This window comes from Nansenia antarctica, assembly GCF_963989245.1.
Source record: "Nansenia antarctica genome assembly, chromosome: 2".
Lineage (NCBI taxonomy): Eukaryota > Metazoa > Chordata > Actinopteri > Argentiniformes > Microstomatidae > Nansenia > Nansenia antarctica.
Genome location: NC_137675.1, coordinates 24,667,306 through 24,738,053, shown reverse-complemented (window position 1 = coordinate 24,738,053; position 70,748 = coordinate 24,667,306). Strand labels below are relative to the sequence as shown.

Here is a 70,748-nt window from a genome sequence, read left to right as displayed (position 1 = left end):
AGCATAGTGGAGTGGCAAATCCTGCTGAGGATGATAGAGCATTTTTAGACATGCTGCTTACTGGTGTTACCTCAGCCAATTTACTCAAATCGTTGCATACTATGCGGGCTCTTCTCTTGACTTACTCACAATGCCTAACATGGGCTAGTAACGTTGAGAGAGAGGGTGGGTCGAGCGAGCACAGAGATACTCGTCAGCGCACAAAAACCCCAGTTCCCTCTGCCCCAATGCTCTCCATCCAATATGACTCAAAGCCAAATATGGTAACACAGCCCAAAACTAGCATTAAGTGTGGAAATTGTGGTCGTGCAGGACACACAAGATCCAATTGCAGAAGTGGGAGGGGTGAGCCCATGGGTAAGGGGAATTGCTTTAAATGCGGGAGCAGTGCTTTCCGTGATCAGAGCTCTGAAAAGGAGACGTCTGGAAAGCGGAAGGGGTGGAGGTAGACTGACTCTGACCCAAGAAGGGGTTGGAGGGCAGTAAACCTCCATCGGAAAGGGTTCCAGCCTGAGACTGCGCCCTGGGAAGAGGGGAGGTCTGAAGGAACAAAGTGTTAAAGACGGACCATCCCTTCCCCTATTTTGGTTTTCCTGAAGTAAAGTAAAATGTCTGATATCTCAGAATTTTGGTTTAAAAGGAGGGAATGATGGGTAATGGCTGAAAGTCAAGCTATGTATTCATCTAAGTTGTAGTTATGTTATATTTCACTAAACACTAAAGAGTGTATTTTGTATAATGTGTAAGTGGTTCCACATGTTAACTCTCCCTGGCAAGTTGACAAGCTTTATTTATGTCATTGAACTATGATTGGACTTCTCCCGAACTGTGGTTGGGGCCTCTATCATCTGTTGTTAGAAAGGGCCCTAAGACAGACCATGACTTTACTAGAGAGTTACAACCACTCTAAAGGTGATCTTTGACCTGATGTGTCTCAGTGTCCAGCATCTGTGTGTTACCTAACAGACTTGAACCATTAGGTAACCACTGCTTAATATTCATATAGGAATGCTTATGTAATTGAGCGTGTACAAATCCTATAGGCTGAATAACAGTTCTTTGTCTCTGAACACTATAAAAACTCATGTATGTGAACCAATACTTTGAAGACTGTATCTTGTACCTCTTCCCGACCGGTCGTATTCATTAAACTGAGAAAGGTGATTTCTGAGTCTGTCGTTTGTAATCTGTATCTTCAAGACCATCACTTTTGATAAAATCCCTACAACATTCATCCAACACTTTATTAGGAACACTGTTGTGTGTTTTAATATGTGTTTTTCATGCTGTGTTCTTATAGTGTTTTTATGCTGTTTTATGATGTGATGTTTTGTTTTATTCATGTTATGTTTTATACTGTGTGATGTTTTGTTTTTATTCATTTTATGTTTTATACTGTGTGATGTTTTGTTTTATTCATTTTATGTTTCCATCGAGGACCACTTTGGAAATAAGTGTTTTAAATAATGCTTTCAAGTGCCATCCTCTGGACATTACTTAGTGTCATAATGTGTAAATGATGCTATTTGTAAATTCCTAATAAAAATCTAATCAAATTAAATCACTATAGTAATACTGGGTAGAGCCTCCCTTTGCTCTCAAAACAGCCTCAATTCTTCGTGGCATTGATTCCACAATATGTTGGAAACATTTCCTTTGAGATTCTGGTCCACGATGACATGACTGCGTCACACAATCCCCTGCAGATTTTTTCAGGTGCACTTTCAACCTGTGAATCTCGTGTTCTACCACATTCCAAAGGTGTTCTATTGGGTTCACATCCAGTGACTGGGAAGGCCACTGAAGAACACTGAACTCATTGTCATGTTTATGAAACCAGTTTGAGACGACTTTTGAGCTTTTCCGGCACTCTCTCGGAGCGTATTTACGAACGCACCCATAGACTCACACAAGGTCACTCATAAGTCTAGACACATTAAACCTTAATGGGGAGAGAACTGTTGAAATCTCTCCTGACTCCCAAACGTCGACCACCCTGTAGTCAAACAGGCCTCGAGGGTCTACAGCAGCTCTCGTCAACAATCTATCAGCTGCAACTCAGCGGATCTGCTACAACTTGCTAAGGAAATAGGGTTATGGATAGTGTTGGTGGACAGTTATCGTAGTTACGTGGTTATTGAAAGTTAATTTGAACATCCATATATAACTATCTATCTCAGTCAGGGGACTCTCCAAATAAAGTGTGGCCCAGTAGCATACAGTTTGGCATTTAGCAGACGCCTTATTCCAAAGCGACTTTACAATCAATACATTTGACTAACGGCCAAGCTCCACCTGCTGCGTTGCGTCAACTCACCATCGGCGTTGCGTCAACTTCCCGTTGTCCAAGCTCCACCTGCTGCGTTGCGTCACCGTCAACGTTCTACTCTAGCTCCACTGTCATTTTTTGTATACGGGAATAATTTCACCCTTGACTGCAATATGTCCACAACAATAACAACATCATACAGAACATTTTCCAATCAGGGTAATATTTTATCTACATATTCCCAAATAGATAGTTGCTAGTTCAGTAGATGTTCAACTAACTGTCAACAACATTTCAACTAACTAACCACTAATCCTAAACCTTGCCCTAACCTTAAATTTAACCCTATCCTTAACTATAAATCTAGTTACATATCAACAGAGTTGCAGTTGATAGTTTGAGCAGCTGTGGATCATCTATAAGGGAATAAAGTGTGAGAATTGTCATACTGTCATATGCTCCACCGAGCGCGAGGAGCCCGCGAAGCGCGAGGAGAGCACCTACATTCTCTTACAACATCTCTTTCATCAATTATGGGTACGTATAGCTTAATTATTAATTAGCAATAGCTGAGTTGTTGGCTACAAGCATTTTCAATCTGGTATTATCTCTATTAACCGCTGTGGTGATTTAACAGCTGATAAAAACATTATAATATATATATCATAATATCAAGTGCACTACAAACAGAGCAAAACAATAAAACACCAGAAAACAACCAATAGGCTATACAATTATAACCAACAACTACAATTGTAAATATACTATTGGTCTCATTGTGACGTCTGCGTCCACCGTCAAAAATCAAACTTTTTTGTCTACTTTTGACGCAGCCATCGGACGCAACGCAACGCTGACGCAACGCAGCAAGTGGAGCACCTTTCATTGATTACAATGCATTTGATCCCAATTCCGGACGCAACGCACATTTGACGCAACGCTCGATGGCCATGGTGGAGCTTGGCCGTAAGCAAGCGAATCATCAATTCACCAGTCATAGGAGGAAGAGTAATCTAGCTCAGGCCAGGGGGCCATTGGCAGTCATCGTGATTGAAGTGATTTTTAGACCTGCATACCGTAGCATACAGGAGCATACAGTAGTTTACCGTAGCATACAGTAGCATACAGTAGCATACAATAGGATATAGTACCATACAGTAGCATATCATAGGATATAGTACCATACAGTAGCATATCATAGGATATAGTACCATACAGTAGCATATCATAGGATATAGTACCATACAGTAGCATATCATAGGATATAGTACCATACAGTAGCATACAATAGGATATAGTACCATAGCGTAGCATACAATAGCATACAGCAGTCCCTTGTCTGCTCTGCCCTCACCTCGACACAGGTCTCTATCTCAGTGTACTGGTTCATGATGGGCAGGATGGTCTCCATACTGCTGTGTTCCACCAAGTCCGACTTGTTCCCCACAAGGATGATAGGGACCCTAAAGAGGGAGGGGGAGGGAGAGGGAGAGATGGGTGAGCACAGATGACATAATATGACGGATGTATTGAAGGACGGAGGCAATTTCACCGGCTTTTCAGCACTTCTCAAGGCACTTTAAATCATTTACAAATGGCTGCTCTGGAGGATATTCATGGTGGGAATTCATGATGAAAGGATATTAATATATCTGATATGACTCGAGTGTATTTCAGGACCGCTTTCCAACTGAGAATACGTGTCAGTTTACTCCAATTGTTGTCAAATTGACTAACCAATTAGATGGGCTTCTTTCTATGACTCATATAGAACCATTTCCTTATGGAAAAGTGGGTGGAAGAACATTATGAATACAATATACTCGGGGTACAATCCATGCATGTCAGTACTGACCACACAGAGCCTTTTACTCTGTAAGGGGTCCCTGGTAACACACACACAGACACACAGACACACAGACACACAGACACACACACACACACACACACACACCACAACACCAACAGTGCTGTGACCCTAATCCTAGATCACCCACCTGCTGTCCTTGTCTGTGTTTTCATTTATGAGTGGAATCCAATGGCTGGTCACCTGAACGATCGCAATGAAATTGTGATCACATGGTGAAGAGAAGACATCACTGAACATGTGGTAGCGGAAACTACTATTCTGAGCTGTAATGTGCTAGGCCTTATACGACACACACAAGTAGGAATTTGCTACTAGAATTATATACAATGCAAATGCTATGAGCCGAAACATTAACATATGTATATATATATATACATTGTGAGAGAAAATTATTATATGCAATAAGACATTTTTTCTACATTTAAGATTCAAACTTTGGACATCTAGGGCAAAGCTATAGAAACTAATTTCCTGTTGTAACCACACAATGAAACCAGTTTCTCTACTTGAAGCTTGACATTGGTAGACAACAGACACATTGAAATTATTACAATGACCTGATTGCTCTCTTTTCGAGAACAGTTTTGGACTTTTGTGTTTCCCCAGACCCAGTACTCTAAAACCAGACTAAACCAGTTATAGCCTTTGTGTTCCTTTTCCACCTTTGTGTGTCTAGGAGAAAGTGGGGGCCGATTCCCCCTTAACCTTCATCCCCCATCATCTTCATCCATGTACAAACCCACACCCCTTGCTCATGATTGGTCTAGACCCCACCCGAGGGCGGACCTCTTACCTGAGGGTACCTGAACGCATAAATACTGAGATGTAATGAATGATCTGGACTTTACGAGGAACTTTGAATCTTCAGATGCGTCTGACGAACCTGTAAACTTCCTCCTTCTGCAGAAGAATATTACATATATTTTCTTATACATCTTGAAACGAAACAGGCTGCCATTATTGAATTTTAGCTCCAACAACATACAGTATATATGTATGTATATATATATATAACCCTAACCTTACCCCTAACCCTAATCCTCACCCTAACCGTAGCACCCTAGCACCTAACCCTAACCCTAGTTTTCCCACATGTACCGTATTCCCACATGTACCGTAACATATATACACACCGTATTTTCCGGACTATAAGTCGCTCCGGAGTATAAGTCGCATCAGTCAAAAAATGCGACATTAAGAGGAAAAAACATATATAAGTCGCACTGGACGACTATAAGTCGCATTTATTTAGAAATATATTTCACAAAATCCAAGACCAAGAACAGACATTTAATCTGGAAAGGCAAGTTTATTCAACTACACAATAGAACACAGAACAACAGGCTGAATAGAAGTCCGGTATGTTAAGGTAACACATTAACAGTTATTCAGCAACACAATAGCATAAAGAACATACCTGGGAGGCTGAATAGGCTAAATGAACATAACAAGCCAGCGAGTCCAACAAGCAAGTTACCAGTAAGCAAGTTCACCAAGCTACCATTTGCTTAGCTTCAAAAAGCTAATGTTTTAGATCACTTCTTCAGGGGAAAAGGAGCAGCATATAGTTGTCACGAGCCCAGAGCGGCCCAGAGCGCCCTCTGTCGGATGTAGACGGTAATGTTTACTCCTTGGTTCATGTCAGTCAGTATGAAATTATATATATATTGATATATAAGTCGCACCTGACTATAAGTCGCAGGACCAGCCAAACTATGAAAAAAAGCGCGACTTATAGTCCGGAAAATACGTGTGTATATATATATATATAGGGTTATATATATGTAAACTTAAGTGAACTCACCTTCTCTATAGACGTCTTGTTGTTGACTGAATACACTATACAGATCACATTGGCCTGAGAAGGAAGAGAAGAGATGCCATCATCACCACACAGCCATCCTCTGTAAGACGTCATACAAATAACATAGCAGATGCAACCCATAACATTTGTTTCTGCAACATTACAAAGACAACAGATCACAACCTCACCTTTAATATTTCTTGATTCAGCTGCTCATCCGTTTGTTCTGCCTCTGTTTGGGTCAAACAAGCAGTGAGTTAGATAACCCTAACCCAAACAACCAGTGAGTTAGATAACCCTAACCCAAACAACCAGTGAGTTAGATAACCCTAACCCAAACAACCAGTGACTTAGATAACACTAACAAACAGTGACTTAGCTAACCCTAACACTAACCCTAACACTAACAAACAGTGACTTAGCTAACCCTAACACTAACCCTAACACTAACAAACAGTGAGTTTGCGAAAAGGCAGTTTTGAAGGCCAGGGACTACAGAGTCAAAATGGAGATTAAAAAATGGACGAGGTCAGTATAATACCTGGGTAGTCCACTATGTGTGTGGGTCAGTATAATACCTGGGTAGTCCAGTATGTGTGTGGGTCAGTATAATACCTGGGTAGTCCACTATGTGTGTGGGTCAGTATAATACCTGGGTAGTCCAGTATGTGTGTGGGTCAGTATAATACCTGAGTAGTCCAGTATGTGTGTGTGGGTCAGTATAATACCTGAGTAGTCCAGTATGTGTGTGGGTCAGTATAATACCTGGGTAGTCCAGTATGTGTGTGGGTCAGTATAATACCTGAGTAGTCCAGTATGTGTGTGTGGGTCAGTATAATACCTGAGTAGTCCAGTATGTGTGTGGGTCAGTATAATACCTGAGTAGTCCAGTATGTGTGTGTGGGTCAGTATAATACCTGAGTAGTCCAGTATGTGTGTGTGGGTCAGTATAATACCTGGGTAGTCCAGTATGTGTGTGTGTGGGTCAGTATAATACCTGAGTAGTCCAGTATGTGTGTGTGGGTCAGTATAATACCTGAGTAGTCCAGTATGTGTGTGTGGGTCAGTATAATACCTGGGTAGTCCAGTATGTGTGTGTGTGGGTCAGTATAATACCTGAGTAGTCCAGTATGTGTGTGTGGGTCAGTATAATACCTGAGTAGTCCAGTATGTGTGTGGGTCAGTATAATACCTGGGTAGTCCAGTATGTGTGTGGGTCAGTATAATACCTGAGTAGTCCAGTATGTGTGTGTGGGTCAGTATAATACCTGAGTAGTCCAGTATGTGTGTGGGTCAGTATAATACCTGAGTAGTCCAGTATGTGTGTGTGGGTCAGTATAATACCTGAGTAGTCCAGTATGTGTGTGGGTCAGTATAATACCTGAGTAGTCCAGTATGTGTGTGGGTCAGTATAATACCTGAGTAGTCCAGTATGTGTGTGGGTCAGTATAATACCTGAGTAGTCCAGTATGTGTGTGGGTCAGTATAATACCTGAGTAGTCCACTATGTGCGTGGGGACTCTCTCTGGAGTGACATCTGCTGGTATGGTGATCTCCTCAGCCCGGTATGGAACCTGCGTAAATGACCAAACCAAGAATGACCACCATCAAAGTGTACTAGTAAAACAGACAAACAGATATTTCTATTATGCTTTTATCCAAAGCGACTTACAATTAGAGATTACAGGACAGTCTCCCTGGAGTCATTTAGGGCTAAGTGCCTTACTCAAGGGCACACTAGTGGTGGTGTTCCCAGGTGGGACTTGAACTCATGACCTTCTGATCACCAGTCCAACTCACAATCCATTAGGCCACCACTACCCAAGGAATAATAATAATTTTAAAAAAAGATAAAATAAAAATAAGTGTGTCAGACTCATTCATAATGTAGAGGGCTTTCTCACCACAGTTGGGAACTCCTCGCTGACCAGCGACATAATCAGGGAAGTCTTCCCCACCTTGGCTGTTGAGAGGAAAGGAGAGAAAGAACAGGATTGAGACAGACAGACAGACAGACAGACAGACAGACAGACAGACAGACAGACAGACAGAGAGAGAGAGAGAGAGATAGAGATAGAGAGATAGATAGATAGATAGACAGAGAGATAGACAGAGAGATAGACAGATAGACAGATAGATAGATATACAGATAGACAGACAGACAGAGAGAGAGAGAGAGAGAGAGATAGATAGATAGACAGAATAGATATAAATAGATACGTTATTGATCCCAGAGGGGAAATGCAGGCGTTACAGCAGCTCAGACCACCAACGACGACAACAACAAAATAAAGTGACAATTGAATGGTAGAATATTTTTTTTTTAAAATAAAGATAGACCTAATAGACATCTGAAACCTTACATACAGTAGGATATAACAACCTCCGCCCTGACTCTCCATCACCCTGATGGAGCCAGCAGGAGGAAGAGCTGTCAGTGTTCAGTCTCAGATTTGGCAGGGCGACTCTTTTCCGTTCGAGATTTTGGCAGAGGAAGAGAGGCAATTTGTTCAACCCTGCTCTAGCCGTGCATTATTCATACAGGCCATGAGCAGAGTACCTGTTATGGTGTTTCAATCTGTTCATGCTGACTTAGTTGGAGTCCCTTCCACAGACTTTGGTATAGGCTACATCTGACAAGCACAAGTGCATCTCTGTAGAGATGGTGCACTGTCTACAGGGGATATAGTACATGTCAGAATTCTATAAAAGTCGAGTTGACTTTGGCTATTCGTTGTGTGCAGGTAAGCCTTACATACATCATCTATCTATATCATACATTTATCCAAAAGAACCTGAAAGGCACCATCCGACTCTTGTGTTGAACACATGGGATACATACAGGTGCTGCAATGGAACATCCCAGGTCTCCTGCACTCTCAGCTTACCTCTCAAATCCTAGCTACTAGACATGAATATTGGCCCTATGCCCGTCCGTGATCACAGAGGTCTTGACAGCCTTACTAAATCACTAAAAGGACTTCATCATCACCCACACGTACAGCAGCTCCAAAATGTAAAGCAACGCTGGCACTATTTAGATCAGCCATCCAAACCATAGCTTAGAGGTGTCGAAATGAACTTGTCACATGTGGGCACTGTGTGGTGAACCACTGCAGAGGGTGTCCACACCATGGTCACATGTGGGCACTGTGTGGTGAGCCACTGCAGAGGTTAGGTACACACCATGGTCACATGCGGTCTGTGTGACTGACTCTGCTGATGGTTGAAAGGATGATGATGTTAGATAGCTTGTGAGTAGGGTCGTAGTATGATTAGATAGGCTAAACTACACACATATTCCTTGATATATATATACGTGCAGTATACACAGTTACAGCCTCGTTTACAGGGCTAAAAGATCACTCGCCCTCTCGAGTCAAGCCGCATGCAATGATCTCGACCCTTGACAGCCAAGGTTGGTACAGTGAGCATCCTCTCTGACACACAGCAGGATCACATGTGACACTTACGCTCTCCCACGAGCAATATCCGGACGTCCTTGCGCATCTTCTCGACTGTTCCAAGACCGAATCGGTCAATTCAACACGGAGGAAACCATGGATGCTCTCGTGTAGCCGGTCGGAAGGGGAGTCAGCCAGCCATCGTTGATACCCGCCTGGCTTTACGTTCGCATTGTCTCTCACTGCCTGCTGGTCGTGTGGCGGAACGACAAATGACCTGCAGAAATATTCCGCTGTACCTCTACTAGGTGCTTTCTTAGGAAAAGCTGTGTCGATTAACGTGTACTACTGAAACGTTCTCTGATCTCGTATCTGCTGTGAACAGGAGTGGAGCTGAACTGTCTGTTGATGTGGAAGTCCTGAGCACACGCCTCCTCCAGCTGACCGCAAACGCGCCGACGGAACGGACGAGGGGACAAATGTGGCGAAGCTATTATTGCTACGGAAACTCCCGTTCATTCCTACAATTAGATGAGATCAGATTTAGATTGAATTGTCATTGCAGAGGACAAGTACCAGACAACGAAACGCAGTAAATGAATAAAGTAAGCAACATGAGAAAATAGGTGATGATGATTTTATTTGTATTGTTATGCCAGATATACATAGTATATTACATATACTTTATCTCATTCAGCAACAAACACACATTGCCATTTTCATCTTTGAGTCGGGTACATCTATAGATTAAAGATGATGTGCATACAGACTTGTTTTTGGCTGTTCTTTTGCACTGTGAGCTGCATTCTTATGAAAGGTGCTATACAAATAAAGTGACTTATTATTATTATTATTACATATCTAGGATACAAAGTATCTGGGGAAGGTACCATCTCCCTTATAAAGGATAAGGAAGATAGTACCCTCCCAAAATACCATGTATCCTAGATATGTAATAATAAACATAATAATAAACAGTGCCTCCCCCCTACCCCAGCACCTCCTGATACCGGGGGAAGGACAGGGCGTTCTGTTGCCCCACCCCGTACAGCCAGAACACCGGCCTCACCGGCTCAGAGAACCCCGCCTCCACCTGCAGCAGCAGCAGCGTGTCCTCCTCCCTCCCAACAGACAGGCTGTAGAAACACAGAGTACCGTCGCTCATGTCCAGCACCACTCTGACCAGCCCAGGGCCGCAGGGCTGCTTGAGGTACTCCTCTGCGTCACCGTGGCAGAAGCACAGCGTGTCTTTCCTCCTCTCCAGACACCAGGAGGCGGCGGTGCGCCCCAGCTGGTCCCCGCGTCCGATCCCGGCGTAGGCCACGCCCACGGCCCAGCCCCCCGCGCTCCCCGCCGTGTCCACGTCCCAGTAGTGGCGCCCCCCGCTGAACTCCTGCTCCGCCATCCACTGGCTGACGTCGAAACGGTCGCGGCCGGAGGAGGACGACTGCGTCCGCTTGGTGACCACCCGGTCGTTGGTGAACGCCAGGCGTTTGTGGCCCAGAGATGGGGAGAAGGTGAGCCAGGCGAAGGTGGCGCCGGGTGGAGGGTTAGGGGCGACGGGCAGGCATGGGGAGCAACCTGCAGACCCGATAAAGTCAGAGAGGAGAATATTGTAGGGACATTTTTTTCTGATTGAACAGTACCAGTCAAGAGTTTGGACATTCATTCTCAATGTGAAGGTGTGTACACCCTTTGACTGGTACTGTATGTATGTATATGCAATCAGGTTGTTTCACCTGTAAATGCAGGTATGAAATACACCTAGACCTCTTTAATGGCTTCTATACGCCATCTAGTGGTTGATAGGTGAAACCTACACACACTGGTACATTATCGGTAAGGGTTGAGACAAGTGTTTCAGCATTAAACGTAGACCTCTTTCTAATGGGTTGGAACTTGGAAATTGCTTGAATCAAACACTATATAACTTAAACCTACCTTCAGCACCGTGTTTGGTGTTTGAAGATGAGGGTGGGAAGATGGGCAAGAGGCTGTCACCTGAACGGACGCCAACTGTCACTTCTGGTACTGTGTCATCCACAACAAGGGCCTTCACCTACCAGATAAAGAAACACAGGCGTATGTAGTATATATATATATATATATATATATATATATATATATATGTAGTATATATATATATATATATACCCTAGAATCATGGTATTTAGCTAATAATAAGGTATGAATACCGTAGGTATGTTGATGTTTTACTGCATTTGGAGGGCTTACCTGTTCCTGCTGTCTCTGGTGATTATTCGGATGTTCAGACTCCGGTGCCAGCAGGCTGGTTGAGGGGCTGACATCGGGACGCCTACTGCGATGGGAGGGTTTGCCTCGAGTTTCACACTCTTCTGGTCCATTCTGTATGATGTCCTCCTGGCCACATATTAAGTGTTAAGTTTATCATAAGGGAGCCGTTTTAGAGTTAAAATCAGTGTCTACTAACTATGTCATTGTAAAAAGTGAACTTACAGTGCAATTATGGGTGGACAAAGAACTGTCCTGAACCCTATTGGTTTGTGCCGTTAGGAACTTCAATTTTCGCTTCAGAATTTCCTGTCAGGACAAAAAAGTAGGATTAAAACGATTGTCGCAATTCTTTGGGCCAGCCGGAGCGACTTCTGACTCCGAGCGGCTGTCAGCTGACCCACCGTTCAGGGGATCAGAAAGGGTGCGTTCGGAAATTCGCTGTGGAAATCGAACGCACCCAAAGTAATGACAACGTATTTTTCCAACATACCGTTTCGGTTTCGGACCCCTCTGTAGTTTTTACGTTGGATACAAACTGTTCATGGTCGGTATAAACTTTCACAATGTTACAAACTGTCACGTTCTTCGATAATGTCAGATTCGATGGCAGTTTCTGTCTGCATTCCGGGCAGTTCTTCTTCCTTTTGGGTAGTCGATCCAAGTGATCATTTATGCATTTCATACAATAATTGTGCCCGCACATTAAAGTCGCTGGTTCAGTAAAGATCTCCATGCATATAGAACAAGTGATGCATTCTGAGATTGTATCAAGGAGAATTTCATCTAGTGGTGTCGCCATTGTCGATGTAGCCTTTATGTTGACTGCTTAGAAATCGAAAGTAAAATCGGGATTCGCCACCCAATAGCTGAAATGAAAGTATGTTTCCCTTGTGAAACTGGCTGCATGTACCATACATGAAACCAATAAAATGCATTAAAATAGAGATGACTTAATAATTCATATATTCAAATATATTTCACAATCAAAACATCAACTTCTATTCATTCAACATGAAATGTAACTCCCATAAATACTTCAAATGATACGAAATGAGTTAGACATCAATACAGTACACATAAATGACAGTAACAATACAGAAATGCACCACGGATAAGCAGACATGCTAACCCAGAGAAGGCACTACAATGAACATACAAGTTCTGCTCCCATCTCCTAGTACTGTCACTGGGTGCGTTCGTACATTTGCTCTGAGAGCGCCGGAGCGCACACTGGATTCAACGTCATAAAGGGACCAAGTCATTTGATTGGTCAAGAGGCATTCCATGAGTGCTGATCAGATTTCCATAGCAAATTTACGAACGCAGCCACTGGTTTGTACAAGTTCCATGTTCCATGTTCCAAGTTCCAAGTTCCAAGTTCTATGGATAGTGATTTGATTGAACGAGTTCCACCACTGGTCCTCAATAGCTGAACAGCTCTGTTCATTTCTATAGCAGTTTGTAATGAACATGCATCCAATGAAAAGTTCAGTGACCCACACAGTGCACACTGTTCACTCATGTCCTCCTCCTCATGTTGGCCTCAGCTGCAAAAGAACAAAACAAATTCAAACTTTCAGAATGTCTAATTTCATTCAATGACCACTATAAAAATGTAAAGCATTATCATAAGTCACATGGTCTACTGAATATCCCCCTGTTTAGTGCCAAGAGTGAATAAAGTCACCCCAAGTGTCAACACTCTAGAGTGCCATGGGTGACTTTGGCTGCATTCGTAAATTCGCTCTGAGAGCGCCGGAGCGCACACTGGGTTCAACGTCATAAAGAGACCAAGTAATTTGATTGGCCAAGAGGCATTCCATGAGTGCTGATCAGATTTCCAGAACGTATTTACGAACGCAGCCCTTATTCACCGAAAATGCACCAATTATGACGCTTCCGTAATTTTGTAGCCAATCAAAGTGCTGTTGCTAGGTAAACACCACACAAAACACTCTAGGTGGTGAGTGTTCCGGAACTCTTTTGCAGTTGGGTTAAGAGTTAAGATTTAGATTAGATTCAACTTTATTGTCAGTGCAGAGTACAAGTACTAGACAGCGAAATGCAGTTTAGCATCTAACCAGAAGTGCAAGTAGTGATATAAGAACATGATATGATTTCATTGTAATGTATTATGTTGTAATGTGTGTCTGCTGCTTTCTTGGCCAGGTCTCTCTTGTAAAATAGATTTGCAATCTTAATGAGACTTAACCTGGCTAAATAAAGGTTAAACAAAATAAAATAAAATATAAGAACATGACAATGATAGTGATAGGTACAGTATGGTATATACAGTAGTTTAGAGGTATACAGTTATGAGCTATGTACAGTTAAGGTAGCTTTAACATGTACAGGTGTATAGAAGAGGCTATATCAAAGGAGGTAGGTGCAATGTGCAATCATACGCTATGTGCAAAGGTAGTATTGATAAAAGGAACAGGTCAAGTCTTACTGGTGTAGTCCTGTGGCATCATGGGCTGTGAGATGACCCGTCTGAAGGCCTCTATCCACTCCCTCTGCTCCGGCTCCTGCTCACACATGAAGACAAACTGCCTGTCGGGCGTCTCCAAGGTGACGCCGCACCTCCACCTGCCGCCGCGGGACCCCTGGGGTACCTCCCTCACGCTGTAGCCGTCGCTCTCTGTGCCGATGAAGACGGCGCCCAGCTCCATGGCGTCCTGTGGCACACGCACAGGCACAGACACAGACACACAGACACACAGACACAAAGACACAGACACAAAGACACACAGACACAGCCACACAGACACAGACACACAGACACACACACACAGGTCTAGATAATGTTCTTCCACAAGTAACACATATAAACTATAAACCAACACAACTGGATGGTCGATGCTCATGCTGCTGTTTGTCAGGTGGAGATGATAGATGATGTATTCTGCGTTGCCGTTACCAGTGAGGTTTTAAAGTAGAGCAGCTTCCTGTCCATGGAGCTCAGGCTGAACCACCTCTTCTTGAACGGCTCCCATTGCTGAGCAGACACACAAACAGACGGTACAGAATCAGTTGACCAACATACAGACATTTACATTTTACGTTTATGACAATTAGCAGACGCTTTATCCAAAGCGACTTATAACAAGTACATTTTGTCTGAAGTAAGTGAATCATCTATACATCAGTCATCATAAGGAAAAATCTGTGCTAGGACCAGGGGGCCATTGGCAGCCACAATGCTAGAGGAAGGAAGGATTACTTTTCTTTTGTTGTATTCTTTTTTAAAATTATTATTATTATTATTATTATTAACAGATACAAATACACAATAAATGTAATGAAGGACCAACCGTTGGCCCTGTTTTCTCCATGTAGCCCTCTTTCACACTACGTCTGGTTATCAAAGGTATTAGCTGCAGAGACAAAAACATGAATGGGAGACTGGTGGGTTGAAAGGAAGACAGGATCCCTGGTGGCAATGTCTGTAGGTAACACCTACACTTTTCATGCTTGATGGAAACATTTGTTTACTAAAGAATTTACCTCACTATCTCTAATATTAGTGTGGATCTTCTTGAGGTAAGCAAACCGGGTCGCCCGAATTGCGTTGAACCAGGACACGATTGTCTAGGAGAAAAAGAGAGAGAGGGGGGGGGGGGGGGAGGGGTACATTAAACCTGAAGTCGTTGAATATTTAGACGTCTTCATGAGGACGGTTTGCGGGAGGCATCGCCTCTGGTTCTGACCTGGGCGTTGTCATGGTAAACAAAGAGGTTCCTGGTCCGCTCCTTGTGCAGGTAGGAGATCTGGAGGCCGTGGGCGTGGCCTATCTTCTCCGGTTGGAACACGGCGTTGAGGTCTTTCATACAGATCACAGCTTTGGGCCCCTTGGACTGCTGGGGGGTCAGTAATACGTAACACGTTAGTTATTTGTTTTGTAGGGTAGCCCCTATTTTTCATTGTATTAGTGTTAAATGACCCCACCCATGGCTGTTCTAGTGTTAAATGACCCCACCCATGGCTGTTCTAGTGTTAAATGACCCCACCCATGGCTGTTCTAGTGTTAAATGACCCCACCCATGGCTGTTCTAGTGTTAAATGACCCCACCCATGGCTGTTCTAGTGTCAAGAGGTGCTACTCACGTCCTCCTTAGTAAAGTAGCTGAGGCTGAAGTCGCTGACAGAGAGCAGAAACCTCCTCTTCAGGAACTGCTTGTTGTCTTTCCCCTTCTTCCACAGAGTGCCTTCATGAATACCTTGGTGGAGCAAATCAATATAAATAATTGATTTAGTAGGGATCCTTTGGCCTCCTTCATACTCCGTAAAGAGCATATTTGTGCCACGTTTGCAAAATTATAAATTGCTTTGCTGTGTGTAATGGCTTCTTGGTACAGATATTCTGTATTTACAATACCTGTGCTATAAGCTTGTTGAAGGATGTTGTTCTCTCCGGTGAATTCTCTCCTCTCGTACTTAGCACGTATCCACTGGTCCTTCAGAACACTGGGTGAGGTAAGGCATCAGCACAAATGTGGGATTCTTTTCAACAAACAAACTATTGGTCTGGTTTGGTTTCTAGGACAGAGATTAAGCCTTGTTCTAGTCGCGTAACAGCATCTTTAATGGATTTAATCTTTGTCCGGGAAACCACCCCTTGTGCTTAATACGGTATAACAATTCACCTGTTGATTAGAACTTTATTGTATCTTAGTCTTTTGTATATCCTGTTTCCCTATTGTCTTGTTACCCTTCCCCCAGGGACTACAGATGAAAATGAACTCTGAGCTATATCTGGCACAATATATGTATTGTGCATTGTCCCAGTCAAATAAATTAAACTAACCTGTGATACATTTACACAATTATCAAAGTGTCAATATCTGTCAACTCAATCAATTGTAATCAAATGCGATGCATTTCTTCCTCTAAAAGACTACACCTCCCACACACACAGCTCTTCCTCTGAATGAAATATGAGTCAACAGTTCCACAAAACAGTTAAGTGAATGGAGGTGTGGATGGAGGGATGGAGGGATGGAGGGATTAAGGTGTTCACACTCACACACAGTCGTGCTGCTGTGGCCGGTAGTAATAAGACGGGATGCTCTTCTCAAAGACGGCCTTCGCTGCAGCGTTCCCTCTGGCCTTCATGAACTGCAATGAGAAAAAAAGGTGATATTGTAATAACATTGTAATAACAGCAATAGTGAACCTTTTCATTTATAACTTTCATTTATTCATTTAAACAGGAAGTCTCTTGAGATTCGAAATCTCTATTTGCGAGAGAGACCTGACTCTCTCTCTATATATCTCATCTGTTTAAAGACCAGGAGTTAAATCGTTAATGTTGCAAAGCCACTTCATAAGATACCAGCCATGCACTCTCTGTCACAGGAACAACACACACACCTCCACTAAGGCATCATCCCAGAAGTCCAAGCGTAAGGACTTTATCCGGCTGATCGCAGGCAAATCTCGATGGACCCCCGAACAGTTCACACAGACAAAGATGCCAAGTTTGTAGGAGGCCCAGTCTGGTTCTGTGAACAACAGAGATATCGATGTGTGTGTGAGTCATAAACATTAATGGTTACCCTCGCATGCCTGTACAATTGGCAGGCTGAACTACAAAGTCAATAGCAGAGTTGTGTGTCCAATATATTTTTTAACTGTTTACATCCAGGTCACGGTCAAGGGGAGACAATAACCCACACGGTCAAGGTCAGACAATAGCCCACACAGGTATAACTGACTTTGCACGTCACACATTGATTTACCGTCCTTAGGTCTGCAGGTGAACTGCAGAGTTACTGGGAATGAGGAACCTATAAAGGAGTCAATGACTGAATGAACTTGCCTGAACTTCCCCTATATCATATAGGCTATTATGTTCTTTATGTTATTGCCTTTAAATGAGTAAATCATTATTATGATTATATAATGATTAAATCACTTTGAGCTGCAACGTTTGCAGGAACAGTGCTATACAAATAAAAGTTGTTATTATTATTATTATTATTATTATTATTATTATTTAAAAACGTGTCTAGGGTTATACAACTTTAGTTTGACAGTGCCTTATGAATACAAATAAAACTCACGTGCCCAGCTACCATTCTGTTCTCCACATTGTACAAAGAACAGACTATCACACTTCAAATAGACTTGAAAAGGGATACAAAATAATAATAATAATAATAATAATAATAATAATAATAATAATAAACTATTAGGGTCCCTCAAACTCTTATATCATAAAAGCCTAAGCACAACAGCAATCATCGTAAATAATGTAACATCGGATCATATTACTTACTGTAGGATTACCGCCTAATCAAGCTCTCAGTACAAGACAATGCCTTACTGTTCTATTCACTAGACTCACCAGGGGCTCCGCAGTCTGCACAACAGTCGTCTTTCACCATATCAAGCAGGATTTTCTTATTCCTCTCCCGATTAGCCATAAGTAAACTAACTAACAATTTATTTGCGTCCCTCAGTCAAGTCCCAACGAACGACTTTCTGTATTTCCATGATTATTATTATTTTTAAATCTCAAAATAATATAGGTTCTATTCCATAACAGGTGAGCCTTTCTCCCCACGTAGCTGCGCTTGACCGTATGAATGCCCCCGACGTTTCCTCTTACTGGAACAGCAACGTGAAGTTTATTGTTCTGCCCACAAACACATACTCTCAAATAACAAAGAGTTAGGAAGTGAGACAGGCGTAACCAAATTATACTAAGTTTAGGCATTTAGGTCATTAAGACACATTTCTGGGAGAAAGAATGACGTGCATAGACTGTTTCTTAAGTTCAGCCTACAAAACCCCCCATTAAACCTAAAATGTATGATACGTGTTGCTGTTTCAATAAAATATATAGATTTGACCTTTGGATTGCCTAATTAAATCTGGGTCTATATAGAGAGTTGCGTGAATCAGACCGTAGAGGAAAATGTAAACTGTTATAAATAGCACAAATTACGATTACAAAATCAACACTCTGTTCAGATATTCTAATTATGATTATAGTGCTGAAGGGTGGTGCAACACTTTGGTAGTGGTATGTCGCTGTCAGGATGGATTATGGATAATAGCGGAATGAACGTGCCCCGGAACCAAGATGATACGGTCCTTGTTTCTATATCGTTCGAATAACACCGGTGAACAACTAAAGGACAAAGTTATCCCAACCTTCTGTATGTAATTATTAATATGAAGTACATATAAAGCTGATCTACAATGTGGGTTGCGAGGCGATTCCTGTCTTATGTCGCCCGGAGAGGTATACTTTATTTTGTGTAATAATAAATGTCATCTTGTCGTAACCCAGTAACTGACAGCTAAATGGTGTCATGTGCCTAGATGTATGTGGTGATGATGAATGCGTTCGTTAATTCGCTCTGGAACTCTGATCAGCACTCATGAAATGCCTCTTGTCCAATCAAATGACTTGGTCGCTTTAGGACGTTGAACCCAGTGTGCGCTCCGGCGCTCTCAGAGCGAATTTACGAACGCAGCCGAGGTTTTGCATTTTTGCTGTTACTCCACAACCTCACGTCAATACTGTGTCTGTGCAGGGCAATATGGCCTATTCTACCGGCCCCAAGGCTCTCTGCCCGAGCTGGAGCTCCGGTACCTCCAGTGTACGTGCTGCTGGCGGAGTCGCATCCCCGTGGCTGGCTTCGACACACTGAACGCCGCCCTCACACCCACACCCACCCTCACACCCACACCCGCACTCTGCACAGACGACGACCACAGCAAGTCCCTGGACGCCTACTACACCCCGGAGCAGCGCGCTGTCATCCTGCAGCTCCTCAACAACGCGCCCGAGTCGGAGCTGGCCGGCGTGAAGCTCCTGCGAGGTCGCAAGTCCGTGAACATTGTCGAGTACAGGACTAGAAACGGCCCGTTCAGAAGCCTGGAGAGCGTCGTCAACGTGCCGCTCCTGAAACACAAGAGCGCCGTCATCGTCTTCAACTCCATCCTCAGCCCGCCGAAGAAGAAGAAAGTGAAGGTGCAGCTCGCCAAGTTTATCAGACCCGAGGTCGACAGGGCCTGGCTGGAGGTGAGATGAATGAATGAATGAATGAATGAATGTAGTAGATTACCAAGTAGTATAATAATGGTAAAGACGCCAGTGTTATTCATTCAACAAATAACCATATGAACCAACCTGTCTTTCAGGAAGCCAATTCCATAGTGTCCATCGTGTGTGGGACCAATAAAATAGCCTGGGCTCACGTGGACCGAGCCATGGCTGTGACTGAATGGCATCAGGAGGAATGCCACAACTTCATGAAGGGAACATACATGGCCTCAACCTACTTGGATGATGTAAGGATGATTGATTGATTGATTTGATTGATTGGTTGACTTGTTGTAAGTCGCTTTGGATAAAGGCGTCTGCCGTATGTCAAAAAGTGTAATGTAAACGATGGATGATTATGATGCATTCTTCTACACAACTAGTCATTCCCTGACTACAAACCTAACCTAGTTTGTACATCAAATCCCCTTTCTCTATGATATCCAAGTAACTAGTTGTACTGTACCTAATCGTTAATCAAGTGCTTTCATCATACCAGCGTCATGTCCAGGGGGGGTGTACTTGTACATCAAGCCGCCTCACGCCTCCGGAAACAGGAGATAGTCTCCTGCCCCCTAAGGTCCGTTAGGCTCGAGAACCATCGGTTTCTCAAGGCTTGCTTACTTACTTACGTTCTTTCACCCCCAGATCTCCTTCGTGGTGTCTCAGCTCCCGACGGCCGACTTCTACGTGGTGGAGAAGTCGTCCATCTCCCTGCAGAACACCACCCTGTACCCGGTGATGGCCCACATGCGGACGGTGGAGGCCATGCTCTTCGCCCTCCTGGAGCCCCGGTACGCCCAGCCGGCCGCGGCCACCACCACCCCGCCCCGGGTGCTCAACATGATGAGGACGGCGGTGGGCCGCCATTTCGGCCTCATGGTGGGCGAGGCGCGCACCAGCGGGGCCCAGGCGGTCCGCCAGATGATGACGGAGTCTGTGACGCAGAAGGTCCCCCGGGTGACGTTCCCTCACGACCTGCTGGTCAAGTACAGGAACTCTTTCCAGATGGGGCGGAGCCGGGGGGAGGAGATGTGCGACGCCCTGCTGCAGGCCGTGGCGTTCTACGAGCTGCTCAGCGAATCCAGATGATGTTACACTCCGAGGTCGTCCGAGTGAGAAGACTTGTGAGACTTATGCCACGGCAGAGGGACCAGGGGGGGTATCCCATCGACGTCGGTTAAAGGAAAATCCAGGTTTATTTTTGATAAGTTTCGCAAGACGTGAAAAAAATCGGGGTTTATTTTTGATATGTCTTGGGAGATTGATCAAAAATAAGCCTGGGTTTTCCTTTAGTGATGTTGATGGAATACCCCCCAGACATCGGTGGACTAATCTAGGGTATGGCTTTTGACCGGTGACCTGGTGGTGGGAAAGGAGGAGGAGGGGGGTGAGAGGTCACCAAAAACAGGGTGTCTTGTGGTGGCTTGATGGGAGTTATGGATGGTAGTTGATATCAGTGTTTCCCCACAGGATTCTATGAGACTGTGGCGGGTGGACCACCCATTAAAAAGAAAAGAAAAAAGGTCCAGGTTGGGGGGGATAAAAATACTTACTGTTCTTACTGAGACTATGGCAGGACAAATTAGACTACGGCAGCCCGCCACAGTCTCGTCTGTGTATGGGTATTTTTGTGACCAATGATGTGAAAAGCACTGAACCAACCAATGAAAAAAGACAAATGTTTTTCTCACTTTCGCATGAATAGGACTCACGAAGACTGAAATGTGACATACTGTACAGTCTGACTACTCGTCACAGAATGCAACGTTCTGCCTGTTTCTGTATGGACACATGTTCACTACACACCTTCAAACCATGAAATACCTCTCTCTGATTTTACACAGCACCTGTCTGACAGAACCTGAGTTGAATAAAAGTCATCAAATGCGTGTTTTTATTTACATTTCATTCAGGGGTTATACTTAAACATACATATGTAATACATACAAAGTGACATAACAGTTGGATATCAACTTTGAATGCATATATAAAATATATCAAACTTAACATTCATCAGTGTAGCAACATTTCGTAAGAATGAGTGCACAGCACAATATAAATATACAGTCAGTTTAAGTCACAGCCTGACAATTACCAATGGCCCAAGGCATTAGCATAGATGACCTTTTCCTGCTATGACTGGTGGATACTGGATAGATGATTCACTTACTTTAGTCAAATGTATTTGTTGTCAGTCGCTTTGCATAAAGGCGTCTGCTAAAATGCAAAGGATTTACATATTTGAGGAGTGTGATACATCAATTTATGAAGCCCTTTTGGTCAACAGAAGACAGGTCAGAGACCCCTGACTGGCTGAGGAGGTGGTTATGGGAAGGTTCCTGAGAGCAGGTGGTTATGGGAAGGTTCCTGAGAGCAGGTGGACAGTAGACTTCAGGAGACCCAGGTGAATACTGCTGAGGTAATGGGGAACCCTAGGAGAGACACACAGAATAACATAAGAACCCTCAAACAATAGTTCAGGTGGGTATATCATCAACATCGCTGAAGGAAAACCCAGGCTTATTTTGATAAGTTTCAAGACTTATCCATGTCATCCCTCTTCTCTCTCACCCATCCTTACTGTAAATCTCTACTGTCTCTGTCCCAGTAAAGCAGAAATGCCCTAAAAACATTTAAAGACAAAACAAAAAACAGGGTTCCCACACCTTCTGAAACATCAAATTCAAGCACCTTTCAAGGACTCAATTCCCTCAAATTCAAGGACCCAACACGGCATTGTTTGAGACAGATCTAGATGAGAATTTATATATAATAGGAACTATCCGCTCACAGACAACAATTAAAAAGAGAGAGAGGGGAATTCAAGCACTTTCAATGACCCGTGTCTATTCTCAAAAACGTTTAAGACCTTGATTTCTTTTTCTCAAATTCACAAACTTTCAAGTATTTCAAGGACCCGTGGGAACCCTGAAGGAACATGTAGAGGTCTCACCTGGGCCGGTCCTGCCCCTGGGCCCTCTCAGAGCGGCAGACGGAGCGCAGGGCTGCCAGGTAGTCCATGGTGACGGCCCGCCTGCTGCCCAGGGTGCAGAAGGCTCTGCTGGACAGGACGGCCCTGCTGGTCTCATACCTCCTCTGGACCACACTGGGAATAGTTAACATAGAAAGTGGTATTTACACACTATAGATAGATAGATAGATAGATAGATAGATAGATAGATAGATAGATAGACAGATATATAGATAGAGAGAGAGAGAGAGAGAGAGATAGATAGATAGATAGATAATCTGACTGTATGACTATATTGTGATTAACAGTGAACAGAGAGAGGAGCGAGATGAGGCAATCTGAGAATGTTTTGGTAACAGATAAAAGTGCATCAGCATACAGTCCCAAGACACCAACACATATTTTCCACATTAGTAGAGTGTGTGTCAGTTAGACTGTAATCCTCAGTTTAGTGGTGTTAGTGAAGTAAGCACAAGTAAGTCAGACAATCTAACTGTAAATCCAGGAGAATGTCCTCACCTTGGTTCACATGGAGCGGTCTGACTGAAGCTGAATGTGCGCGGAGCTCCAGGGAGTTTGTGTTCCTCCTCCGCCGCCCTCTCGCTCTCCTCCTTCTCCCCAGGCCCCTGCCCTGTCCCCTGGGCTCCAGTCCTCCCTCGAGACACCCTCCTGCGGTACTTCTGGAAGCCCATGACCTCTAGAGCTGCCTGGATCTCCAACGACCTCTCCCTCTCCCTCCACCCCCAACTACAACCTCCACCCACCTCCTCCTCTTCTCTCAATTCGTTCAGCAGTCCGTCCTTTAAACCCGTCCCCGTCCAGACAAACTCCCCAGGCCTCCAAGGCCCAGACGACCGCTGGAGGTCCTGGACAGGCGTACAAACGTCCATAAAAGACATGAGTTCTACGAAGTCTGTCAGAGCGACTAAAGACTGGGACTTAGACCCAACTGCCTTTTTCTCTGTCTGAGACCTGTCATCTTTAGCACCCGAGGCCATGGAAGGAGTCCCCGTCGGTAGCAGTGGCGCTGCGTGAGATTTGAGTATCTCATCTTCTCCGTGAGCTGGTCTGGAGCCAGGTGGAACCGGAATACGTTTCCTTCTCCTCAACCTCGAGGCGGTCCTGGCTGGGCCGCTGTGACCCAGAAGCTCTGGGACCCGGGGGTCGGTGTCGCCAGGGGGGGTGGGTTCACTCCTAACCCCCGGGGGAGGTACTTCTTCTGGGCAGGGGGCTGGGGTGTCCGGGGGTGGGGGCGGTAGTGGGAGGAGGAGCTCCAGGTTTGAGTAGAGCAACGGTATGCCCCTCCTCCAGCTCTCTGTTAGGACCTCGGTTACTGTGGTGACCTCTGGTTCAGCCCAGGACTGGCACTGTGGAAATGAACACCGGTTTATATGATCCTTCATGTCTAGGTCTTCATGTGTATGAATTCACACTGCTTTGCCTGGCATAATCGGCCCTCGTGGGAACAATAAAGTTTGATTGAATTAGTGGTCAGGAGTGGTCCAGTGGTCTAGCACCACGGCCTGGGGTGGTCCAGTTATTTACATATTCAGGGCTTAAAGTGGGAACAAATCCTGTGCCTGAAACTTTTTCTTGGGAAGGGGGGTCACAGTTTGAGATATTGGGAGAGCGGGTACAGAAGACAGCTTCTTGTCTCAATGTTTAAATGCATTAATACTATTTTATAGTCAATACAAAATATATGTCTCAATATTAAAATGCATTAATACTTTAAATGAATGTGCAACAATACTATGTGCAATATGACAACCCTTGTGTACATAAGGTTCAGATATAGGAAAAGTTAGGATATTTATAGCATAGCATAGAGTACAGCACAGTGTTTTATTGTATAGTATAGTAGTATAGTAGATAGTGTACATAGCCTTTATTTATGTAAACCAGCTCTTTTCCCTTTTTTATTTTACCCTTGGCCCTCGTGTTTTTAGTCTTTTTCCAAGCACCAGGGGAGCCCCCCCTCCTAAATGTTGTTGTATGGTACCTGTACTGTATTACAGTTTTTCTCAATTGCTAAAACACATTTCACAAAACTTTCCTCCATTTCCCCAAAACTCTAAACACAACACACTTTTCTAAAGCTACATAAGCAAAACCACACCTTCTCTCTTCAAAACTCAAACTCAAACCCTACCCCTAATCCTAACCCTAACCTTACTGTAACCCTAGCACCTAACCCTAACCCTAGTTTTCCCACATGTATGATAGTCATGCATAAAAATAAATCTGCGCTCCCTGTCTAACGTTATATCTAACATTACATATTTTACATTACAGTAAGGCTGATTTTGCATGATAGTCATGCATTTTTAGATATCTATTTCCCCCCTTTAAATGGCATATGATGTCCGAAATTTTACTAAAGTTCAGCCGCGAAGTTGTTGCACTGTTGTCCTATCGAGTTTTATGTAAATAAAGGTTTGAAAAATGTTACCGTATTCCCACATGTACCGTAACATGTACAATACTGTACTGTATCACAACTCAATGCAAACACTACAGAGGATCCATTACACACAACAATACTCACTGAAAACAATGTTCAGGGTGTGATGTTTTTTTATTCATTTATGGAACTATACCACACACACACACACACACACACACACACACACACACACACACACACACACACCACAATCATTTGCAACAAGTGTCTTAAATTTTGAGTCGTTATGTTTAATGAATGAAGCCAGGTGTGTTCATTGTGTTAAAATTTTGCTGACTGTGGCAAGCATTTTGCATCACATGAGCTTTAATTTGAGAATTTGACATTTTGAGCAGAGTTTTTTGCAACTTGTGTTTTAGCAAGACAAAATGTGTTTAGATTTATGAGAAAAGGAGGATTGTGTTTTGTGAATTGTGTCTTCATGTGAAATGTGTTTATGGTTTTGGCAAATGGGAGCTAGTTTTATTAAATGTGTTTAGAGAACTGGTCATTTGGTTTAGAGAATTGGCTTTTGTGTTTTAGCAATTGGGAAAAACTGTAATGACAATAAAGACCATTCATTCATTCATTCATTCATAATACTGTTTTATACTTAATAAAAAATAAATAAAATTAGATGTCTTTAAAAGGCCAAACTGATTGCATCACTTATTAAGCCACTATCACTATAACAACAATACAGAATAAAATATATACATGTCTTTAAAAGAACAAACTGATTACTTATTAAGCCACTATCACTTATATTCTCCTTCTTGGCACCACGTCCCATAAGGCTTCCCGTCACTACTCAGGGTTTTTCCTGGCTCAAAATGAGGCGGAGGTGGTACCAGTGGTGTTTGACATCGGGGGGGACCCATGAAGCAGGGCTGTCTGGGGGTCCTTAAACGAGCATCAAACACTTAATTTCTTGCATTCTGGTGAATTGATATGCACCAATTTGTGCCCTTTCGCCATCAATTTATGGTGGAAATGTCATTATATATGTAAAGGAAAAAACAATATTCAGGCACCAGATGGCCATTCAAAATATAATGTAATATAATGCAATATAAGGCTCTCAGGCATTCTGTACTTTCAAATATGTATTCTCCTTGAGCAGTCAACATCAACTATCAGCTGTTTCGCTAGCAAACACGAAAGCTAAGTTATTTGTGAAACAGCGCCCCCGCCACCACGTCGGCGCAATGCCGCAATTGCAGTTTTTTTGTTTTGTTTTTATTCTCCCGCGCCGGAAATCCGGCACTGTGCCGGAGTACTTTAAGCCCTGCATATTAGTGAGTTATGCACATCCCTAGTGGAAATTAATAGTCATTCTGTTCACATCTGAACAAAAGCATCCTACGGCTATAAGATCAGATTAGATTAAACTGTATTGTCATTGCAGAGTACCTCTAGAACGTTCCGCAGGTCTCGGATGGGTCCGGAGCACAGGAGCCCCAGCATGCTGGGAGTGCAGCCCTCCTCACAGGGTGGAAGGTGGGGGGGTAGCCCCTCACATACGGGCTTGTATCCAGTAACAGCCACACCCAAGGCTGTGGAGGCACACCAACATTATAAATGCTCTGACTGAACTTATGTCTTGTACTGTATAAGATTAGATTAAGTAAGTAAGTAAGTAGCCTTGAGAACCGATGGTTCTTGAGCCTAATGACCCATAGGGGGAAGGAGCCTCTCCCATGTTTCCGTAGCGTGAGGCAGCTTGATGTACAAGTACACCCCCTGGACATGACGCTGGTATGTCGCGTATGTGGTATGTTTTATTAGATTAGATTAGATTCGACTTTATTGTCATTGCAGAGTACAATTACCAGACAACGAAATGCAGTTTAGCATCTAACCAGAAGTGCAAATAGTGATATAATAAGAACATGATATAAAACATGACAATGATAGTGAACGACAGTGAATGATAGTATCTGATGAAACAGCTCCTGGTCTTACAGTATACATATGATGTCACTGCAACAGCTAAATCTCTTGAGGTTTACACACACACACACACACACACACACACCAGCGGGGTCCTGAAGCAGGGCTGCCCGCTGAGGTGCCCGTCTGCCTCCGCTGCGGACCCAGAGCTGCAGCTGCAGCAGGGTGCGTCTGAGGTCCCCCTGGGTCAGGCTCAGCAGAGCGGTGATGTCATCAGGGTCCGTCCTCACGTTCTCAGCCAGACACAGCAGCCGCAGGTAACTGCACACATTCACCTGGGAGCCCACCACACACCACACACACATTACAACTACACACCTTCACCTGGGACCCCACCACACACCACACACACATTACAACTACACACCTTCACCTGGGACCCCACCACACACCACACACACATTACAACTGTACACCTTTACCTGGGACCCCACCACACACCACACACACATTACAACTACACACATTCACCTGGGAGCCCACCACACACCACACACACATTACAACTACACACCTTTACCTGGGAGCCCACCACACACCACACACACATTACAACTGTACACCTTTACCTGGGAGTCCACACACATTACAACTACACACCTTTACCTGGGAGCCCACCACACACCACACACATTACAACTACACACCTTTACCTGGGAGCCCACCACACACACATTACAACTACACACCTGTACCTGGGAGCCCACCACACACCACACACACATTACAACTACACACCTTTACCTGGGAGCCCACCACACACCACACACACATTACAACTACACACCTTTACCTGGGAGCCCACCACACACCACACACACATTACAACTATACACCTTTACCTGGGAGCCCACCACACACCACACACCACACACATTACAACTACACACCTTTACCTGGGAGCCCACCACACACCACACACACATTACACTTTAGCTTATGATATGTGCCAGGTAGGCAGGTGGTGAAAGGGGGAACGAGTCGGCCAGTTCAGACCAAAGATCCGCGACGAGACGAGACCGTTTTAGAACGTCGCAGGGAAAAACTCGGCAACCACTAGAACTTGATGTTCTAAAACTGGGCAGTTCAGACCCAAAGATTGAAGATGAAAGATAATTCACACCGCTGCAACTAGAAGCTGGACGTTCTGAAACGGATCTTTGGTCTGAACTGGTTATTCAACTGTGAGGGGATAGAACGTCACCGAGATGTTTGACTTACCATCGAGGGCGTTTTAAAAACGATCTCTTCAAAGTTGCCGCCAAACCTTGCGCTGAACGAAGGATCTGAAGACCCATAAAATGTATTATTAGTGATTATCGTGCGATTCATCTTGAAACAAATCATTTTAAATATGGATGATTCTTAAAGCTATGATTCACTTCAGGTCATGAGCTCACCATTAGTGGTCAGGACCACGGGTCTCTTGGTTGTGGTCATGAAAGTCTTGATCGCAGACAGAAATCCCACATCATCATCGAATATGACATCAACCTGAGAGAGTGAGTGTGAGAGTGAAAGAGAGAGAGAGAGATGGGGGAGAGAGAAGAGAGAGAGAGAGAGAGAGAGAGACAGGGGAGAGAGAAGAGAGAGACAGAGAGAGGGAGAGAGAGACAGAGAGAGAGAGATAGAGAGAGAGACAGGGGAGAGAGAAGAGAGAGAGAGAGACAGGGGAGAGAGAAGAGAGAGAGAGAGGAGGGGGGGTTTAGAGCAAAGCCCTCAGTCACTTCATCAAAACTAGGGACCTCATTTGTTAGTCACAGACTCTATGTACAAAACACATCTCTTATCTGTACGACGTACGTATTCTGCCGGGCCATCGTCTGCTAGGCCCAGGCAGCCACTTGTAAAGGTGAGGGAAGTGGCCTTTGTGAGTTTTACCTCCTCAAATAAAATGAGTGACGTCGCAGTCCTTTTACTCTGTCCTACTGTTGTTGGTCCTTCATTGTCAGGTGACGGGTTACTGGGCGACTCTGGGGACATGGTGTCTGTCCCTTCAACGGCCACGGTCTTGAGAGAGCTGACTGTAGGTAGAAAACATCATCAAGTGGTTAAGAAATAAGAAAACAAGATGAATAGCATCCATACAACTATGTTTAGAATGTCTCCGTGAAGTGTCACTGTCCTCTACTTTCAAAGTGGCTGTCTTAACTGTTTGGTGGGCGGCCATCTTGGTTTTCAGGTGCTGTAGGCGGACGGCCGAGGCTCTCTGCTTTACTGTTCATCTTGAAGAAGTTGGCCAGAGTCACGGAGGCTACGCTCCCACCTCTCCTACGGCCCGAGGGACAGGGCTGAGGGCCCTTCCTGGACGATGAGACCACCTTCTTGGGCGATGAGACCACTTTCCTGGGAGAGGCCGTTTTTCCTTCATTAGGGGGGTAGATATGCTTCAGTTCAATCCCAATGCAACTTTATTAATAAAGGTTAACAACACACATTCTCCATTGGGGAAATGTTCTCCACATACCTTAATATGCCGGTTTTACAGACTTAAAACTAATCCTCCATCTTCAATGGAGATTTTACAGTGAAAGTAGTGTGATTTAGTCCAGAAAGAAAGTTTTAAAATAATAATAAACAAAAGGCCTTCCGGGGGGCGCTTAGTGGTGTATCACACAAATGCGCATACCGTCCATTGACATATCCTAGAATGTCATCCCTCCTCTCTCTCTCTCTATCTCTCTCTCTCTCTCTCTCTCTCTCTCTCTCTCTCTCTCTCTCTACCATCCTTCCTGTCAATCTCTCTATCCCAATAAAGCAGAAATGCCCTAAAAACATATATTTAAAAAAGAAGAAGTGAGGCTTGTTTACCAGGTAGTGTGTCTGACCGAGCCGAGGCGGCGGTGCTGTTGAAGCTACTGAGGTAGGACGGCCTGAGGGGGGCGTGTCCCTGCGTCTCCACCTGGTGTGATTGGGTGGCTTCCTTCAGCTGAGACAGGACATGGCGGCCACACCGCTGGGAAGACGCGTTCACCTCGAATACCTGGAAGAGGCAGAGGAACACAGGGCTCAAGACAGGGCAGTCCCATGTAGCATAACGCAACCTGACTGGGATCGAACACGCCTTCAGCTCCAAACCACCTCTGATACACAAACACACTGACATTGTTGGCTTTTTAACAGACGCTTTTATCCAAAGCGACTTACAACAAGTAGGCCTACATTTGTCTTAAGTAAGTGAATCATCTATACATCAGTCATCACAAGAAAAACGAATCTATGCTAACGATATGAACAAGGGATCTGAACATTATTGATTATTGTGTGATTCAACTTGACTGAATGAATACAACCACTCCTATTTATTGTGACTGTCTTACCTAAGCCACCACCTACATACTGTACATTCAACACCAGAGTAAGAGGACTGTCTCCAGGTACCATAACACAAGGCATGTTGTTGTCATGGTGATTACAAGTCGGCATAAGAGGTGTCCCAGTCACACCAGTCATCCATTTTGTGTGTATATTTCCCTTGCCTTAAATGTATATAATTCAATAACTATATTATCATCTATTTATTTTTTTCTAGATATCTTTTTATATGTACCCTCAATGAAGCCCCTTCCCCCTCCAGCAAAAAATCGTTCTCACACGGCTGTACTTGTATAACCAGAGTGACAAATAAACACGCTGTATCCTGTACCTTGAAGCCCAGCTCCTGGGCGCAGGCATACACAGAGGCAGTCTTTCCCACCCCCAGGGGTCCTGTGATCAACATGGTGTTACACAGATCTTCTTCCCCCTCCTCTTCCTCCACAGCTTCTCCCTGGAAGTCACCGCAGTCCCACAAGTCTGCACAGACAAGCTCCAGGTCAGGTCAGGTGACACTCAGGGTGATGCAATGCTACTTAGATGATAATCCAACTGTCATTAGCTACTATATATTAGAAAATATGATATATATTTCTGGCTTTGGCGACCACACACACACACACACACACACACACACACACACACACAGACACACACACACACAGACACAGACACAGACACACACACACACACACACACACACACACACACACACACATTATAGCATGGCCCACTTCTTTGTGTAGAATATCAATCTGTGGATTAATTTATATTGTTTATTTCCTCCATTTCTCCAAGACTGTTTGAAAAAAATATTTTACCATTGCTATTGTCCTCTTTCTTTTCCTCTTTCTTCTTTTCCCGCTCTTTTCTCCTCTCCTCACAATCAGCTCGCAGTTTCCACTTCTTCAGCCAACTACACACCAAAATGATTTCCATTATGCATCATCACAAAGGCATGTGCATGTACCGGTGTTCTGTGTTGTTTCCTGAATGTCTGCTGTGTCTAAGGAGGATTTCGCTGCAAAGCCAATTTCTCCACTGGGGGAAAATAAAGATATCTAGCTATCAGGGGTAGGATTTAGGGTTAGTTATAACTCACCATGGGTAGGATGTAGGGTTAGCTATAACTCACCAGGGGTAGGATGTAGGGTTAGCTATAACTCACCAGTGTAACTTCTTCAAAGGGGCAGAGTTACCGATCACCTCAGCAGAGTGGCGGGGGCAGTACTTGTCAGTCCACTGCACATCCTCACTGCTGTGATCTGGCAACACAACAAAGGTAAACCATACAAAGGTAAATGACATGACATCCCAAATAATGATATCCATATGAAGAGCTATAGCTGCTATAGTAGATTAGATTAGATTACTGGTAGATTAGATTCACTTTATTGTCATTACACATAGTACCGGACAATGCAACAAAATTATTGTGCGTCTAATCAGAAGTGCAACAAATAGCAATTATATTGCAGTGATAAGTAGCAGATAAGTTATCAGTAGTGATAAGTGGTCAGTACCTCTGCATTCTAATGATCTGGGAGACGTCGAGACAAATTCAACAGAAAAACAAGAAACAGAGAATCAAAACTGCTCTTTGTGAATGAATGAATGAATGAATGAATACATGAGTGAATTCATCTTTATTTCTGCATCTAGTCACTTCATGTGACTCCTCCGTTAGGATCATCTATAACTGATCTGTCCCTGCCGGCATTTTAACATTTATTCACGGGTGGATCAACGTCGTGGAGCAAAGATGAACCACACAAGGAAATGTAGCATTAAACCTTTGTTTCTGTGTTTTTTCAGTGATAAACAACAACTGACATTAATATTTCAAACACATTTCAACCTTGAAGGTCAGTCACGTGCCGGTTGGGGTATTTGGTAAGACGGTTACCTCTCCTGAGACAGCTTTGTGGTCGACGGTCCTCAGCAGTGGATTCTGATTGGTCGGTCAGGCTGGGCCTCGGTTCAGAACCTACACACGCTCCTGCCGGACCTCCACCCCCCCTCTGCTGCTGTTCCTGCTGCTGCTGCTTGAGTCTGTGTGTCAGACTCAGCCTGCTTCCTCTGGGTCGGCCCCCGGTTGGAGGGCGAGTGGGCCCCCTCTGCCCCCCTGGCTCTGAAGGGCGAGTGGGCCCCCACCGCCCCCCTGGCTCTGAAGGGGGGGTGCGTTGCCCAGTCGAAGTGGCTTCCCCTGCCCCCAAACTGGACCTCGGACGCTTCAGAACCTTCTCACAACAACCCTCTCTCTCACGCTGCCGTTTAAGCTTCTCTCCTACGAGGCCGGGCAGGGAGGGAGTCCTCGGATTCGGGCTCATCTCTGTGTCTGAAAGAGAGACACTTTCAGACACTGAAATACAATAATAAATACATAAAGATACTGTACATACATGATATGTGCAGGGAGGCTGTGGCGCAGGAGGTAGAGCCGGCGTCTAATGATCACAAGGTCAGCAGATCGGCGGTTCGAACCCCGGCTAGCCACATGTCGGGTGTGTGAATGTGTGAATGAGAGGCCATTGTAAAACGCTTTGGAATAAGGCGCTATATCAGTCATGTCAGTCCATTTTTTACCATTTATATTATGAATATTAATATACACACAGGAAGGTAATATAACATGGTATGTTACCTGTACAAGCCAACACTTGTAGACTCTCCTTGTACTTCTTTCGAAGGATGGTAAAAACTCTCCTGATGGGGAACAAGGGGTTGGAGGCTCTGATCTCCTCGAGAAGGCACTTCACCACTGGCCCTGATAAGTCTTCTCTCCAACCAGAGACCGTAGACTCCATCATCATCATCATCATCATCTCAGGCTTGCTGTGTGGAGGCCTAGGTGTCGATCTGGACTCATTCACCACCACTACCTGTTCCTGGATGTTGACAGGGACCAGGTTGGACTTTCTCAGCTGTTCCGCTGGCTTTCCCGAAGGTTGAGAGGAGTGTTTGGCACTTTCCCCATCACCGTCAACCTCCCACTTCCTCGTGGAAATAGACGGTAACTTCTTGCGTGGCTTCTCATGACGGTTTCCACGTATGGCGTCAAGGTCCGCGGTCAGAGAACTCTTCCTACACAGCACGTCTTTGACCTTGATAACGCCATCATCATCATCATCTCTCTCCAGCCTGCTCCTGCACGGTGTGTCCTCCTCACTAGACACCCCTGACTCGGTGTCTGAGATGGTTATGATCACACCGGAGGGTTTTGACGGGTTCTTCCTCTTCAGTCGCAGCCGGTTCGACGCCTCCATCACTCCCACTTCACTGTGACAAGGTGGCGACATCTGGGTCTTGTCTTTCACCTGCATGCAGGCGAGGAGGCTCTCCCCAGACGGTCGTGGCTCTCTTCTGAAGTACGTTATTAAATCTGTGGAGTTGGAGAGCCCAGACTTCTTCTTCTTCCCCATTATCCTTCCAGACCACGGAAGAGAGGAGCTGAACCATACACACCACCACCAGCTACACTCCAGGTCACTTCATCATTGTATTGTATATTATATTTAGCTGAAGTTTAGCTAACTAGACGTGAAGTGCGGGGTCGAGATAACATTACCACCACATCTTTCCGAAACCTTCACAAAGCTGCAGTATACGAAGGAGGATACTGTTTGTTTACACATTTACAAAACGTGGGTCGGTGTCAACTGTGAGGAGATCATCTTGCCTACTTTTTCGAAATCAAATGACTGAGTACTAATCTGTCCAATCGGATCTCTGTATGGTACACGTGATCCGCCAATCGCGTTCGTGGTACTTCCCACTTATGTATTTGAATGCATTGGATTGGTTTACACAAAGGAGGGAGGGAGTTGAGTCCAGTTCTCTCCCCTCCCCCTCTTCTCTCCTCCCCTCCCTCTCTCCCCCCTTCTCTCCCATGCCTCTCTCCTCTCCCCTCCCTCTCTCCTCCCCTCTCTCCTCTCCCTCTCCGCTCCCTTCTCTCCTCCCCTCTCCTCCCTTCTCTCCTCTCCCTCTCCCCTCCCTTCTCTCCTCTCTCTCTCCTCCCTTCTCTCCTCCCTCTCCTCTCTCTCTCCTCTCCCCTCCCTTCTCTCCCTCCTCTCCTCCCCTCCCTCCTCTCCCCTCCCTTCTCTCCCTCCTCTCCTCCCCTCCCTTCTCTCATCTCCTCTCGGAGTAAAATTCTATGGTACAGATCTGGCCACATCATCTTGTTTCGCCAATCGTGTCTTCACTGTAATCGCAAGGTGTATGTGTGGTGCTGCACAAATTCAATTAAAAGTAAAATGAGTGTACTTTGGTGTAAAAGTGACAATTACAGTGATCTGGCATACCGGAAAAAAATAAACGAAACGAAGAATAAGATCAAATGTATTTTATTTTAAATATAAAATCCCCATATCCAAAATGTATAACATAGTTCACAATTTATACGAGGTGGTGGTTTGACAAGTGGTGATTTGACTGTTCCTCCCCAAATCCATCTGATCAAAAACGTACATCAATTTAGAGAGGCGTGAAAGTATGGTCCATAGTAGGGTTGAAGTGAAAAAAGCAGGATTGATTAACGGTTTTGTTCAGTTGGTGGGCACGCAACGAAACATACAACTAAGGCGACCAGTAATCACGTGGTATTTAAAGTTTCGAAATTAAACTGAGGAGAAAAAAATGCTAAAACATACAAATGCAGAACTCAGTGATTGGGCTGAAAACCACCCCTTTGGCATTAACTGCATCTAATAGGATACACTCCTTCCACTAGGATCCGATTCCCACCAACATTACAGCATATTGCTTTGAGCGAAGAAGAAGAAGAAAAACAACAGCGACTACTATTATTTAATAATCAGTGATACTCAGATTCACAATGGGATATATAGCTAGATATTGACATTATTACAATGTACACAAATCGTCTGGCCGACACTTCATATCTGACCCTAGCAGAGAGGAAAAATATAGAGGCCTTTCGAGTTCCCAAAGATTCTCAAAACGATATAACCATCACGTTATATATAGGCCTATGATCCAGCATTCTGTTAACGCCTGTAGGTTTGTATTTATTAGTTTTTTAACTTAGAGCTTAGCAGTCGACATAGGGGCGACTTTCTGTCAGTTATGGGGCGTTCTTCTCCTTTAGCTGTGGTAGCAGAGATCAGAACGTGTTCAGCAGCAGAGTCAGGGACCTCGTCCTGTAAGCAGGATTACTGAATTAACTTGGACATTAACTTGGGAAAAACAATCAGACTCGTCCCTTGACCTCTACATCCCCTCTACCTCCCTGTACAGTTTCTCTACTGTAAAAGAGAAATAAAGTCTTAATTCTGACTTCTAGCATTATGAGTGCCAATGGCTCCTGGCTCCGAGCATAAATTACTTTTTCCTGCTATGATTAAAGGATGGATGATTCACTTATTTAGTCACATGATTAGTTACATGATTCACTTGTAAGTCACTTTGGATAGCAGGTGTCTGCTAAACGCCAAAAAAGTGAACTTCTGGTTCGTTAAAGATACTTGAATACGGGTTGTTGTTGAGAGGTTCTTAAAAAGTTAATTAATGAATATTCAGGGGACAGCCCATTGGCCTCCATGATTGGACAATACTCAGGAAATATAAACATGGGAAAACATTACACGATCATCGGAAAATAAAATTCAAACCAAAGAAAAATCTTTCAGAGGATGCGAGACAGGATGCATCTGGCAATTGATGCAGCACAAGAAGAACCCCCCCCCCCCCCCCCCCATCAACCTCTGAATCGCCTCAAGTTAACAAGTTACTAAACACAGAGACCCAAGTGCTAAAATAATCTGCTAAAAGGACCCAAGAGCTGACGAGGTGATGGATACAAACGAACCAGGAGCGATAATAATATGACCGCTATGCAGATCTGGTCTGGTGGGATTCTCCTCGTACAGGTTTGGGAGACAACAAAAGCAGTCGGTCATGACGAGTGAATCTTTCAAGTGATCCCCAGTTTTCTTCACATCCACCACAAACCCCACCGCCCCCCCCCCCCCCCCCCAAATCACTGAACTGGCTCACAGACAAAACAAACTACCGGTATGCATAATGACTTACAGTACAGACTTGGGTACATCTCACTTTATCCAAAACGTGAGTCCTCAAAATGCCTGCTGTTTTATGTGTGTGTGTGTGTGTGTGTGTGTGTGTGTGTGTGTGTGTGTGTGTGTGTGTAGGTGTGTATATACGTTTGTCATTCAAGGGTCAGGTAAGTCCTCCATTGACAACGACTCCCTCTGTCTAGCTAAGCACCAAAGGGTTGGTGGTCAATATAATAAAAACAACAATGAAGATCATCGTCGTCGTCGACGATGATGATGATGATGAAGGTCCGCCCATCCTCCTCCTCCTCCTCCTCCTCATCAGTCCGCGACGGGGGTTTTCGTCCTCTTCCCGAGTTTGGACCCCCCGCCACCGGCGCCACCGGCGGCACCGCCGTTGCACGCGCTCTCCGCCCCCACCCCCGCCAGGTCGTGGTTGCCGTGGTCACCGTCGTCCCCGGCGGCGGGAAGCTCCTCCTGGATCTGCCGCAGACGCGTCATGGCGCGGTCGATGGTTGCCACGCTCACCAGGTTGAAGTCGTGCATGCTGACCAGGTGCAGCAGGAAGTTGCGGCACAGGTTGCGGCGGGCGATGTAGGCGCCGCACTTCTCCACGAACACCATGCTGGCCTGGTTCATCTGGTTGTCGGCGATGAACCTGGTGTGTTGTCAACGACAGAGTGGGCCTGCTTAAAGGTGCACTTTACTAGTACGTCTCTCTCTACGTAGCTTGGGGGGAATTCCACCAACGTCGCTAACGGAAAAGCCAGGCGTATTTTTGATAGATTTCGCAAGATTTGATCAAAAATAAGTCTGGATTTTCCCATTAGCGACGTTGATGGAATACCCTCCCTGGTCTAAACTGGTGTTTAAAACTATCAATTAACTATCAACTGCAACTGGGTTCACGTTGCAGATATGGGAGTTTATGACTTACAACTTTGTTGTGTGTTATTATCCTCGCTGATATAGCGAGGTCCTATTCTATCGTATGTGAAAGGCAACTAACATACAACTGTACTGTAATGGACCAGTCTCTCTCACAGACAAGGGTTTGGCCAAAGATACAAAAAAAAAGCAGCTTCAATGGAGATTTTACATCGAAAGGGTGACTTAGTCCAGGGGGGTATTCTATCAACGTCACTAATGGATAATCCAGGCTTATTTTTGATAACACTCCCGAGATTTATTAGAATAAGCCTGGATTTTCCTTTAGCGACATTGATGGAATACCCCCCTGGACTAGGCTTAAGCCTTGTCTTGTGAAAGCGGCCCTGTGTGTTTCTCTCTAGTAAAGCTGAAGGTAACAGGACAATATAAAACAGGTGTAAAGGTGCAAGAAGAGAGGGGTTTGTTTAGTTGTACGTACTGGACGTACCCGTGCTTCATGACGTGCAGGTTCCACAGCTTCATCACCTCCTTCTCTCCCTCGTTGACGTCCGTGAACTCGTCCAGTTGCTGTGGGAGAACACACACAGACACAGACAAACAGACACAGACACACACAGACACAGACACACACACATAGACAAACAGACACAGACACACACAGACACAGACACACACACACAGACACAGACACAGACACAGACACACACACACAGACAAACAGACACAGACACACAGACACAGACACAGACACAGACACACACACACACAGACACGTCGGTCAACACACCAAGTACACAGTATAGCCAAATTTGTTGATCATGTATCCTATATTTCTATGCATCATGTACCCTGATTTTCCCCAGTCTTATTTGCATCCCCTCTAACCCCCCCTGTACAGTTTCTCTACTGTTAATATAAAAAATAAATCAGAATTGTCCTTCTTCTAGCATTAAGACTGCCAGTGGACTTTTCCCTGCTATGACTGGTGGATAGATGATTCACTTACTTAGTCAAATGTATTGTAAAGCTGTAAGTCACTTTGGCGTCTGCTAAAATGCCAAAAATGTGAATGGAATGTAACTGTAATGTGTGAGGAGGGGAATCAATGTGGTTAGAGAAAGGGGGGATATTGTTGTAAACATGTTATGACGCATGGAAACCGTACATAATTGATATGGCCATCAAAGTGCCACAAATCCTACTATGCCGACCTCGTCCCCCTCCACACCCCCTCCCGTTGCCTCAGGTCTGACGACCAAACCACCCTCAAGACCACCAGGACCAAGCTCCGGACCTGGGGTGATGGGGCCTTTTCAGCCGCAGCCGTAGCCCCGTCCCTCTGGAACGCCCTCCCCAACCACATCAGACAGGCCAACACCCTCCCGACATTTAAACAGGCCCTCAAAACCCACGCTCGTCTTCACCAGTTAACCCTCTCCCCCTCCCCTTCCCATGTGTCCCCAGCACTACCTTAACCTTTTTGTGTCTTTTTATTATTACTACTCCATCTTTTCAGTTTGTAAAGCGTCTTGGAGTGTCTAGAAAAGCGCTATATAAGTCTAATGTATTATTATTATTATTATTATTATTATTATTATAAATCAAAGTATTCCGATTTTTATTTTTATTTTAATGTCAGTTGCAGCGTGGTGTGTGTGTGTGTGTGTGTGTGACTGACCGTGGCGGTCTTCTCTCTCAGCCAATCAGGGTCTCTCTCGTCCTCGCTGTCCACCTCCATCTCCTGGGGCCTCAGAGGCATGCAGCTGTCGCTGTGGAAGTACAGGCGGTTGTGTCCGCTCACGTACGTCCTCTGCTGCTCCAGCTCGCCGTCCTCCGACTCCAGGAACTCCGACAGGCTCGGCTTTGTCCGCTTGGGCCTGAGGACACACGGGAGGGCACACCGCAGGGCATTATGGGCCTTGTAGTCCTACTATGGGACTACGACTAGGCAGCTTAGACAGGCAAGCAGGTGCACACACACGCAGGTGCGCGCACTCACTCACACGCACTCTCTCACTCGCACACTCTCTCACTCACACTCTCTCACACACGCACTCTCTCTCTCTCTCTCACACACACACTCACACACTCTCTCTCACACTCTCTCACACACTCTCTCACACACTCTCTCTCACACACACACACACACACACACACACACACACACGATTGACTTGTTTCAAAGTGTAGGATAGTTATGCATAAAAGTGGAACCAGTCCTATTGACAATGTTTATTTGTGTTTTTCAGCCGGTGGTCTGGCAGGGAGGCTGGTGTGTCTCTGGGCCGGTCTCACAGACAAGGTTTAACCTTCTTATGTTCACCATGTGAGCTCTGTGGAATGTCTGCAGGTGTCAGAGCTGTGATGTCATCAGTCTGGGTGTAGTAAGATGGACCGTGACAGGGTCTCCTTATCAACACCTCCTCATTTAAATACTGAGGTTTTAAGGTGATGTAACTGATATAAGTATACAGTCTTATTAAAGCCTCACTTGACTCATTCTGTTTGACCTTCCTTGCACTAATTCAGCACTCAACTCAACAGTTCTTTGCACATAGTGATAATTACATTGGAGTCAGATTGTCAATATTAGATATGTTTTGCTATTAACAAAATATAGCCAAAAGTCTCTGCCAAACCTTGTAGAAACTGATACTAATGGTGGGTGGTGGTTGTTGTTGTTGTGTGTGTGTGTCGTTGTTGTTATGTGTGTGTGTGTGTGTGTGTGTGTGTGTCCAGGTAGGAGAGGCCTGTACCTGCACACCAGGACATGTGTAGTTGTGTGTGTGTGTGTGTGTGTGTGTGTGTGTGTGTGTGTGTGTGTATGTAAATGGTAATGGTAAATGGACTACACTTATTATTATTATTATTGCCTTTTTTGGTGCTCCAAAGCGCTTTTCAACTGCCTCTCATTCACCCATTCACACACACATTCACACACCAATGACGGCAAGCTGACTGGGAGCAATTTTGGGTTTCAGTGTCTTGCCCAAGGACACTTCGACATGTGGCCAGCCGGGGCTCGAACCGCTGATCTGCCAACCTTGTGATCATTAGACGGCGACTCTACCTCATGCGCCACAGCCGCCCCTCAATATGTGTGTGTGTGTGTTTAGTTGTGTGTGTGTTTAGTTGTGTGTGTGTGTGTGTGTGTGTGTGTGTGTCCAGGTAGGAGAAGCCTCTACCTGCAGACCAGGACGTGTGTGACGGCGGTCCTCTTGACGGGTCCGTTCCTGCTGAAGGCGAAGCCGGGCTGGCTGTGGATGTCCTGGGGGTTCCCCACGTAGGAGCCGTCATAACACTCGTTTATGGACACGTCTATCCTGGCTCCCTTAGGGTGAGGCTGCTCACACACACACACACACACACACACATATATATATAACACTCGTTTATGGACACGTCTATCCTGGCTCCCTTAGGGTGAGGCTGGTCACACACACACACACACACACACACACACACAGACACACAGACACACAGACACACACACACACACACACACACACACACACACACACACTCCTCTCACCACATAGTTGAAGATGAAGCGGCTGTGGGACAGTTTGAGGTGTTTCAGCAGGCTGTAGAGCTTGCGGCAGTTGAGCGTGCACCAGGGACAGTGCAGGTCATCCCTCGCCTCCGTCTGCTGCCGCGTGTTGTTGTTGTACAGGAACTGAGGAGGGACAAACTACATCAGTCCCACACTGTTTCAGCGTCACTATTATTATTATTATTATGTTGTTGTTGTTGTTGTTGTTGTACCGGAACTGAGGAGGGACAAACAAGATAAGTCCTACACTGTTTCAGCTTCACCGATTTATTCATCCATCGCATTGTTGCACAACTGTTACACAACTTCATGATAAATTCCAAAGAAACACACTGTAATTAATTCAACATGATGATCATACTGTGATTTCTAAGTCAACACATGGGTATTTGTTTTCTGTACCAAAAAATGAAAGTGCAACCACCAGTTACTCTAAACCCTCTACCCGGAGACATCACATGATAACGTCACCATGACGACACTAAGTCGGATTATTCCTGGTTCAGAAAACGTTGTGTTGTTGTTGTCGTACCTGATAGAATATGCGCAGCTTCTGTCTGGGCTCACACAGGATCTGCTCTCTCCTCAGCTGGATGTCCGTGCTCACAGAGTCCTTCACAGCTACAGGTCACACACACACACACACACGGGGGAAGGTGACAGGCGTCAGGCGTTGATGCATGCCATGTGGACATCACACACAGTTCTCCAGGCGTTGGTCGGTGGTCTCAGAGGAGGTTTATTCACTTGTCGTTACGTGTGGAATCAATCCCATACCATCAGGTGATCAGGTTTTATCAGTTGGCATTTGACCAGAGTAAACACAGACGATAAGAGGGAGAGCATGGAAAGGTAGAGAGTGTTAACTAAAAAGGTATTGCTTGGACCCAATGAATGATTGAGTGAGTGGGTGAGTGAGTGGATGAATATTAAAGACCATAGAAATTAATGTCTCTCTTATCTCTTCCATCTCTCAGGCGACCGTCCCTCCTAAAGACCTCCTCATCCCCTCTACAGTTTCTCTACTATAGCATCTATACCATTTTTCTGAGTTTATTGTGATAGAGACAGTAGAGATTAGACAGGAAGGATGGGTGAGAGAGAGAGGAGGGATGACATGCAGGATATGTCCGCGGCCGGAATCGAACCGGGAACCCTGCGGTTACGTGGTCAACGCTTAGTCCGCTACGCCACCTAAGCGCCCCCAGCATCTAGAAACTTCTAGCATGGTTACTGCTAATGGCCCCTGGTCCGAGGCATAGATTACTTTTTCCTACGATGACTGACGAGTCATGATAGATGAGTCACTTCCTCAGACAAATGTATTTGTTGTATCCAAAGTCGCTTTGGATACATTTTAGCGTCTGCTAAAAATGCCCAAAATGTTAAAAACATAAATGTAAGACACGGTCTTCGTTTTGAGTCCTCCCTTTTACAGTTTTTTCTTAGGTTCCTCCTTTTTTAATACTGTACTGTCCTTTTTGTTTTTGTTTTGTATTGTTCTAAAAAAATAAAAAAATAAGGTGATTTTATACTTTCAACAGTTTGTTTATTTGGTATTGGTAACCCAAATAAAGATACTTCTGAAAGAATATGTGGTCTGGGGCGCTTAGGTGACTAAGCGCTGACCATGTAACCGCAGGGTTCCCGATTCGATTCCGGCCGCGGACATATCCTGCATGTCATCCCTTCTCTCTCTCTCTCACCCATCCTTCCTGTCAAATCTCTACTGTCTCTGTCACAATAAAAATGAAAATATGAGTGGGACTGCCCCACTCAGAAAAAAATACTTAAAAAAAAACAAAAACATGGTGGTCTGTCTCACCCAGCGGCGCAGACTTCAGCGTGCTGGTCCGGGTCTCGGCGGGGCTGGTGCTGTCTGAGTTGCGGGTGGCCAGGGGCTTGGCCACAGGGGCGGTGGACTTGTCGCTGGCGTCGCCCGTCCAGCGCAGCGTGAACTGCAGCGTGGGTCCCTGAGAGAAGGTCTCGAACGGAGGCAGCCTCTGTGGAGGGTCGGACACACACACACACACACACACACACACACAAACACACACACACACACACACACACACACAACTGCCTTGAGACGATGAACTGTACTGACATGTTAATGAGAGGGCTCAAACCTACGGTAGTGGTAACAGCTGCCCACGCTGTAGCATGGTGGCCAGGGTTAGGTGACCACCGCAGTGAAGTCAGAGAGACACAGACAGACAGACAGACAGACAGACCTACAGAGAGACACAGACAGACCTACAGAGAGACAGACAGACAGACAGACCTACAGAGAGGCACAGACAGACCTACAGAGACACAGACAGACCTACAGAGACACAGACAGACCTACAGAGACACAGACAGACCGACAGACAGATCTACAGAGAGACACAGACAGACAGACAGACAGACTGACCTACAGAGAGACACAGACAGACCTACAGAGAGGCACAGACAGACCTGCAGAGAGGCACAGACAGACCTGCAGAGAGGCATAGACACACAGACACATTCCCAGAGACAGAGAGGCATAGACACACACAGACAGACACAGACACACCCCTTCCCAGAGACAGAGAGGCATAGACACACAGACCCTTCCCATAGAGAGAGAGACACAGACACAGAGCGAGAGAGAGAGAGACAGAGAGAGAGACAGACAGAGACAGACAGACACACACCTTCCCATCCAGGATAGTCTCCCAGGTGGCTCTCTTCTTGCTGACAGGGCAGTCCTCCAGGCCCTGCATGGACACCTCGTACTCCCCATCCAGCAGCTGCAGCCTCCTGCAGAGCAGAGGACCAGAGGGTGGTTAGAACACAGAGGTTAGAACACAGAGGTTAGAACACAGAGGTTAGAACACAGAGGTTAGAACACAGAGGTTAGAACACGGAGGTTAGAACACAGAGGTTAGAACACAGAGGTTAGAACACAGAGGTTAGAACACAGAGGTTAGAACACAGAGGTTAGAACACAGAGGTTAGAACACGGAGGTTAGAACACAGAGGTTAGAACACAGAGGTTAGAACACAGAGGTTAGAACACAGAGGTTAGAACACAGAGGTTAGAACACAGAGGTTAGAACACAGAGGTTAGAACACAGAGGTTAGAACACAGAGGTTAGAACACAGAGGTTAGAACACAGAGGTTAGAACACAGAGGTTAGAACACGGTGGTTAGAACACAGAGGTTAGAACACAGAGGTTAGAACACAGAGGTTAGAACACAGAGGTTAGAACACAGAGGTTAGAACACAGAGGTTAGAACACAGAGGTTAGAACACAGAGGTTAGAACACAGAGGTTAGAACACAGAGGTTAGAACACAGAGGTTAGAACACAGAGGTTAGAACACAGAGGTTAGAACACAGAGGTTAGAACACAGAGGTTAGAACACAGAGGTTAGAACACAGAGGTTAGAACACAGAGGTTAGAACACTGAGGTTAGAACACAGAGGTTAGAACACAGGGGTTAGAACATGGAGGTTAGAACACAGAGGTTAGAACACGGAGGTTAGAACACAGAGGTTAGAACACAGAGGTTAGAACACAGAGGTTAGAACACAGAGGTTAGAACACAGAGGTTAGAACACAGAGGTTAGAACACAGAGGTTAGAACACAGAGGTTAGAACACAGAGGTTAGAACACAGAGGTTAGAACACAGAGGTTAGAACACAGAGGTTAGAACACAGAGGTTAGAACACAGAGGTTAGAACACAGAGGTTAGAACACAGAGGTTAGAACACAGAGGTTAGAACACAGAGGTTAGAACACGGAGGTTAGAACATGGTGGTTAGAACACAGCTAGAACAGTGTTACCTGCTAGTAATAACGTCACCCTCACTTTTGTGAGGGTGAGCAGGGAGGTATTCCATCAGTCGCTAAAGCACAATCCTGGCTTATTTTGATAAATCCCGCAAGATTTATAAAACAAAATCCAGGCTTATTTTGACAAATCCCGCAAGATTTATAAAACAAAATCCAGGCTTATTTTGACGTTCAGTGACGTTGATGGAATACCCCCCAGCTTGTCAGAATTTAAAGGGGACATGTGAAAGCTGTCATACGTTCATGTGAGGGGTTTCTATGACGACGTACCTGTTCTTGTCAAACACGGTCATCTGTGCAACGAAGGTCTCTGTGGCGTCGCTGTTCTCTCTGTGAGATGAACTTCTCTTTTTTCTGCTGGGAGTTTCTGTCACATCTAAGTACACAAACAACAACAACACATTTGTCAGTTGTCTATTGACATTATAATAACATCATAATAACACCTTTCATACATAAGAATGCAGCTGTACAATACGGCGCTAAAGAAGAAAAAAGATAACAGATTTTAAACGGACATTAAACCATGTCACATGATCTGCTAGGGGGACATCTGACGCCTGTCTGAACCACGTCTACTGTCTCTCAAAGATTACAGGATTCAGTGACTGACACCTGAGTGATCGCGCACGCACGCACGCACGCACATACCTTCCCATAGACAGAGAGGCACACAGACACAGACACACACACCTAGCATTATGGCTGCCAATGGCCCCTAGGCTGAGCATAGATTACTTTTCTTGCGATGACTGTGATGGATAGATGACTCACTTAAATGAGACAATTGTATTTGTTGTAAGTCACTTTGGAGAAATGCCAAAAAATGTGAATGTAATGTAAACGATAGGATGACATTTGATGCCTGGGGCGTCTGAGCCAAGTCTACTGTGTCTCCAAGGTTTACAGTATCCAGTGACTGGACAGTAGACAGACACCTGACGTGTGTGTGTGTGGTGTGGGTTGACTGAAGCGTGGAGGTGTTGAGGGACTCCTCCAGGACACACTCCTGCTGGGTAACAAGCGGACTGATCCTAAGTCTTTCTACTACTAATCAATCCTATTGATATCAGTGGACTATATCCAGCAGGGTCGGGGTAGATTCCATTTTGATGCAATACACTGGTGAACTCTGCATGGCAGTTTTGCATAAAGAAAACTAGAGATGCTCCGATCTGATCGGCGCCGATCGGTATCGGCCGATATGGCCTTGATCGGTTTTGATCGGAGTTCTCAAAACGGCCGATCAAACACGACCGATCAGTTTACAAAATGGCGTCGCCAGTCTGGAAATATTACACAGTGTCGGAAAGAGACAACAAATATGCCGTTTGTAATGTCTGCTCAAAAGAAATACCTCGCGGAGGAACGCACGCAAGGTCTTTCAATACCACGAATATAATACGGCATTTGCTGCGTTCGTTGATTCGCTCCGAGAGCGCCGAAGCGCACACTGGGCTCGACGTCATAAAGGGACCGAGTGCTTTGATTGGACGAGAGGCGTTCCACGAGTGCTGGTCAGAGTTCCAGCACGACTTCACGAGCGTAGTGTAGGTAGTGTTCAGCGACGTCATGTGACCCAGCGAGCAGGAAGTCACTAAGCTAGACTAAGGCCCATAGCAACAACAACTATTAGCGCGCGAGTTTTAGGTCTTCCTCTGTGCACCTTGCACAAGTGTAGATAGCGAGTGACTTTTCAGCATAGCAGGACATATTTTAGATGATAAGAGGAACAGGCTGAGTGGCAAAAACGCTGAGATGCTTGTATTTCTCAAGGCTAATCTTTATTTATTTTATTTATGGACTTTATTGTCATTATCTTATTATTAATTTTTAATTATAATAATTATATATAATAATAATAATAATTATTATTATTATTATTATAATCATTATAAATAATTATTAATCTGCCAGTGATGCTGCTTAAGAAGTAAGGTTTGAGTCTGAAATCTCCTTAGGTGCAATGTTTTGTTTTTTTGTTTTATTGATTATTGCTGACTTGCTGTCTTATCTCCTCCTAAATATGACTTATTTTATATTTGGCTATAGCCTGTTTATGTTGCAGTTTAGTTTGGGTATGTTTATTGTTCCTCAGGAAAGCTACAGTATACTATAAGCTCCAAGTTCTCTAAGAGCCCCTAGTTCCTCTCATTCGAGTGGAATGTTGCACATTTGATGTGACAGTGTACATTTTATTTATTATGATTTTTATTTTCACATTTTATTTGTTTTTCCTGAAGTAAGCTACAGGTGGTTGTGAATTCAATAAAACAGATGGTTATCAATTCATGATACTTTCTCATCTCCTAATTTCATTTGAATACTTAATATACAATGTCAATGGTGTTAAGAATAATTAAAAACATAAATAATGCTACACAATAAATAGAATGCTTCAATTGCCATTTTCGGCGCTGTGATCGGTGATCGGTGATATCGGATCGGCAGATCACTGATTCCGGTGATCGGTGATCGGTGATCGGCACCAAAAACCCTGATCGGAGCATCTCTAAAGAAAACTGACGGTCCCAAGAAGAACAAAAGAAAAAAGAGGAAGTTGGGGGTCGGAGTAGCAGCGACCCCACCCCCCTCCCGCTCTGCTTCCCCCCATATGAGTCATGTCATGATCAGCAAAAATCAATGCTAGGATCAGGTGCCATTGGCAGTCACAATGCTAGAAGGAAGGAAGGAAGGAAGGAAGGAATCTGGATGACTTTTTCTTTTTGTTATCATTAACAACAGAGGAACTGTACAGGAGGGGTAGTGGGGGGTGAAGAGGTCTTTAGGAGGAACTGTACAGGAGGGGTAGTGGGGGGGGTGAAGAGGTCTTTAGGAGGAACTGTACAGGAGGGGTAGTGGGGGGGGTGAAGAGGTCTTTAGGAGGAACTGTACAGGAGGGGTAGTGGGGGGGGTGAAGAGGTCTTTAGGAGGAACTGTACAGGAGGGGTAGTGGGGGGGGTGAAGAGGTCTTTAGGAGGAACTGTACAGGAGGGGTAGTGGGGGGGGTGAAGAGGTCTTTAGGAGGGACAGTTAAGATGTAGCCTGTAGAGCTAGAGACCCTAGAGAAATTTTGTCTTGTCTTCTTCTAATAATAATAATAACTTGAATGTATTTATTTTATAGCCTTTCAGGGTACCCACGGTCTCTTTACAGAGATAGAAACTTCTGTCCAGAGTACTTGCCTATGTTCTCATTGGCCTCTCCGTTGACCAGGCTGTTCATGTCCCTCCTCCCGGTGTGTGCCACCCTGAACAGGAGTGAGTAGGACTTGACCATGTGGCTGTTGCTGGGCTCAAACTCGTTGCTGGACACCAGCAGGGAGGGCAGGGAGCCAGGCTTGGTTTGGTTGGAGTCAGGGTTCAAAGGCACCTGCTTTTTACCTGTAGGCACTTGCTTTATTGGGCAGCTGACATCCTGATAAAAACAACAACAGCAGCAAAGATTGTAAGGGCAAGTTACGCAGTTCATTACTCATTTCACACATTTATTATTAGTCATTGAACGATCTGGTTAGATGCCAAACTCCATTTTGTTTGTTGTCTTGGTACTTTGTACAATAATGTTTTTAATCTTATCTAATCTAATCTAATTTCAGGTGATCAGGTGAAATGATGAACTTAGTAAGCGGGTTACCTTTCGTTTCTTATGGCAGACTTTAACTAGTAGCACCTCCAGAGACACAGAGCTCTGTTCGTTTTCCGAATTCTGAGATGGCTTTTCTGGAGGGGGGAAAAAGAAGAAGAAAAGAAAAAGAAAAAAAAAAAGCAGTGTTTTAGCTGTATATGACCTTTCAACCGAAGAACATTTAGCCTACAAAATCACTCACACTGACATCATACAGTACATTACCTATAATTATCTAAAATGTGGGTCAACATGGATGACTCGTTTACTGCTAAACAAATCTACCTACGGCTACAAATACAGTGATACAACCTGAACCCGGTACATGGAAATAAACGGTACTGGAATTTTTCACCCAACACACTACATACACACTACATACACACTACATACACACCACATACACACTACATACACACAACATACACACCACATACACACCACATACACACTACATCATGGAGGTAAATAGGAGTAATGCACACACACCATCCTTATGGAAGAACCCAGTGAAGGTGAGCTGCAGGTGGGAAGACAAGCTGCCAGGACAGAAAGAAAAAGCACAGTCAGTCAGGTCAGCCTCCTACTGTCAAATAACGGTGCATTTGTCTCTGTAGGGGTATTCTGTGATGTGTAGGGGTATTCTGTGATGTGTAGGGGTATGTTGTGATGTGTAGGGGTATGTTGTGATGTGTAGGGGTATGTTGTGATGTGTGTAGGGGTATGTTGTGACATGTGTAGGGGTATGTTGTGATGTGTGTAGGGGTATGTTGTGACATGTGTAGGGGTATGTTGTGACATGTGTAGGGGTATGTTGTGACATGTGTAGGGGTATGTTGTGACATGTGTAGGGGTATGTTGTGATGTGTAGGGGTATGTTGTGATGTGTGTAGGGGTATGTTGTGATGTGTAGGGGTATGTTGTGATGTGTGTAGGGGTATGTTGTGATGTGTAGGAGTTTGTTGTGACATGTGTAGGGGTATGTTGTGATGTGTGTAGGGGTATGTTGTGATGTGTAGGGGTATGTTGTGATGTGTGTAGGGGTATGTTGTGATGTGTAGGAGTTTGTTGTGACATGTGTAGGGGTATGTTGTGATGTGTAGGAGTTTGTTGTGACATGTGTAGGGGTATGAAATGATGAAGATCATAGGGGTGAAAGACCACTCATCCCTGCAGTCTATTTTTGAACAGGCTACTCTTAGACAGGCTAATAGAATTCTCATGAATCCCTCCCATGTCCTACATGCAGAGTATGAACTGCTGCCCTCTGGGAGGAGGTTCAGAGTCCCCCGCGCTAGACTAAATAGATTTAAAAATTATTTTATTCCCGTTTCTGTTAAACTGCACCAGATGAATGTGAACATATCTTGCTTATCGTTTTATTTCTACTCTTGTTTTAATCAGGGCTGCCTTCTGTTTGTGTGTTAACATTCTGTATTGTCTGTTGCTCTTTGTTGGCTGCTGTGGGGTGTAAGCCCAATACACATTTCCCAGTGATGGGACAATAAAGTGACTTTTGACTTTTGACTTTGACTTGACTTGATGTTGTGACATGTGTAGGGGTATGTTGTGATGTGTGTAGGGGTATGTTGTGATGTGTAGGGGTATGTTGTGATGTGTAGGGGTATGTTGTGACATGTGTAGGGGTATGTTGTGACATGTGTAGGGGTATGTTGTGACATGTGTAGGGGTATGTTGTGATGTGTGTAGGGGTTCAGGGGTATGTTGTGATGTGTGTAGGGGTATGTTGCGACATGTGGAGACGCTGTAGTTCCATTACCTGTGAGATTCCTGCTCTCCCTTCATCTTCTCCACTCTGAGCAGCATGTCATCAACCTTAAAGGTTTTCCTGTGCATTCAAGTTCAAACGCAGGAGTTTAGACTTCAGGAACACCATCGACCAGAGTCACACATCAAACATGACGTCTAATGTGGCTCTATCAACTCACAATAATTAATTGTATATCTACAAGTTTATTTCTCACACCTAAGGCATTGTGTAAGATACTTAAAAAACGGAAACATAACATATGTTATAACATACTAACAGTGCTATAATTAGGAATGCAAATGAGTCATGGAAGTCAGAGTCACTGGTTTTTTTTGTGTGCAGAATATATCAAAAAGCATTATGTCTCATACACCACTGATGATTATGATAAAAAAATAACACAATACAGTAATGTGATCCATTTCCAATCAATCAATGAATGAATAATAATGTACCTTTTGGCATTTGTTCGAGTGTTTCTGTGAGACATGAAGGTAAGCGTCCTGTGCAAAAATATAGGCTAAAATGGAAGCATATGTTGGTTAATTATTAATAGTCCAAATATTGTGGAGACTGACTGAACAACATATGAGAGGATTTGTAACCAAAGATAATTGATGCTTACTGCAATCAGGTTCCTTGTGCGCAGAAATCTGTAGATTTGAGTTGGCTCTGCAAATAATTCCAGACAAAATAATTATTCATGAACCTGCTCTACAAACCTATCATATGGTGATGATGACACAATGTAATATATGATTACATACAATTCTTATTATAATTGATGATTACGTTTTTACGATTGTAATAGAGAGAAGAGATCACATCATGTTAAGATCCTTTTACTAGTTTATAAATCACTTCACTGTGATGCACCCAATTACATGGTGGACATGCTCATAAGATACACACCAGCTAGACCCCTACGGTCTAGTGGCACGGAACTTTTAATAGTGCCAGAGGCTAGGACAAAGAGATTTGGAGGATCAGCTTTTAGCATATATGCTCCTAGATTGTGGAACACCCTACCTGAGGGCCTGAGGTTGTCTAAAACTCAGGACATTTTTAAGCGTGACCTCAAAACCTACTTATTCAATGTCGCCTTTTGATACTAAGGGAGACATTGGACATTATAGAACTAGGATCACTAGGCCATTACACCATACTCGTGTTTTTGAGATTTGTGTTGACAGGAAAATGGACCCGGGTGCTGATGAGGCACTGTCAGCTCCAAATAGCACCTAGAGCAGTACTGGAACCGGTACAAGGGTGTACCAGGACCACCATCAGGTTGTATTGCTGTCATCTTTATTGTCCCTATTGTGTTGTTGCATCATAACTGTGCTTAAGTTTCTCTTTTGGCAGGACCTGTGACCATACTGGATGCAGAACGATGCAAATACAACACAACATTTATGGACAGTGTGTACGCCGATAATATGCAAGGAATTTTTCCTGGATACATGGTGTACAGGTTTTTGCCCTTGCTTGCTTGCTTTGTGCCGGTGGTCCTGGCCTCCCCTGGGGGACCGCTGGGTACTGGTAAGCAAACTGGCTAGTAGTCGCTCTATTGGTAGAGGGCTGCAAAGGAATTTTTCCTGGCTACATAGTATACAGGTTTTTTACTTTTGCCTGCTCGCGGCTCTGTCAGTATTGATTGATTGACTGAACATTTTCATTGTGTGAAGCGCATTGAGTTGCATCTTGTAAGAAATGCGCTATACAAATAACATTTGATTTGATTTGATTTGATCATTTCACAGCTTGTATCTTTAGCCAAACATGTTATATGTCTCTGGTCAGTTGAAAGAAATACAGTCTGATCTTGCTGACAATATCATTTGATCAATTAAAATGGACAAATTGATAAATCGAAAATGTCAATAATGCGATCAATCCATTTTTTCAAGAGGATACAATTCACTTGCTCATGAAACCATCAAGTTTGGGCCTCAATTCAGCCAAGATGTGTGTCCATTAACAAAACTGTAAAATAGTGTTTATTTAAATGACGATTCCAATTTCATGAAAAGGATTTTGTCTAAAAAAATGTGAAGGATCAAGTCTAAAAGCAATTGCCTTCTGAACTGAAAGGTGATGAAACTCACTTTCAAAGGCCTGTAAAAACAACTCATGGTCGGCCTGGATCTGCTCCATTTTCGGCTTCTTCACCGCGCTCATCGCGCCCGCGGAGGCCGGGTACACGGCGCCGTTAGCTTTACAACTGGCCCCACTCATGACTTAACCTGGATACCACACACAGGACACAAGGACACACAGGGAAAAAACACACACATTATGTTTTTTCCCAAAACAAAGGACGCATAACCAACATCCATGTAGCGAGTTAGCACGCAGGCTAACACAGAGCAATGCTAACGAAACAACTGTCTATCCCAAGTGCTTTGTGATACGATTTTCTTCTCATTTCAGCAAATCAGGACAGCTCCTATGTCCACATAGTTAACTGTATTATCATTACTATTCTTACTGTTATCATCACTATTATTAGAACGATCATAAGAAAATGTGTAAGATAAAAAAAACTAGTTCGGAGAGCTAACAGTTACCATTCTGAGACCCTTCCCTGGTAGAAGTGCAAGTGACGGTGTCAAGGTAGATTATAGCAGGAATGGAGAGGATACAATAACAATGTGCTTATATTCTATAATATATATATAACAGTTAACAACAGTGGATCTATGACCCTGAGGGGGTCTGCACATCAGTAGTAGAGGAGACTCACTCACCAACACAGACACACACAGACCAGGAAATTATTGTGGCAAATGAGCAACGCTTCTGCTAGCATAGTAGGCTAACAGACTAGAACCCCCCCCCCCAAAAAATGTTACGGCCAGGTTAGTATTATTTCCTCCAACGCTTATCGGGACATTGACTAGTAAAGTGCACGCTGTTTACAGCAGACATACAAAAAGTATGGTCGTATTATTATTATCATTATTGATTTTCTGAAAAGCCCCCCCCTCCCCGAAAAAAAAAAACTTCCTATGAAAACTAAATTAGCACGTTGTGCTTGAAACCGGGCGATTTCTATTGGTCAACCAGACAGTCTTCTCAACCAATAGAACTCGTGATGTGTGATTTGAGGGTTGTGATTGGCTCGGCCCGGAGGTAAATGACACCTAACCAAGTTTGGTTGAGCGACAGGCGCTCCTATCGTTTTATTTTGCGGGAAATCCTTTCCGCGGCGAGACGGGAAGCTTGTTTACTTTTTCACTCTGGGCGTTTGCATATTTTCTTGTGATTTAAATCAATAACATTTTTTGCATAATTTCCTATGCTGAGGAGGAGTCTCACTGAATGCACTGTACATGCAGGGTTATACTGCTAGTGATGCCAATTGAAGTGAAGTGAATGTCTGATGAATGTCGATGATGATAAAATGATGATGATAATAAGTGTTATGAATGATCAATGTATAAAACTACAACTAGTCTGTTTCAAGCTGCATTTGTCATCAAGAGCAATTTTTGTCATTTCCTTTTCCCTTTCATAGATACGTGTCTATTCATAAATAGAGCGATGTGCATTTTAAAATACGCATATGTAGTGAAAATACATAATTTGTCATTTTGTTATCCACCTCTGTGGCACCCTTGTAAATAAATCATAATAAAAAAAAAAAAAATGCCATCTTTGTTGTTGTTTCCACACGGAATCATTTGAGAGACGGAACCGGAACTCCAACGAACACAACTTCCACACGTGTGGAGGAAGAGATTCAGCCTATTTAATTTATTATTTAGCGACATCAGATATTCTGAGGTAAAATAATAACACCATTCGTCATAACAGTCATTCAAAGTTGACGCAACACGATCTTGAAGTAAACGATGGCCGAGGTCGTCCAGAAGCGGTTAGAGGACCGGATCCCTGAGCTGGAACAGTTGGAGAGAGTGGGACTGTTCACCAAGAAAGAAGTCAAGTAAGAACTGCATGCTCACACACTCATCTTCGTTTTAGAAATTAGCTCAGGTCTGTGTGCGAATCACTTAACCACGCTGACATCTCCCTGACAGGATTGGGGGGTTAATGCCATTTCAGTTTAGTCAAGTCTGGATCAATCAAATGTATATGTTTTTTTTTCCCATCGACAAATACACTCAAGTCGAAAAGTACTAAACAATAAATGGTCATAAACAATATGATCTAACACCAAACCATAGACCCCTAAAAAGTAAGCCAAGGAAAAAACGCCTGTACACAGTGGCAAGGAAGAGCTCCCTGGTGCTGAACAGTAAACTAATGTGGGAGTCGAGACTCGGGAGATGGACTGATATCAATACGAATTTATAAAATGGTCTTCTACAATTCACATCCTGAAAACGAAATGACGGTGTCGGAAGTGACAGTAGCTGAATGCAGATAAAAAATAATTTAAGCCCCACTTGAAACCCATCTCTTCAGGTTACACCTTAACTGCTCCTCCAGAGACATCTGCTGCCCCCCCAGCACTGCGTCTCCTGAAGACACCCGCTTTTCCCCTTTACTATGTCCCCTAAAACCTCTATTGCCCCCCCTTGTACTGTTTCTCTAGTGTCTATATTAAAATAAAATAAAAAGTCTAGGTTTAGAAGAAGGTGATGGAAGACGGTTTTTCCTTCTATCACAGGACTGCCAATGGCCCCGGGCCTGAGCTGGATTACTCTTCCTGCTACGACTGGTGGATTGATGATTCACTTGCTTAGTCAAATGTATTGATTGTAAGTCGCTTTGGAATAAGGCTGTATGTATGTATCTCTGAATGTATCTCACTCATTTTGCAGATGCATGCTCAAGAGAGCCACCGCTTTGGAATACAAGCTGCATCGATTGATTCTAAACAAAGCAGACTTCATCGCATATGTTCAGGCGAGTGCTTAGTACCTTGCAGAGAGTTCCCGTAAGAAGGCTATTTCAATAAATAACTTTGAATAGAAGGTGAAGACGATTAATCAATGCTTTGTCATTGTTATTATAGTATGAAATCAACGTCTTGGAGCTGATAAAGAAGAGAAGATCAGTAAGTTAATATGTCCTGAAATAACTAACATACAGCTCCGGCTATCGGCAGACTCTCTCGTTCGCTGTTCTTATTTGTTCGACATTTGTACATTTCAGCACATTGGCTACAGCTTCAAAAGAGAGGAGATCGAGTTTGTCATCATCCAGAGGATAAACAACGTATTCAGACGGTCCACGAACAAATGGAAGGTACGGTACACTGTATAAAACACAGTTCGATATCGTAAATAACGTACGGTATATTAAGTTGCATTTTTTTCAAGGTGAATCAGTTCTGTGATGCATAGGAATCGACACGGGGGAGCTCTCATTCACAATAACTTTCTCCTTTCACAGGATGATGTGCAGCTGTGGCTCTCTCACGTGGCTTTCTGTAAGAAATGGGTATGTCATTGTATCAACCTTTTTTTGTATATGCCACTGATAATGATTGTTGAATGTTTGTCCTCGATGTTGAAACTTTTCTTTCTTTCTTTCTTTCTTGCTTCATCTCTGCTCACAGAACACTAAGGCTGAAGTCAGCAAGGTGTTCTCCTCCATGATAGCCATCCACCCTGACAAGTCTGGTAGGTTTGGCTGGGGGCGGCAGGTAGCCTTAGGGGTTAGAGAGGGGTTAGGGAGCCGGATGTGAGCTGGTGACTGGAGGGTTGCTGGCATCATATCCAGGTTATAGGTTTTCCATCCGTTGTCCACTTTGTGTCCCCTCGATACCTTGTATGGGTCGGTCGGGTCGGCACCTGGAACCACTCCCTTACGTCTCTCTCTCTCTGTCTCTCTTTCTTTCTTCCATCCCCCTTTCTTCTCCAGTTTTGTGGATCATGGCGGCCAAGAGTGAGATGGAGGACAGAGACTCGTCGGAGAGCGCCAGACAGCTCTTCCTGCGGGCTCTTCGTTTTCATCCAGAGAACAAGAAGGTCTACCAGGAGGTGAGAGGGGGGAGGGGGGAGTTGGGAGTTGTGAGTCAACATCGGTTTTGATGCTAAGATTCTAAGATTCTATGTTTCACAAAATGTCCTGTTGGCTGTGGAAGAAAACCCTGCTCCAAGCCTGTCTGTTACTGGTATGGGTCTGTTACTGGTATGGGTCTGTTACTGGTATGAGTCTGTTACTGGTATGGGTCAGTTACTGGTATGGGTCAGTTACTGGTATGGCTCTGTTACTCGTATGGCTCTGTTACTGGTATGGGTCTGTTACTGGTATGGGTCTGTTACTGGTATGAGTCTGTTACTGGTATGGGTCAGTTACTGGTATGGGTCAGTTACTGGTATGGCTCTGTTACTCGTATGGGTCTGTTACTCGTATGGCTCTGTTACTCGTATGGGTCTGTTACTGGTATGGGTCTGTTACTGGTATGGCTCTGTTACTCGTATGGCTCTGTTACTCGTATGGGTCTGTTACTCGTATGGGTCAGTTACTCGTATGGGTCTGTTACTGGTATGGGTCAGTTACTGGTATGGCTCTGTTACTCGTATGGGTCAGTTACTGGTATGAGTCTGTTACTGGTATGGGTCAGTTACTGGTATGGGTCAGTTACTGGTATGGGTCAGTTACTCGTATGCGTCAGTTACTCGTATGGGTCAGTTACTCGTATGGGTCAGTTACTCGTATGGGTCTGTTACTCGTATGGGTCAGTTACTGGTATGGCTCTGTTACTCGTATGGGCAGGGGTGCACATAACTTTTTGGGGCCAGTGCTCAGAGGAGCACCTAGGGATGCTGCTTGGTGCTCCCCGAGCTCGCGAGTCACGACCCGTCCCACAGGATGGATGAAAAAGGGATACATGGATAACTTATATTAGCAAAACGACATTTGTTCATAAATAAAGATGAACGAACAAATGATTGTGTGCAAAACAAAAGAAACAAATGCAAAATCAAATGACTGCTCTTTAAGCATGAACGTCTGTCAGACTCCTTTAAACACAATGAAATCAACTGACATCTCTTTAAGCACTAACTGAATGTCTGTTCTTTAAACACAATGAAATCAACTGACATCTCTTTAAGCACTGCTCTGTTCTGTAAACACTGAAATCAACTTTTCAACAAAAAGTTACAGCCTAAGCATTTATTTATGCTACAAGCTTGATCATCATCATCACTGCTCTCTTGACTGCTGTTAATACTGTCCTCAATTTCAACCATGGTAGAGGATGTTGTAGGCTATCACTTTAAATAGCTCATTATTTTGATTGTGCAACAAAGTCTTTTTTTTCTAATAGAATTCCCAACCATATTCCCTGGGTCAGGGGTCTAGGTGCGATAATGAAGCTGTAAAACAAACGTCTGAACGTTTGAAAGCTTCAGAGAAAAGAAACGTGAAGTCCCTTGGTGTTGTTTTTCCTTTTAGCGACGAGTCGTTCGGGACTGAATTTTCACGTGCGGCGTGATAACCATGCGATACGCGGAATGAAAGTACGAGTTACGATACTTTCTGAATGTTTTCGTGAGGGGAGTCGCCGTGGTCGTCGTCGGTCGACTGTTGTGATGGATTACTCGTCGGGCCTTCGGCTGAGGGGACGGCAAATAGTTACTTAGTGGGGCTTGCAGTGATGCAGCAGTCAGCAGTCAGATTTTGAGGAAGTAAATTCCTCTCCCAGCGCTTCCAGCTGTTGGTGCGCAAGAGCGCGTTCATGCCGCTGATCTGCTGCGCAGCATGCATTTTGGCGACGCATGCGCACTGGCGCACCAGTTATGTGCACCCCTGCGTATGGGTCAGTTACTGGTATGGGTCAGTTACTCGTATGGGTCTGTTACTCGTATGGGTCAGTTACTGGTATGGCTCTGTTACTCGTATGGGTCAGTTACTGGTATGGCTCTGTTACTGGTATGGGTCAGTTACTAGTATGGCTCTGTTACTCGTATGGCTCTGTTACTGGTATGGGTCAGTTACTGGTATGGGTCTGTTACTGGTATGGCTCTGTTACTCGTATGGGTCTGTTACTCGTATGGGTCAGTTACTCGTATGCGTCAGTTACTCGTATGCGTCAGTTACTCGTATGGGTCTGTTACTTGTATGGGTCTGTTACTGGTATGAGTCTGTTACTGGTATGGGTCAGTTACTGGTATGGGTCTGTTACTGGTATGGCTCTGTTACTCGTATGGGTCTGTTACTCGTATGGGTCAGTTACTCGTATGGGTCTGTTACTCGTATGGGTCTGTTACTCGTATGGGTCTGTTACTCGTATGGGTCTGTTACTCGTATGGGTCAGTTACTCGTATGGGTCTGTTACTGGTATGAGTCTGTTACTCGTATGGGTCAGTTACTCGTATGGGTCTGTTACTCGTATGGCTCTGTTACTCGTATGGGTCTGTTACTCGTATGGGTCAGTTACTCGTATGCGTCAGTTACTGGTATGTGTCTGTTACTCGTATGCGTCTGTTACTCGTATGCGTCAGTTACTGGTATGTGTCTGTTACTCGTATGCGTCTGTTACTCGTATGCGTCTGTTACTGGTATGGGTCAGTTACTCGTATGCGTCAGTTACTGGTATGGGTCAGTTACTGGTATGGGTCAGTTACTCGTATGGGTCAGTTACTCGTATGCGTCTGTTACTCGTATGGGTCAGTTACTCGTATGCGTCAGTTACTGGTATGGGTCAGTTACTCGTATGGGTCAGTTACTCGTATGCGTCTGTTACTCGTATGGGTCAGTTACTGGTATGCGTCTGTTACTCGTATGGGTCAGTTACTGGTATGCGTGTGTCTTGGTAGTATTTCCGTATGGAGCTGCTGCATGCTGAGAAACTGAGGAAGCAGCAGGTGGAACTGGAAAAGGCGAAGTTGGACATGGTGAGTTCACACACACACACACACACACACACACACACACACACACACACAGAGGAGTTTGCTCTTTTTTTGTCTAGTGGAACTCTAACGGTCCTCTTCCCCCCCCCAGGGCGAGTATGAGTTCTCTCCTCAGATCCTGAGCGGGAAGCTGGCCGAGGTGGTCTACAGAGACGCCAGCCAGAAGATCCAAGGTGAGCTGCTGTTCTCAGACTCTCCTCCGTGTTGTTGACCTGTCAGACCTGGACATCAAACACAACGTCAAGCCCACACACACACACATGCATCCCCAATGTGACCCAGTGCTGGTTATTTAACTCTCTGGTCTGGTTCGAGTCTGGAGATGTTGTTGAGATGTTGGCTGTTGAAATGAGAGCAGGGTTCCCACGGGTCCTTGAAATCCTTGAAAGTTTGTGAATTTGAGAGAAAAAAAGATCAAGGTCTGAAAAGTTTTTGAAAATAGACATGGGTCATTGAAAGTGCTTGAATTCCCCCCTCTCTCAATTTCTTTTTTTAATCTATATTAAAAAATGTTTTACTTAGCTCGTCAACTAGTAAATAAGTCTCTGTATTGCTTTACTTTACACATATTTCACAATATATTGTTTTGCTGTGCTGTATAGAGATGGCAAGAGACCATCTAGTGTTCACACATTCAAGCCTCTCTTTTGAATTGTTGTCTGTGAGCGGATAGTTCCTATTATATAAATTCTCGTCTAGATCTGTCTCAAACTATGCCGTGTTGGGTCCTTGAATTTGAGGGAATTGAGTCCTTGAAAGGTGCTTGAATTAGTTGATGTTTCAGAAGGTGTGGGAACCCTGTGAGAGAGTGTTTGAGATGTTCACGGTTTCTCCTCTCCGCTGTTCTCAGGGGCTGACTTCATCCTGTCTCTCCTGAACATCGCCGCCATCTTTGACTTCACTAAAGAGCTGCAGGAGACCGTCATCCAGGAGTAAGGAGACCTCCCCTGGCTCTGTGTGTCTGTCTGGCTCAGCTGAGCCCATCACACCATGTGACGTTGAACACACGCTTGACATATGGCTGTGGACACCCGTGTTATATAGCCTTCACATTGTATCTGCGTCCAATATGACGGCGCGCACACTCTCGCACACACACACACACACACACACACACACACACACACACACACTCACATACTCTCTTTCTCTCACACACACACTCACACTCACTCACACACACACTCATACTCTCTTTCTCACACTCACACACACACACACACACACACTCTCTTTCTCACCCTCACACTCACACACACTCTCTTTCTCACCCTCACACACTCACCCAGCATGCTGTGTGTCCCGTCCCCAGCATGCAGAGCCGGTACACAGATGACTCGGTGACGTGGGACTTCCTGGCCAGGCGAGAGCTGGTGGCGCCGGCCGAGGGGGAGGAGCCTCAGGGTGCCAAGGAGCCTCAGGGTGCCAAGGAGCGGGGCTCCGACGTGGTCAGGAGAGAGGAGCGCTGCTACCAGGTCTACGAGGAGGGCCTGCAGACCCTCAACACAGGTACACACACACACACACAAACACGCACACAGGCCTCCAGACCCTCAACACAGGTACACACACACACACACATAGACCCTCAGAGGTACGCACGCACGCACACACACACACACACACACAGACCTCCAGACCCTCAACACAGGCACACACACACACACAGACCTCCAGACCCTCAACACAGGCACACACACACACACACACGCACGCACACACACACACACACAGACCTCCAGACCCTCAACACAGGTACACACACACACACACACACACACACACACACAGACCTCCAGACCCTCAACACAGGTACACACACACACACACACACACACACACACACACTTACTTGTTCTTACCTGTCAGAGTGTCAGTGTGTGATGAAGCGTGTGCGTTGTGTTCCAGAGCCCATGTGGACGTGCTGCGTCAGCTTCTGCCTGGAGAGGTTCAAGAGGAAGACCAACTTCAAAGAGCTGAAGGAGAAGGTAGGGTTACTGTGGCTGAAACACCAGCAGAGAGAGATGAAGGAGAAGGTAGGGTTACTGTGGCTGAAACACCAGCAGAGAGAGATGAAGGAGAAGGTAGGGTTACTGTGGCTGAAACACCAGCAGAGAGAGATGAAGGAGAAGGTAGGGTTACTGTGGCTGAAACACCAGCAGAGAGAGATGAAGGAGAAGGTAGGGTTACTGTGGCTGAAACACCAGCAGAGAGAGATGAAGGAGAAGGTAGGGTTACTGTGTCTGAAACACCAGCAGAGAGAGATGAAGGAGAAGGTAGGGTTACTGTGGCTGAAACACCAGCAGAGAGAGCTGAAGGAGAAGGTAGGGTTACTGTGGCTGAAACACCAGCAGAGAGAGATGAAGGAGAAGGTAGGGTTACTGTGGCTGAAACACCAGCAGAGAGAGATGAAGGAGAAGGTAGGGTTACTGTGGCTGAAACACCAGCAGAGAGAGATGAAAGAGAAGGTAGGGTTACTGTGGCTGAAACACCAGCAGATAGAGATGAAGGAGAAGGTAGGGTTACTGTGGCTGAAACACCAGCAGAGAGAGATGAAGGAGAAGGTAGGGTTACTGTGGCTGAAACACCAGCAGAGAGAGATGAAGGAGAAGGTAGGGTTACTGTGGCTGAAACACCAGCAGAGAGAGATGAAGGAGAAGGTAGGGTTACTGTGGCTGAAACACCAGCAGAGAGAGCTGAAGGAGAAGGTAGGGAGAACTGTGGCTGAAACACCAGCAGAGAGAGATGAAGGAGAAGGTAGGGTTACTGTGGCTGAAACACCAGCAGAGAGAGATGAAGGAGAAGGTAGGGTTACTGTGGCTGAAACACCAGCAGAGAGAGATGAAGGAGAAGGTAGGGTTACTGTGGCTGAAACACCAGCAGAGAGAGATGAAGGAGAAGGTAGGGTTACTGTGGCTGAAACACCAGCAGAGAGAGATGAAAGAGAAGGTAGGGTTACTGTGGCTGAAACACCAGCAGAGAGAGATGAAGGAGAAGGTAGGGTTACTGTGGCTGAAACACCAGCAGAGAGAGATGAAGGAGAAGGTAGGGTTACTGTGGCTGAAACACCAGCAGAGAGAGATGAAAGAGAAGGTAGGGTTACTGTGGCTGAAACACCAGCAGAGAGAGATGAAGGAGAAGGTAGGGTTACTGTGGCTGAAACACCAGCAGATAGAGATGAAGGAGAAGGTAGGGTTACTGTGGCTGAAACACCAGCAGAGAGAGATGAAGGAGAAGGTAGGGTTACTGTGGCTGAAACACCAGCAGAGAGAGATGAAGGAGAAGGTAGGGTTACTGTGGCTGAAACACCAGCAGAGAGAGATGAAAGAGAAGGTAGGGTTACTGTGGCTGAAACACCAGCAGAGAGAGATGAAGGAGAAGGTAGGGTTACTGTGGCTGAAACACCAGCAGATAGAGATGAAGGAGAAGGTAGGGTTACTGTGGCTGAAACACCAGCAGAGAGAGATGAAGGAGAAGGTAGGGTTACTGTGGCTGAAACACCAGCAGAGAGAGATGAAGGAGAAGGTAGGGTTACTGTGGCTGAAACACCAGCAGAGAGAGATGAAGGAGAAGGTAGGGTTACTGTGGCTGAAACACCAGCAGATAGAGATGAAGGAGAAGGTAGGGTTACTGTGGCTGAAACACCAGCAGAGAGAGATGAAGGAGAAGGTAGGGATACTGTGGCTGAAACACCAGCAGAGAGAGATGAAGGAGAAGGTAGGGTTACTGTGGCTGAAACACCAGGCAGTCAGCTGCTGTGTGTGGGTCCATCTGCGTCATAATGGAGCTGACTACTCTTCAGAGCTCAATGTTGAGTGGTGGTGGTGGGAGGGAGGTGTGTGTGTGTGTGTGTGTGTGTGTGTGTAGTGTTGATATGACCAATCGATCAGTGGGTTGAGTAGAGGGTTTTAATGGACTGAGATCTGACGTGTGTGTGTGTGTGTGTGTGTGTGTGTGTCCCACAGAGGCAGGAGAGGCTGCTGGCAGTACTGCGGCGTGCTCACGACGCCTCGCTGCTGAAGGAGAGCTTCTACAAGAGCTGGGTAGGACACTAGCAATCGGAAGGTCGCCGGTTCGATCCCCGCATGTGCCCTTGAGCAAGGCACCTAAACCCCCTAATTGCTCCATGGGCACTGACTATGGCTGACCTCTGTTCCTAGAGCAAAAAAACAAAAAAAACTATTGATTGACATGGCAAATAAAACATTATTATTATTATATTATTAATTATGTTATATACAACAGATGAAAACAACCAGTAAAGGGCCAGGGGCTGGAAGCCTACCGTAGTCCAGGGGGGTATTCCATCAACGTCGATAAAGGAAAATCCAGGCTTATTTTTGATAACTCTCGCGAGATCTATCAAAATATGCCTGGGTATTTTGATAATTCCCATGAGACTTATCATAATATGCCTGGATTTTCTTTAGCGTTGTTGGTGGAATACCCCCCTGGACTAAATCACACTTTCAATGTTAAAACCTCCATTAAAGATGCTTTTTAGTCTTAGGTTTAGACTGAAGCCTCGTCTGTGAAAGTGGCCACAGGAGTCTCTGGGTGGTGTAACATCACTCTGCCCGTCCTCTCTCTGCAGCTACAGGTCCTGCAGTCCACAGGCGACAAGGAAGGGGCCGTGGAGGTTGCGATGGCAGCCACCCAGCGCTACAGCCAATCGGTGGCCATGTGGAGCCTGGGCCTGCAGACCCTGGTGCAGGCGGGGAGTGAGGCGACGGCCCAGCTATTCCAGGCAGCGCTCACACACGTGAATCCCAAGGTAACACACACACACAGAGTCTCACACGCACACAGAGTCAGACACACACACACACACAGAGAGAGTGAGAGACAGACACACGAACACACAGAGAGACACACACACACACACACACACACACACACACACACACGTGTTACCAGTTCTGTGGTAAAAGTGGGGCAGCACCATGGCCTAATTACCACTCCTACGGACATACTAATTCCATTTGAAGAGCGATTTTCTGTTCATACAGTCCAATGCTACCCTGTGTACGTCATTCAGCGTCTTGCCCAAGGACACCTCGACACGCGGCCAGCCGGGGATCAAACGATCACCGACCTTGCGGTCATTAGACGCATGACTACGTACTAGTAATGTAGTATGTCAATGTTGTTGTGGCGGGTCTTTCGCAAGGCTCCCTCACAAGGAGTAGCTGGGTTAAGGAGATTATAGTCACTCGGGATTATATTATATAATCACTAAACCAAAACGGTGTTTATCTAGCTTGGGTGTAGTAGGGAGTTGGAAAACAACATTGTCTCAGCCAATGTCGAAAATATAACCCTTTTGGGAAAAGTAGCATCTTAACCTGACGTTTGATACTCTGTAGTCCAGTTTACGCCTTGCTCCTTTAAACGACCCTTCTTCTTCTGTACAAAATGTTTTTTTGGAAAAGGAGATGGTGGCGGACCTGAATTTGTCAAAAAAATAAATAAATAATTGTAAACTATTTGCTACATTGCGCCTCCCTGATCACGCCCCTGGTCTTGTCTTTGGCAGGAGAGCCTCCCGCTGTGGCAGATCCAGGTGGAGTGGAGCACGGTGTGTCAGAAACCAGAGGAGACAGAGGCCTTGTTTCAGGTACTGGAGCACACAACACAACCTTTGACCTTCACCTGAAACAAGCCTGTGACCTTTTAATTCCAACACCTCTTTATACACGGCATTTAGCTGACACTTTCATCGCGAAAGCAACTTACATTACATACGGTCCCATGGGAATCGAACCCACAACCTAAGCGTTGTTAGCGTCATGCTCTACCAACAGAGCCACAGAGGACCACACACACACGTTAACAAACAACACATGAATCACCTCCTTTGTGTCACGGTGCAGAAACAGGTAGTTTGTCAAAACCTTATCGGCTCCCGACCTGCTCAGGAGCCGTCTCAGCTGTCAGTGTGTTGTCTGAATCCTTCTGACAAATGTTACCTTGTTCTTTCTCCTCCGTGCTCAGAAAGGTCTACAGTCCCCAGTACCTGCTGTTTCCATGGCGATGAAGGAGAAGTACCTCGACTGGTCTTTCAGGGCCGGCGGCTACAAGAAAGCCAGAATGTCCTTTACAAGGTACTTAACTATATCTCTTTTTTTTTAATTGGTGAATTATTAATGAATACTGAATAATTAATGTGATCCAGAAGGATGTTTCTTTTGTACAATCTGCGTTAATAATTAATAAAGAAAAGAAAAGAAGAGATGAGCGACATTAGCGTACTGACAGTTGAGTTTTGATTTTTCAGTCTGCGTGACAGGCGCCCGTTCTCCAAGGAGTTTTTCACCAAGATGATCCAGATTGAGAAGGACCAAGTAAGTCACTCTGCCAAAGTCTCAATATACAGTATTTGCAAACAAGAACCGAATGCGTGTGGCAACGCCTGGTATCGAACTATTCCTTTGTTCAACAACATTGGCACATACTGGCTTAATGAATGCACGCAAATATTACATTCTATAGAGATTTGAACTGGTGTTGGTCCTCCTGTTAGGATGGTGCAGGTAACTGTGATGGTGTGTGTTGTTCTTTTGTTCTTTCAGGAGGCTCCCAAGATAGGCTACCTCAGAGACTACTATGAAAGAGCCATCAGAGAATTCGGCTCCTCAGATGATGGTGAGAGAAAGAGAGAGAGAGAGAGAGAGAGAGAGATGTAACAGTGATTCCCACACATAGACGAGACTGTGGCGGGCCACAGTTATCCAACCGCCACAGTCTCACGAAAAAATCCTGTGGGAAACACTGTGTAGTGTGTACACAAAAACATTGGAAGCAGCACAATTCAAATAAGCAAGACAGGTCCTGAATGGCCTCGGCCCTAGGGGATGACTCAACAAGAATCACATTGTTGAAGCTAACATCATTGAACAGCAACATACTCCAACAGCATGACTAAACACCCTGTAAGTAAGCGAGTGAAGAATGTCTTTCTGTATGTTTACTGTTGAGTCAAGTCAGACTGCCTTTCGGTATGGCTACACGCAGAATTGTCAAAGTCCGTTTAAATGGACATTTTAGGCATTTTAGCAGACGCCTTATTCCAAAACGACTTTACAATCAATACATCTGACTAAGTAAGTGAATCATCTATCCACCAGTCATAGCAGGAAGAAGTAATCAATGCTCAGGCCTGGGGCCATTGGCAGTCGTCGTGCTAGAAGAAGAGACATTATTTTGTTGTGTCAGTTGGTAAAGAAAGAGTGTGCTTGTTCCTCCAGACCTGTGGCTGGACTACATCAGAGTGGAGGTGGGGCCTAACGGGGAGCCTGAGAACTGTGGGAAGATCCACTGGAGGGCCATGAAGCAGCTGGAGGGGGAGAGCGCGGAGCGGTTCATTACCCAGTACACCCTGCTGCAGACCGGACACATCTAGAGCACACCTGGAACCGCTCCAACAGACGGACAGACACATCTAGGACCCCTACCAACCCCAGTGGTGGACTTTTCCAACCGAGGGGGAAGAGGGGGGAACATATTACAGCAGTTCTGTTATAACTGATCAACTTATTTTATGGACGACAACATGTTGCTGTTGTTTTGTGTTATGGAGAGTTAAGAGTATTGTCATTTTCACTTTTTTCATGAAATTTATTATACATTTGAAACATTTACCCTGTCGCTGTCAACCTTAAATAAAACTATACCAACAAAGTCTGTTTTGTACACTGTTTGTGGCCCCTCCCTCCATGCCACCTGTCTATGTTGTAGACATTCACCTCATCAACCACTGACTCATGGAGGAATACAGTATATGGCTATTATGCATACATCCCTCACACATTCTCTGTCTGGGGTATAGTGAGCCATGAGCCCAGCGTTGGGACTTTAAGCTTGACGACAAACCAGTACTTGGCAGAACACATTATGTGACAGCAGCTGGTGAAACTGGGAACAAGTCGGCAACCAATCAAAATGCTCTGACTTTTTAATTCTGAAATAAATACAAATACAAATAAATAAATGTCAACGTTGTTGAAAATCAATGACACTCACTAGTCAAGCCAAAATATTGCAAAGTAAAAGATTCGGTGAGTGATCAATCACCGCTACCTAGCACTGATTTTCGGAATAGAAGTCCTAACATTTTTATTGGTTGCCAACTTGTTCCCTCTTTCACCAGCTGCTGTCACATATATCCATACGTCCATCACACAGTCTCTGTCTGAGCTATCACAAGGCCATGAGCCCAGCGTTGGAACTGTAGGTTTGAGGACATACCAGTACTTAACCAGAACATATCTCTATATCAGTCAGTTCATGTGCGTTAGGTTCAGGGGGTAGTTGTGTATTCAGTACTGTCGTTAACAACTCAAACATTCATAGTGCTCATCTTACAGTAGTCAGTCATTCTCACTCATGTTCTAACATATTACAGTTTTTTTTTTATCAGCTGTGGCCAATATAATTGCCTTTCCTCATCCCTGCATTGTCTGTTATAGAGGATTGATAACTCAATGTTGTCTTAATAACACCCAGTAGTGTAGAAACACACCAGGGGAGGCTGGTGGAGGTTGACATGGGAGGGCGGGCTCATTGTGATGCGTGGAATGGAATGAGGAATGGTGTTAGTTCGATACTATTTCTCATTCCATTCCATGGATTAGAATGAAGCCGTCCTCCGATTTCAACCTCCTTCGAAACACACCTGTTGGACATAAATCTCCTCAACTGAAGGTTTAGTATCTGTGAAGGTAATAAAATGTTGTTGCCATGGTTGCAGTTACAGTTAGACTCCCATTCACATTTGATGGGATGTTTTAAAATAAGCCTCTTAACTGCGGAAGGCCTTCTCGCCACATAAACATGAACGAGAGGGCAAATATGATATATAACATTGACCAGATGATACAAAATATCATACCACATCTTTAGAAAAAAACGATATCATAAATATCATATCAAGCAGCAAGCTGACATTGCTCATAATATAACAAATGGCAGGAGAACACTTCTTCAGTGACAAAAGCTATAGCATTTATGAAACCTAACCATTTAGGATTATTACTCTATCAAAATGCCAGAACATTCAGGTTGATCCAGTTCTATTTACAGTTTTGTAAGGACACTTCTAATATACGGTTTCCGGTAACTCACTTAGTGCAGTCGTCTCTACAGCGGCAGTAATGTAAACCTCATAAGGTACTAGGCAGAATGCGTTTATCAAGCCTAAGCGAGAAGTTATCATCTTACAATTAGTGTAACATTACAGTAGTCCAGTGCTTCTCAAACCTCTCCTCGGGGACCCCCAGCCTCTCCACATATTTGATCTGTTCCACCACTAGCACACCTGATTCAACTAATCAAGTACAAATCATTGCTTTGTACTTGATTAGTTGAATCAGGTGTGCTGCTGGTGGTGGAACAGATCAAATATGTGGAGCGGCTGGGGGTCCCCGAGGAGAGGTTTGAGAACCACTGCAGTAGTCAAACGTACTGACAAGTCGTGTCATTGAAACACATGATACAGTACCAGCAGCATATAACAGTATGTAATAAAAATGCTAAAAATGGACAAGATGGACAAGGGAGTTGTCCTGATGAATGATTATCCCTCCCTTCACTGAGGTCTCTTCCATCAATGGCAGAATAGAGATAGAGAGATCATTGTCATCGGAGACTCTGGAGGTCAGGGTTCTACATCCAATAAATGAGCCGTCTGTTGAAAATACATTCAATCCCCTGATAGCCTCCACCTCTCTCTCTCTCTCCCTCTCTCTCTCTCTCTCTCTCTCTCTCTCTCTCTCTCTCTCTCTCTCTCTCTCTCTCTCTCTCTCTCTCCCTCTCTCTCCCTCTCTCTCCCTCTCTCTCTCTCTCTCTCTCTCTCCCTCTTTCTCTCTCTCTCTCTCTCTCTCCCTCTCTCTCCCTCTCTTTCTCTCTCCCTCTCTCTCTCCCTCTCTCTCTCTCCCTCTCTCCCTCTCTCTCCGTCTCTCTCTCTGTCTGTCAGTGAGCGCCACAGTTGACCTCCCACACAGAAAGACGACATGAACAAGACAGAAAGGCTCTTCCCAATCGGGGCTTCCAATTATAGAACGTTCCAGAGTGGGCAGTGGTGCAGTCCATCTCTCTTAGGGGTCCCAGGATCCAGGTATTTGATGGCTTTGTGGCTTTGATTCAATATATCCCAGTTTGCAGCTTCCCATGAGGGGTCGCACGGACAAGAGAGAGAGAGAGAGAGCAATTAGCGGGAAGCAACATGAAGAGGAAATAAACATAGTGATGTTGTTTGATCCCTCAGGACTCTCGTTCTGGGAGAGGAACCACATGAGGCATGTTAAGGCAGAAGAGGAGAAGCCGTCTGATATTTCAGTTAGCATCCCTTTAGAGAGTGATCACGGGCCAGCGCCGGAGAACCGAGGTGTCTCTCTCTCTCTCTGGGGGGGGGGAGGGATTTTGGCGTCCCCCCCCCAGCCCGCCCTGATCCAGTTACACAGAGGACGGGGGTCCCCACAGGGATTCGAACCGTCCATTCAAGCGTCTAGGTATACCTCCTCAGCCAGTCGAGCGAGCTAGTCGAGCTAACGGGCAAAATAGACCAAAAAAAACAAAAAAACAACAACAACGCTACTAGCCTAGACTTCCTTCTCCAGCCTCGACCGTGCGTCCTGGGGCCGTGTCCAAAGCAGGACATCTCCATGTCTCTCCCCCCCCCCCCGCCGCCTCCTCAACGCTTCCTCGGGTCAATAGGTCAATAGCCCGTCGAGCTAAAGACATCGAGCAATTACCCCAACAACAGCAAAAAACAACAACAACGCTAATACTCTCCTTTTTTCTCCCCGCGACCTCACCCCTCTGGGGGGTACCCTAGTCTGTGGGGTACCCTAGTCTGTGGGGTACCCTAGTCGGGCCCTCCCTGCGACCCCACCCCCCTCAGTTCTTCCTCAGCAGGATGTAGGTGAACAGCACCACCAGGGTGGCAGACAGCAGGCCGATGACACACTGGTGGATGGTGATGACGTGCTCCAGGTCGTGGATGCGCTCCTCCATGGCGCTGGTGTGGATGTAGTCGTAGATGGAGGCGCCCACGCTCCACACTGCCCACACGGCGTCCACCACCGCCTTCATGGTGGGGGACACCATCGAGAGGAGGGCCGCCCCAGGAGCATCTGGTCACCCACAGGCCCGACTACACTGCCCTCCCTGGGGGTGGAGGGTGGGGGGAGGGGGGCTAGAGGCACAGAGGAGAGGACAAGGCTGGATGGTGGTTCCCTAAAAGGGGTTAAGATGATACAGATAAGCCGAACCCTTAAATAGAGGTCAGGTGGCTGGCTGGTCAGGGAAATGTTGAGAACTTAATTGTCAACAATTCTTTCACGTTAGATACATACAATATACACACACACACACACACACACGTATGTATGTATGTATGTATGTAACTTAGTCATGAAAGAAGAAAAAGTGGTGAAAAAGAAGTGATTGCAAAGGCAATTTATTAATAATTATTAATCGCGATGCAATCATACCCCTATGATTGAATAGCGAAACAGTCATCATTGTCATCTGTGTCAGTGTGGTCATAACCAGCTGACTACCTTCCATACCCTCCTGACTGACGTCATTTCAATAAGAAACTTTATCTTCTTGTTTAAGTGATGTATCTCATGTGAAACTGTGACTAGATGCCCGCAGACAATAATACACACGTTAAATATATACCAGTATAATACGAAAACGCAGGAAAATAACCTGCGTCCTTCACCTAGTCGGCCACCATCAACGTTAATCCCACTGCTTATTGTGGCCTTGTAACACACACTGTACAACACACTATGAATAAGACAGGGATACAGCAAGAATTCGATCGTTAACGTGTTCAAAACCGCATCC

The 70,748-nt window shown here is 44.9% G+C and overlaps 6 protein-coding genes across 8 annotated transcripts in view; 2 read left to right on the top strand and 4 right to left on the bottom strand.

Moving 5' to 3' along the window:
- rhot1b (ras homolog family member T1) overlaps positions 1–9,453 on the bottom strand; it is a gene marked incomplete at both ends in the record, with an annotated part of 36,900 nt that extends 27,447 nt beyond the window's left edge. For both annotated transcript variants that reach the window (XM_080522333.1, XM_080522334.1), the window contains 7 exons: positions 3,624–3,732; positions 4,267–4,319; positions 5,944–5,997; positions 6,132–6,175; positions 7,436–7,517; positions 7,848–7,906; positions 9,417–9,453. In XM_080522333.1, the coding sequence (XP_080378459.1) occupies positions 3,624–3,732; positions 4,267–4,319; positions 5,944–5,997; positions 6,132–6,175; positions 7,436–7,517; positions 7,848–7,906; positions 9,417–9,453 (438 nt within the window). The remainder of the gene's footprint in view (positions 1–3,623; positions 3,733–4,266; positions 4,320–5,943; positions 5,998–6,131; positions 6,176–7,435; positions 7,518–7,847; positions 7,907–9,416) is intronic.
- An 882-nt stretch (positions 9,454–10,335) lies between these two features.
- On the bottom strand, positions 10,336–11,738 carry rnf135 (ring finger protein 135; the record flags this gene model as incomplete). The annotated part of the gene is made up of 3 exons (XM_080522876.1): positions 10,336–10,928; positions 11,289–11,406; positions 11,583–11,738. Coding segments are annotated over 3 exons (867 nt in total), but the record flags the coding sequence as incomplete, so codon positions are not given.
- Positions 11,739–12,420: 682 nt separating this feature from the next.
- Positions 12,421–18,127, bottom strand: LOC308149614 (arf-GAP with dual PH domain-containing protein 2-like). The gene is made up of 11 exons (XM_080522485.1): positions 17,953–18,127; positions 16,977–17,107; positions 16,630–16,721; positions 15,982–16,070; positions 15,711–15,823; positions 15,314–15,463; positions 15,111–15,194; positions 14,918–14,980; positions 14,524–14,601; positions 14,056–14,281; positions 12,421–13,150 (listed from the first exon to the last, which is right to left on the bottom strand). The coding sequence occupies exons 1-11, from the start codon at positions 18,029–18,031 to the stop codon at positions 13,122–13,124; spliced, it is 1,134 nt and encodes a 377-aa protein (XP_080378611.1). The 5' UTR covers positions 18,032–18,127; the 3' UTR covers positions 12,421–13,121.
- Positions 18,128–18,741: 614 nt separating this feature from the next.
- Positions 18,742–20,917, top strand: tefm (transcription elongation factor, mitochondrial). The gene is made up of 4 exons (XM_080524162.1): positions 18,742–18,855; positions 19,151–19,641; positions 19,761–19,910; positions 20,311–20,917. The coding sequence occupies exons 1-4, from the start codon at positions 18,813–18,815 to the stop codon at positions 20,752–20,754; spliced, it is 1,128 nt and encodes a 375-aa protein (XP_080380288.1). The 5' UTR covers positions 18,742–18,812; the 3' UTR covers positions 20,755–20,917.
- Positions 20,918–34,686: 13,769 nt separating this feature from the next.
- suz12b (SUZ12 polycomb repressive complex 2 subunit b) lies at positions 34,687–52,838 on the bottom strand. The gene is made up of 17 exons (XM_080522484.1): positions 52,806–52,838; positions 52,164–52,301; positions 50,681–50,727; positions 50,511–50,575; positions 50,065–50,133; positions 48,774–48,823; positions 48,294–48,379; positions 47,843–48,074; positions 44,928–45,033; positions 43,511–43,616; positions 42,655–42,832; positions 41,362–41,450; positions 40,809–40,952; positions 40,462–40,619; positions 38,955–39,153; positions 37,755–37,843; positions 34,687–37,043 (listed from the first exon to the last, which is right to left on the bottom strand). The coding sequence occupies exons 2-17, from the start codon at positions 52,291–52,293 to the stop codon at positions 36,707–36,709; spliced, it is 2,085 nt and encodes a 694-aa protein (XP_080378610.1). The 5' UTR covers positions 52,294–52,301; positions 52,806–52,838; the 3' UTR covers positions 34,687–36,706.
- Positions 52,839–53,810: 972 nt separating this feature from the next.
- Positions 53,811–66,559, top strand: utp6 (UTP6 small subunit processome component). Of its 2 annotated transcripts, XM_080523895.1 has the most exons (19): positions 53,811–54,004; positions 54,846–54,930; positions 55,040–55,081; positions 55,180–55,272; positions 55,420–55,467; positions 55,586–55,649; positions 55,891–56,009; positions 58,797–58,874; positions 58,984–59,065; positions 59,743–59,824; positions 60,205–60,401; positions 60,801–60,880; positions 62,858–62,935; positions 63,487–63,666; positions 64,429–64,509; positions 64,887–64,996; positions 65,170–65,236; positions 65,465–65,537; positions 66,140–66,559. In XM_080523895.1, the coding sequence occupies exons 1-19, from the start codon at positions 53,913–53,915 to the stop codon at positions 66,292–66,294; spliced, it is 1,806 nt and encodes a 601-aa protein (XP_080380021.1). In that variant the 5' UTR covers positions 53,811–53,912; the 3' UTR covers positions 66,295–66,559. The 2 variants fall into 2 exon arrangements, with proteins under 2 accessions (XP_080380021.1, XP_080380022.1); XM_080523896.1 differs by lacking the exon at positions 55,420–55,467.
- The last annotated feature ends 4,189 nt before the right edge of the window (positions 66,560–70,748 follow it).

What these genes read in the sequence shown, in the direction of transcription:
- suz12b (XM_080522484.1), bottom strand. Translation starts at nt 52,293, where the DNA reads ATGAGTGGGGCCAGTTGTAAAGCTAACGGCGCCGTGTACCCGGCCTCC. An exon ending in GCACAAGGAACCTGATTGCA is followed by an intron (nt 50,576 to 50,680) that starts GTAAGCATCAAT and finishes CTTCCATTTTAG; the next exon opens with CCTATATTTTTGCACAGGAC. An exon ending in TGGGTTCTTCCATAAGGATG is followed by an intron (nt 48,380 to 48,773) that starts GTGTGTGTGCAT and finishes TCCCCCCTCCAG; the next exon opens with AAAAGCCATCTCAGAATTCG.
- utp6 (XM_080523895.1), top strand. Translation starts at nt 53,913, where the DNA reads ATGGCCGAGGTCGTCCAGAAGCGGTTAGAGGACCGGATCCCTGAGCTG. An exon ending in ACTTCATCGCATATGTTCAG is followed by an intron (nt 54,931 to 55,039) that starts GCGAGTGCTTAG and finishes TTGTTATTATAG; the next exon opens with TATGAAATCAACGTCTTGGA. An exon ending in CCTGCAGACCCTCAACACAG is followed by an intron (nt 60,402 to 60,800) that starts GTACACACACAC and finishes GTTGTGTTCCAG; the next exon opens with AGCCCATGTGGACGTGCTGC.
- LOC308149614 (XM_080522485.1), bottom strand. Translation starts at nt 18,031, where the DNA reads ATGGCTAATCGGGAGAGGAATAAGAAAATCCTGCTTGATATGGTGAAA. An exon ending in TCAACAAGCTTATAGCACAG is followed by an intron (nt 15,824 to 15,981) that starts GTATTGTAAATA and finishes TGCTCCACCAAG; the next exon opens with GTATTCATGAAGGCACTCTG. An exon ending in TCTACTTTAAAACCTCACTG is followed by an intron (nt 14,282 to 14,523) that starts GTAACGGCAACG and finishes CGTGTGCCACAG; the next exon opens with GACGCCATGGAGCTGGGCGC.
- tefm (XM_080524162.1), top strand. Translation starts at nt 18,813, where the DNA reads ATGTGGGTTGCGAGGCGATTCCTGTCTTATGTCGCCCGGAGAG. An exon ending in GTCTTATGTCGCCCGGAGAG is followed by an intron (nt 18,856 to 19,150) that starts GTATACTTTATT and finishes GTGTCTGTGCAG; the next exon opens with GGCAATATGGCCTATTCTAC. An exon ending in CCTCAACCTACTTGGATGAT is followed by an intron (nt 19,911 to 20,310) that starts GTAAGGATGATT and finishes TTTCACCCCCAG; the next exon opens with ATCTCCTTCGTGGTGTCTCA.